General features: G+C 37.3%; 5 protein-coding genes across 15 annotated transcripts; 3 read left to right on the top strand and 2 right to left on the bottom strand.

Annotated features, from left to right (window-relative positions):
• Positions 1-2,905: 2,905 nt before the first annotated feature.
• LOC132203416 (homeobox protein Nkx-6.2-like) lies at positions 2,906-9,630 on the top strand. Its single transcript, XM_059631195.1, has 4 exons — positions 2,906-3,266; positions 5,182-5,323; positions 6,688-6,908; positions 8,932-9,630. Exons 1-4 carry the CDS (start codon positions 2,991-2,993, stop codon positions 9,055-9,057), a joined length of 765 nt encoding a protein of 254 aa, XP_059487178.1. The 5' UTR covers positions 2,906-2,990; the 3' UTR covers positions 9,058-9,630.
• Positions 9,631-17,171: 7,541 nt separating this feature from the next.
• LOC132203036 (uncharacterized) lies at positions 17,172-21,465 on the bottom strand. Of its 3 annotated transcripts, none has more exons than XM_059630463.1 (15): positions 21,307-21,465; positions 21,062-21,141; positions 20,727-21,005; positions 20,590-20,679; positions 20,181-20,414; positions 19,941-20,108; positions 19,776-19,880; positions 19,571-19,717; positions 19,365-19,514; positions 19,216-19,305; positions 18,902-19,153; positions 18,630-18,851; positions 18,323-18,574; positions 18,073-18,253; positions 17,172-18,013 (listed from the first exon to the last, which is right to left on the bottom strand). In XM_059630463.1, the coding sequence occupies exons 1-14, from the start codon at positions 21,339-21,341 to the stop codon at positions 18,243-18,245; spliced, it is 2,115 nt and encodes a 704-aa protein (XP_059486446.1). In that variant the 5' UTR covers positions 21,342-21,465; the 3' UTR covers positions 17,172-18,013; positions 18,073-18,242. The 3 variants fall into 3 exon arrangements, with proteins under 3 accessions (XP_059486446.1, XP_059486445.1, XP_059486444.1); XM_059630462.1 differs by having other exon boundaries at positions 19,365-19,502; positions 20,163-20,414; XM_059630461.1 differs by having other exon boundaries at positions 20,163-20,414.
• A 230-nt stretch (positions 21,466-21,695) lies between these two features.
• LOC132203283 (LDLR chaperone boca) lies at positions 21,696-23,018 on the top strand. Its single transcript, XM_059630943.1, has 6 exons — positions 21,696-21,834; positions 21,992-22,223; positions 22,320-22,394; positions 22,447-22,607; positions 22,663-22,801; positions 22,854-23,018. Exons 2-6 carry the CDS (start codon positions 22,071-22,073, stop codon positions 22,881-22,883), a joined length of 558 nt encoding a protein of 185 aa, XP_059486926.1. The 5' UTR covers positions 21,696-21,834; positions 21,992-22,070; the 3' UTR covers positions 22,884-23,018.
• Positions 23,019-23,286: 268 nt separating this feature from the next.
• On the top strand, positions 23,287-25,306 carry LOC132203339 (geranylgeranyl transferase type-1 subunit beta). The gene is made up of 8 exons (XM_059631053.1): positions 23,287-23,497; positions 23,597-23,697; positions 23,815-23,942; positions 23,992-24,193; positions 24,243-24,375; positions 24,433-24,660; positions 24,718-24,847; positions 24,898-25,306. Exons 2-8 carry the CDS (start codon positions 23,600-23,602, stop codon positions 25,011-25,013), a joined length of 1,035 nt encoding a protein of 344 aa, XP_059487036.1. The 5' UTR covers positions 23,287-23,497; positions 23,597-23,599; the 3' UTR covers positions 25,014-25,306.
• A 1,758-nt stretch (positions 25,307-27,064) lies between these two features.
• LOC132203336 (neuronal acetylcholine receptor subunit alpha-7) lies at positions 27,065-53,003 on the bottom strand. 9 transcript variants are annotated; one of them, XM_059631033.1, is made up of 11 exons: positions 52,748-53,003; positions 49,451-49,590; positions 48,651-48,695; positions 45,732-45,841; positions 44,021-44,201; positions 40,243-40,318; positions 38,916-39,110; positions 36,726-36,812; positions 35,968-36,054; positions 32,474-32,583; positions 27,065-28,840 (listed from the first exon to the last, which is right to left on the bottom strand). In XM_059631033.1, exons 1-11 carry the CDS (start codon positions 52,803-52,805, stop codon positions 28,361-28,363), a joined length of 1,569 nt encoding a protein of 522 aa, XP_059487016.1. In that variant the 5' UTR covers positions 52,806-53,003; the 3' UTR covers positions 27,065-28,360. The 9 variants fall into 9 exon arrangements, with proteins under 9 accessions (XP_059487016.1, XP_059487015.1, XP_059487024.1 ...); XM_059631032.1 differs by lacking the exon at positions 48,651-48,695 and adding an exon at positions 49,218-49,262; XM_059631041.1 differs by lacking the exon at positions 36,726-36,812 and adding an exon at positions 49,218-49,262.
• Between the last annotated feature and the right edge of the window lie 7,945 nt (positions 53,004-60,948).

Raw genomic sequence — 60,948 nt, forward strand, 5'->3', positions numbered from 1 at the left:
ACTTTTTTTTGTTTCCAAAGGCAATAATTATTAAACAAAGTGGCCAAGCTTTTTGCGCGCTGAATCGCAGCCAAGGAATGTAAATCTGCCGGTAGTTGATATAATTGCATTAATAAAAGTGTCGGCGCGGCTAGCGAAAAATTTATTACAGAGAAATCTTGCATGTAAAATAATACGCACAAATGTTGCCATTTTGGATCAAGTCCAATCAAAGGCAGCGCACATAATTTTCTCTCGCAAACTTTTAAGCACGATTTATTTTATGAGTCGGGCGTTAATGAAATCAACTTTTGATTCTGGCGTTTTTCAATAAAAGTTTTGAAATTGGCGCGAGAAAGGAGTAGAAAATTGGTCCAACTTTTCTTTATATGCATAGGGGGAATACATTTTCTGTGAAGTAATTCGCGCTGATAAATGATCCAGTTAAGATTTCCAGACACATATAACGCAAGATTTATAGCAGAGGAACGGCTTTATTGACTTTTGACAATAGCGCGAGAGCTCTATGGGGATGAAGCTGGGAAGAGAGAACGAAGCGGTGGCTGGAAAAGAATCGTCGTCGTTTTTTCGCTCTCTCTCCTTTTTCGTATTATTATTCATCGTTATAATATGAAAGGGAGAAACAATAAAACATTTTAGAGAAGGAGAGCGAGTAGGAATGTTACATCAATTGGAAAATCTATCGGCCTCATATTATTCATACTCAAACTTTCGATATAAATTATGTGTCGCGCACGTATAAACATGAAAAGTTGGCGCTCTTTCCGCGGCAGCTTCGATCCGCGGCACGTGAGTAATACCATTGAAAAAGAAGAAAGGGAGCTGCAAAGTATATAATGTAATCTAGATAATGTGATCTCTCAAACTGCCCTCCAAACGAGCGAGCCAAACTTGTTTTTAAAGGCAAATTCCGCACCATGAATCTGGGATATTTTCTGGCATCAAATCTTATTTTCCTCAATAAAAGTGAGCTAGAGAGGTGGGGAATGTTCCTTCCATCAAGTTATAGAAAAAGAGAGGAGAACAAAACTTTTTTGTTATTCCATTTGTGGAAGGAACACGATAAACTTTGACTTGATTACAAGAAGAATGTGAAAACACATTTCAAAAACATTAATGGGAAGGATATTTAAAGCTATTAAATTGCAGTTTTTGTTAACAGGGTCAGGGTTTTCGTGAATAAAATTAAAGTAAAGTTGGCTGATATTAAAGTATTAATGATCATAAACAATGTGCTCATGGTTTTCTGCTTTCAGTTTAACTTTTTAATTTACATGAAAAAAGATACAATATTTTTGCAAATCTTAAAATTTATTCATTTGGTGTAATGCAAAAACATTGAATTTACTGTTAAATTATATATAATTGGATTTACACTTTACAACACAAACAAAACACTATACTCTACACTAATTTGAACAGAAAAAACACACGCACACTAACAATTATCAGAGTACCTAAAAGAAATTTTAAAACAGTCGGTCTCTCTATGCATGCTCTCATTAAATTACTTCGCACGCAGCTGCTGTAAAAACATCAGTAAAATGGGACATTTTGGTCAAATACACAGCGGTCTATAAACAATTTGGAATTTTGCACAGTCGGTGCGCAGATTTCGGCGCCCATAAACTTTATGTTAAACATGTAAGTAACGACAGTTTGATGTTCAATTTTTATCCCATCAAATAGCCACAAAGTCCAGGGGAACACGTGCGCGTTATTGGCAAACTAAAGGCCAACTGTATCACCACAGGCATGGACCAACATCGCAGTTAGCTCACATAATAATAGCCCTGCGTTGTGTGCTGCGAGCGAGCGAGAGAGCGAAAAAGCTGCTGGCCGGGGCGGCCGCCGCGTGGGTGGGCGCTCGCAAGGGTGATGATATTGACAAAAGCGGCAGCTCCAACCCTTCTTATCACCACACGCAACGGTCGACAGAGAAATACACGGGGCTCGAAAAATGAGACAGTAAAGAACACGGCAGCATATGTGGCCCGACCAACTTTTAAAAAGTAGTTTTTAGTTAATTTTGCGGTGGTGATGAAAAGGGTCTTTGCCCAGTCTTTATGGCGTAAGTTAGTTTTGCGTTTAGAGTCCTTTGAAGGAAGTATAATTATTTTTAAAAAACCGTAAAAATTCGGGTTGAATATTAATACAAGATTTTTTATATTTTAGAAGGTATGCAACCGTTTCGTCCCTCATGTTGAGCAGTGAGCCTAACTTTACTAGATTTAGGAGATTTTATAATAATAGTGCAAGCTGATTGTTCCCCACTTGCTAACATTTATATCATTAAAATCTAAATAATTGGCGTTTTCTATTGGCTAATTTATTTGATAATGTTTAATTTCTTAATAAAATATGTATAAGGCTCCTTTTAAGAGCCTCCAGAGCTGCTTATAATTAAATTCACTCGACGGGCAGATTAATTCATAAATCTTGACGATAATGATGTTGCAGCCGCCGCTCTGTTTGTTGCCAGACCACACAGCGCTCGAATAAATAAAATCAAAGTCATGTTTTCTCCGCCGCGGCAAAAATAATCGCTGGAAACGCGCGACGAACGAAAAGAAAGAGAACGAGCAGCTCGGCTCTTACAACATCAAGGGGTAGTTTTTTGCACCCCCCGATGATGTAGCAGAGGATAAATGCAGCCACCGCAGGCAGGCTGCACTCGCGGCACGGCTGCAGCCGCGACTTGTAGAAAAGTCAATTGCCATGTTTTCCCCCACCCGGCGCGCGGCCGCCGACCAATCGGCGTCCGGGGCGGGTCTGGCAACAGGCTCTTTACTGCTCCAATGATAGCTACATTTTACAGCAATAATACACCCTTGGTATTATTATTATGTGGCGATTACTGCCGGGCCAGAAACGGACTAGCCTTCAGTAGAAGACCAGTGCTCGGCCAGTTCGCACCCGACGTGCCAACCCGTTTCGATTATTATAGCCCCCGCCTAATCATCCCTCTCGCCGATGCGCGGCTGATTTTGATGAATTTGAGTGCCAAAAGCAGCGACCCTTCCGTCACCGACCTCTCTCCGGACGCGATGCTGCTCGACCTGAGGGACAACTGCAGGGCTCAGGGCCCCCTGACGGCGCTCACCTCGATGACCGAGAGCAAGACGCCGCCGCCGGGCAACTCGGCCAGCTCGAGTCCCCGCTTGCCGGCCACGCCGCACGGCATCGAGCACATCCTCAACAAACCCTCGGCCCTGCAGACCACCCACAACCCCCAACCGCCTCTTAACCAGAGGCTCGCAGCCGCCGTGAGTATATTTTTTTATTCTAATATTTCGTTCGCTAACCAATGCAACTATTAAAAGTTTGCTCTGAATCAAATTTTATACCTAGCAGGTTTTAATTTTTTCCCCAATATATCCAATATTTTCAAAATTTTGTTCCTTGTAGATCAATTTAATTTTAAGGAATTGTCCGTGCCTATATCATACTATAGAAATTTTAAATAAAATTTCTGGCGGTTTCAGTAGCTTAATATAATTTTGCTCCATATTAGTGATTTCAGTCTGTATATGTGTGATTAATGAAGCCATTTGGAATTATTTTGCGACTGTTTTTTTATTATTATTTTACCATAATATTTATCCTTATCCTACTAATCTCTCTTAATACGTCTAACGCTTAATAATAATAATTGAATTAATTTGGTATATATTAATTTATTTTATTACTATTATAAATCCTGCTTTGCTGTTTTACCATGGCCAAGATAATGAAGGTGAATTTTAATATTAATTCTTCTGTATTCAGATTCTTCATTAAATCACAAAAATCTATCAAAAATAATTTTTTCACAAACTTAATAATTGAAATTATTGTTAATGGCATATTTAAAAAAAAAAATGTTAATTAGAACTCGTAAAATCAATAAAACTATCAAAATAAGAATATTGATAATCTATAAAAAAAAACGTAATTTTTAATTTAATCACAAATTCATTGATTTGTATAAATTTGTTGTATTATATGAAGCGTTAAATTTAACTACAGCCTCATGCCTAATTTTTGCTTTAACTATGCAATTAATGCATATTTCTCTAAAAAGAAAATGTCTTGGAAGAGCGCTAAAAGTTGTTTCTTTATTTGTCTGCCGCGCTGCTAAAAAAAAACGCGTGTACAACGCCTCTCTTAAAAAAATTATTATGCAATTTGGCGTCAGGAAATAAAAGCCGAAATACAATCTGCAGCTCGCACTTGCGGTTTTTCTCTCTCCGGCCGCTCCGCGATGATTTTAATGTAATTTAATGAGCCTTGCGCCTCGTACATGATACATTAAGCCAGCTCGAAAATGAGAGCAGCTTCTTAATTCCCCTCCCAGCTTAATTTCGGTTTGTATATTTTTATATTCAGATTCGATCGCCACTAGTAGAAAAGTGGCACGCAATAATAGAAAAATCTCCCACGCGAGCAGTGCAGGGTTCAGATCTCTTTTCCGGCGGGGCCGATCTCGAGTTTCTCTCGCGCGCACTTTGATTCTTATGCGGTCGGGGTGCCTTCATGTTTCCTGTTGTGGGCGATGACAGAGTGAGCAGGAGAGCCGCTGGGCCCTAAATTCCCAGACGTATCATCATCATTAGCCTTTACATTGTAAGTTGATACGTCGCGCTGGGTGTGCTTGGTCAACGAGCCGGAAAAGTGTGCGGGCTACACTTTTTAATGCGCGCCAATGTGACCAAATGGTCTCTCGTATGCTCAAAACCACTGCTTTTTTGCATATTATTTACTCCCAAGAGATCAAACAAAACCTCAATTCCTGTGGAGAAATTATTAGAAAATCGATTGAAAATACAAAATGGAACCAAAGCCGACCTGATTAAAACATAATAAGATCAACATCTCATTAAAGGAAAATATTATTTGGAGACCGCTATACCTATCAGAAATATCTTATAGAAATCCTATCATTCTGTTAATGAAAGTCTGCTTTTTAATTCTTTTGATTTATTTTTGAATTCAAGATTTATGTTGCAAAGAATTTTTATTGGGTTCAGAATCCAGAGGAACTTAACCTTATATAAATTTTACAATTCTATTTTTCAGCGTTAAGATTTAGTCTGAGACTCAATAATTATTGTTTAAGAAACTTTTATCATTTTAAATTTTTTTAAATCTGATTATTTTATGGGTTTTACTATGCCTGATTTTCGTTTCTGTTGATTACAGGTAGCGGCAGCAAACATGTACTTTAATCCTGCCATGCATCAACCCCTCAGCCGAAACAACCCCGTAATTTACTGGCCAGGTCTTCAGGGCTTGGTTGCCAATCCTCTGGCTTGGAGAGACAGACTGACGTCGCCACATGCTGGTAAGTTTGAAATAATCCAATATTTCTTTTGTGACCCTTATTCAATTTTACGGAAATAAATAACTTAAATAATTTAAATTTGTCCATAAAACAATAAAAAGTTTAATGGGAATAAGATCTAAATAAATTTACTTGAACAAAGATTTGAACTGAAATCCGTGTGGTGCTGATTTCATGGCTTTGCGTGTGCGCCTTGTACTCTGGGGCGCGTTTTAAACATTCGGAACACGCGTAGTTCATCAATATTGTGCGCTCTCGGGGGCCGCATATGGTTGCTGGGTGAGAGGAGGCGGAACTCTGCATTTCTGCATGTTTACGATTTATTGCACCGTTTCTCCTCAGACACGTACCACTTTCCATCAAAATAAACCCCACACTTCGTCCGCATTATTATTTTATTCTTCTGCGGCGTTTGCAACAATTGCAAAAGAGACAGACGCGCGATATATGTTTTAACCGTGCGGATTGCGACGCGCTCGGTGGCTGCTTAACGTCTTTGTAAATTGTGCGAATCATGTGGCGCGGCGAGTCCATTAGCAAGTCATCTTGTAATTTAGCGCTGACCGCTGAGAAAATTTAGCACCAAATGTCTCCTTGGCTTATAGGCTTTGAGAACCTTTTTTGCTCATCTTACTTAATGTGGCAGTGTTTTATAATTTAATTATGTTACCTAATCCTAATATTCACAATCTGCAGTAATAATTTATAATTGAGATAAAAATTAAATATTTGTGTAATTTTAAAATGGTTATAAGATAAATATTTTATTTAAAGTTGGTATTATTTATTGTTAATTTAGTTTTTTTTATTTTCAATAACTAAATGCGGTACGCACGAGTCAAAAAATTGTTTTTATTAAAAATAATGCTTTAGAAAGTTATCTCTCTTTCTTTGTTAATCTCATCTGATTATCAACGTTTGGCTAAGTTTAGCACTGCCATTCAGGCATTTTCATAAATTCTACAATCGCCACATCACATCTCTCTTTTATCTCCTCACTCTCTCAGTCAGTCAGCCTTTTCTAAAACTCTGATTAATATTACATTTGCCAGTTTTATGTGGTGCTAAGCAGAATGAGTTATGGTCTAAAACGCCTTTACAACATCTTTATTTCGCATTCAAAAGTTGGACGCGCGCAACATAAAGCGTGATGACCTCTCTCTCGAAATCTCCCGACCGGCTGGCCGGCCGGCCGACAGGCACAATGTTTTAATGCCACTCTTTATTGCTCTTTTTCTCTGGCAGCAGTTAAAGTGAGACTCGCTGCTAAGAGTTTTTATTTATACTTATTTTGATGCCGGATTTAAATAATGCGCAGAATCACGGTTGTGTAATAATTTATTCGGCACTCTCGCGTGTTGCAGTGTGGAATTCGCAGCAGAGCGGCGGCCATCAGCACCAGCAGTCGCACACCGGGGGCTCGTCGCACCCCGACAAGGACCCCAAGAAGAAGCACACGCGGCCCACGTTCAGTGGCCAGCAGATCTTCGCCCTGGAGAAAACCTTCGAGCAGACCAAGTACCTCGCCGGCCCTGAAAGAGCGAAACTCGCCTTCGCCCTCAACATGTCCGAGTCACAAGTCAAGGTAAATATCCATTATGATCTATAAACTTATTTATCCTCCATTAAAATGTATACAATCATTGAATACACAAAGAAACCTGAAAGTGTACAGAAACTGACAAGTACATATTATATTAAAAAAAAAATTAAATTACAAATTGTGATAGTGAAGAAAAGAAATATTTAAACAGGAAAGGGGGCCATGTAATAATACTTGTACTTAATAATAACACTAGGTATACCAATTTTGCGAAATTTTGGCCAAGAAAGAGTTTTTAGCTTTGATAGGCAAAAGATTTTAATTTAAAAAATAATAAAATCTATCTCAAATATTTTCAAAATATGTTTGAAAATAAAATTAATTTACCATGAAAGACCAATTTTACTGAAGCATTATATAGAAATTTTGAAGCAAGTTTCAGCTTAGTAGTAAATTCCGTGGTATAAGAAATGTTATGCTTTAGTACAAAACAAGTTTTTAAGCAGCTCCATGCTTACCCCTTCTCGTAATGGTTTCATTTGCCTCTCTGGCTGGCAGTGTCCAAAAAGTTAATGCTCATGCTTTGGAAATAACAATAAAAAAGGCAACAAGCATAAAAAGCTCGCTGGCGCGTCCTTATTAGTCCGGCAGAGAATCGCGAGGGTTCTTTTTTCGCCTTGGTGGCGCGGCGCTTTTTTTCCAGCCGAGACGCCGCTTTTATAGTGTGCAGGGGCGCCGCACGCCACTTCATTTTCCATCCACCCGGGCTGCCTGCGCCCGGCTACTAATTAAAAAAATCTTGTGCATTATTGCGCGTGCCTTCATTATACCCACCCAGGGTGTCATCATCTCTCGCCAGAAAAAGCGAGCTGGCAGCGCACACTATATACTTTTTTTTATCTTAATTAAAATACGCGGCGCCGTCCCGAGCTGCCGCGTTTCGCTACCGAATTGGGGTGGAGAAAATTTCACGCGAATAATGAGCATTGGCGAGGGTTGTGTTATTGAGTCCCGAGAGGGCAATTCCGACCTTTCAGTGGTGTAGCTTCCGAAAATGGACGTCGCCCGGCCGTTGAGGAAAACATGCAGATTCTGGAGGAGCTGACTAATATTCCGACGGCCCTGTTTAATTCACTCGCCATGCAAGGGGTTCCGGCGACGAGGGCAAATGTGACCCTGGCGGATAATTTGAATCCAAAATTTAATCACGTGGAATAGAGAGGGATTTCGAGAATTAAAAACTTACAGACATGCTAATCTTAAAAGGAAAAAGTCGCAACTTCCCCCCACGTTGTGCTTCTAAAATGATTTATTTCACATGATGCTCATTATGTTTTTACTCTCTTGTGGATTTTAGAAGTGGTTAAATGCTATGTTTTAAAGTTACTTCTATTTTAATGAATTCATATAATTTAATAATAATTCGTGATAATAATATTCAGGAAAGTATCTGAAACACTTGAAGAAAATAATTATTAACTACAAATATTTAAAAAATAATAAGATATTTTAGCGGTTTAAGTTTTAAATAAAGTAAAATTGCAACTAAATTTGATCTCACTCTCAATTTATGCAAGAAGATTATAAGAAAGTGGGTTTAAAAAAGTAGTCATAATATCTAGCATAACATCTCTGTAAATCGAAAAAAATCTTGAAAATTTATATGATTAATTATAATAAATATTACAACTGCAATTTTTCTCCAAGGAAATTTTTAAAAATACTTCTTAAAAAAATCAATAATTTATATCAATTATAAAATTTTCTTATAAATTTTTTATTAAGCGGAGGTTGAGCTTATTACTATTGTTTATGTTTATTCTTTGGATTATATTTTATATAGGCGATTAGTCATTTTACAGGACACTTGACACAATCAAAAGCCATACAAATTCTGCCCCCATTAACACAATTTAACAATTCCCACGAAATGTCCCCAATCAGAACGTTTACTTCCGAAGCCCGCTATCAGACCCCTGCGGTTCCGCCGATGCAACCCCCTGTGCATTTATGTCGGGCGCAAAGTCTACCCTCGCTGACCACAGATGTGTTTCTCTTGTTTCAGGTGTGGTTCCAGAACCGACGCACCAAGTGGCGGAAGAGACACGCGGCCGAAATGGCCACGGCCAAACGACGACAGGAAGCGGCCGAGGATGAGGCGGAAGAAGACCTGGACGAGCAGGAGCACTAACTATTCCCAGGCCGATTGAGTGTTTGTTTTGCGGTTTTTCCCGCGCGGTGATACTGTTCAAGTGCAGACTCCGGTTTAGCAAAATGGAATATAAATAATAATAATAATAAAATGTGTCCTCGTCTCTTTGTTGCGTGTGTCGCGTGTACATAGTTGGAAGTTACGCTGAGAAAAATACTCCCAATTTTAATTTTACGTTAGATGAGAAAAGTTAATTATTCTCATTATAATTGAGCAAGCATGCTGATGGCTTATTTTAACCAAAAGATTTAAGCTTCATCAAGTTTCGTCTTGGAGGAGAAAGAAAAAGTGATGCTACCAAAGATTGGTGATATTATGTTGAATGATTTTTTTTTTATAGAATCTGTCCGGATTACAATTTAATAAATATGTATTATGTAAGATTGCAATAAAGTTGCTGCCGCTGTTGATGTCCTGAGTCAGTTTCCATATTGTACTACTCGTAGCGGTGTAACTACTAAGATTGTGTATATGTTCGCATTATATACGCAGCCATGTCCACACGACTGATCATGTACCAATCAGCATGTATATGTTGCCAAATAAAGGAGCCTTCAGTACACGGTAAAATGAAATATAATCTGTATTATTTTTTTCTATTCCTAAACACAAACAATATTTAATTGTTATAAATAATTATATCATCAAATATAAAATATAAGTATATCTATCCTTATTATTACTCACTTACTTACAATTTTTTTACTTATAAATTTTATATAATTATCTATTGTTAACTGATGGTTCAGTAATTTCGAACATTTAGAGTTCTTGATAATATTTTGTTAATTATTTATGATGTCTTGTTTTATATTGATTTAATCTTTATATCCTATTTTTATAACATCAATTCATTTATTAACAAAATATAAATCTGAATCAAGAGATCCTTATAAAAAGGAAAATGATATTCAAAAGTAAAATCCTGTGAGCGCTTAAATCCAACCTTGTAACTTAAATGATAATAATATGTTTTACTTTTAACTACCTTCTTAAAAAAATTCAACTTTTGTTTATTTAAACTTAATTTTAATAAAAAATTGCATTATGTACTAAATTTTATTTGGTTGTTATAATGATTTTTCATACAGTACTTACATGCATCAAATAATTAAATTTTATTTTTAATTAAGTTTCTCATTTAATTTTTTACTATTGCAGTAGTTTGTTAAATTCATAATTATGCACTTAATTATTTAGATAATTAAAAAATCTATCTGGTTGATATTTTTTTTTTGTGATGTATGAAAAATTCAATTATTTTTTCACTGATTGCAATGACACACATAAATACAGCTCTTAATTAATTAATCTTCGCTAACAGCACTATAAACACGCGCACTTAAAATAATGTGGCACGGTGGTGAATAACACACCCCAGCGCGCGACGCAGATTTGTTTTCATTGTGCGCGACACACAAAAGTGTAGAGAGCAGCCAGCAGGGCATGTGACGACGCGCGTGATTTAATCAGGCGCCGTTTAATTTGCGTTAAAAGCACAACGAGAGCTAGGGCGCTGTCGCCGGTTTAATGCACTTGGCACGGCTCACTGCGCGCCTTAACCTTATTAGCACCCCCTGCTCATAATGGCGCAAAATAATATCATCCCCCGATCATCCATCATCAAGTAAAACGCCAACTAAATTAAATCAGCCCTCGCGCAGAGGCGAGAGAAAAAGAAAGACTTTAGTCATAAAAACATCATTACTTTATTTAATTTCGCATTTTTTTTTGTTCCTCTCTCTCTCTACCCCTGTCTTCTGATAGTTTGGCTCTTTTGCTCTCTGCCCTCTTGACGTTGGAAAAAGCTGGGAGGCAAAAGATGGGGGTGCCATAATTCGCAGAAAGCGCAGATGCGAGTGTCGTGCCGGCGGAATAATTTTTCTAACGTGTTCCCAAATGGCGATTTAAAAAGTTGAAAATCGCTCGGTTTCTATTTCATTTGTTATTCAGAGGACGCTCATTTGATATGCGTCGAATGAAAAAAATTCAATCTCATTCATATCGCATTAGTTGCAATAACTCTCCAAGTCGTCGGCAAACACGCCAAACTTTTTTCATTTAAAAGCGGCCCGCGCCGGCTACCATGTATACCGCGCGCCGTAATTTAATTTATAGCTTTTCGTTCTCTCTCGTTTTTCGTACGTACGTCCAATGCATTTTTCTCGAGTGCTGCGGCTGCTGCCGGCGACAAAATTTTTATATTTACACCGCGAGGGGTGTGATTTATCGTCCGCCGGAGAAATCTCTGCTCGACGACCGACGCCGCGCCGGTAGCAGAGCAAAGGCTGCTTTTCCAATTAAAAAGTTTGCGCGTGATTTGCTCAACTGTTTATGCCACACCGCGTTTCGCGCCACCTCTCGAAAATTAAACTCGAACCACCGCAGTCGCAATTTGTCATCTGCATAAATTAATATTAAACAGCAGTAATGAAAATTTCTCTACCTAAAACTACTGTAATTTTTTATGTGCGTAATATAAACTGTTGAAAGGTAAACATAAAAATTTTCTAAAAAAACTATTGCTAAAATTTTGATATCACATTATTTCACATTTATTTACACGTTATTATTGTTTATTTTCCCAAATCACATTGTTTACATTAAATGATTCAAGTGTTGAAAATAATTTTTTTGAAAATAAATGAATTGTTGGACACAACGGCACCACCATTAGCAAAACTTTGCTGAAGCTTCCGAGATGAAAAAAAAACCATCCGCCGCAGACGTAGGTATAATTTTATATAGTTGCGTGATTTTGATATGAAAAGTATAATATTTTTAAATGATACATTATTTATTAAAACTGTATTATTTGATGTGGAAAAAATAAAATCACTTCCTGCAATTATGCAGTAATTTTAATTATAAATAAAACTGTTTTATGTTTTAAAATTAATTTTTATAGTAAAATTTTTGATATTTCATTTTATAAATTGTTTGTTAGCAAATTTATTGCATGTTTTCTGCTAATATTAGTTCATAATTATTAACTGTGAAAATTTAAACTGGATTTTTATCTTCGTTCATCAAAACATTACGGAATTAATGAATTGAGGAAAACCCTAATTTAATAATTGTATTCACTCTATATGAAATTTCTAAAAGTGTAATAAAATATTAAAGCATTCAGTATTAATTTATTGAGAATGTTATTCAATATATGCCTAGGTCTGACACCCTGAATTATTTCAACTGGTGCTGACTAAATATTTGCGAGAAATTCTTTATTTTTCACACCAAATACATTCATACATAATTTTTATTCAAGAAATCGATTGAGACATATGACTTCTATAAATCAATTTTCAAATCAAAAACTTGATACGACGTAAAGAAAAAAAACAATACTATTTGGTCAAAACAACATTTTTGTGAATTTCCATATCTTGACCATAAACTTTTGCAAAGCCCTCTGCGTCCGGCGCCCTCTTATCTCCTATTATAGCGCACAAAACAATTTCCTCTTGTTTCTTCTTGACCCCAAGTGTGATTCCATTTTACACCCCGGCCGGCAATAACAGATTTGAAAAAGTAGAAGTGGCCCCTGCAACGCTTTTCCCCGCAGAATTCGCGTGACATATTTTTTTTATCGGAATAAAAAACCGCGCCGCCCCCAGCCCTCAAATCCCCGAGTGTTGATTTACATTGAACATGAACACGCGCGCGCTCTCTTTTGTGACTGCAATGCCAAAATCGGCGGCCGGCGGTGGTTTTATCTCTGGCGATCCCTCTCGCCGCACGTATCGCGCGCAGCCAATTTAATGACAGTTTGATGTGCAATTTTTATCCCATCAGATAGCCGCAACACCCGTGGCCGCACGTGCGAGTTATTGGGGAACTATTGGCCAACTATGAACCACACAGCGGCAGCATAATGTAGCCCGCCGAAGCTTAATTACACGGGCAACTATTGGAAAAGTGCCGATTCGCAGCCCACTTTTCCCAGATCGAGCGAGGCGAGGGCCTTGTTGTGCGGTTAACACCTATGTATGCCACCGTGACAAACACCCTTTTGTTTCAATCGACGACCAGCAAGACAAATATTTGCAGCGGTCTTGCCCCTACACAGAGACCGCTACCACGTTTTATATTAAACTGAATTATAAGTTATTGTCCGTTTAATAAAATGCTTGGATTAATTACGTGCAGAAATAAAAACTTTTGAGGGAAAAAAATTTTGATGACTTAATTCAGTGAACTCAATTTTTACTTATTAACACTCAAATACGGAAAGACAAACTTGAAAATGATTTTCCAAGTTTATTATCCTATATCAATCCTTATTTAAATGCTTTTTTGAACAACATAGTTTCATCAACATATTTAAAATTTGATGAAATGATTGGAGACTGCTTTAAAATAACGATTTTTCACCAAACCTACTGATTAGGATTTTTAAACATAAATATCTCCGTTTATTAATTATTGTTTTCTTTGTTATATGCGATTTTATGTTGCATCCAAAAAGATTATAACCTAGGAAAAAAATTGTCTCACGCGCTGAATTTTTAACTTTTTTATTATGATTAATTTTTATTTCATTTGATTTTCCATAAATTAACCTGAAATTCATCTCTTTTAGCAAACGATACAACCACAAAATAATTTTGGTTCAAATTTTTATTTCTGTAAAAACTAAATGATCGGAGTTGATCAGAAAACTCGTATTTCAATTCAAGCCCCAGTTCGACCTCTCGCAAAGAATTTAATTCCCGTCGACGTCGCGAGGATTAAATTTTTACCATGCAGGCGCCCATGGTGCAGCATTCTGATTTCCATCGACGCGCTGCCGGGAAATGAAAAGAGGAAAAGAGAGTTCGCCTCTCGCACCGAAGGTCTCTCTCGTTTTAATATTTCCAATTTTACACGGGCGCTGAATTTATTATTCACTCTCTCGCTGGGTACACGCGCGTGTCGGTTTTATTTTCGCTTCCAATGCTCACTCTTTTTCTTGCTGCCGAAACCTCTCTCTCCGCCAATATCAAATGTATGCGCGCGGCGAAATGAAAAGGAATAAAAAACGGTGCGTTTTAGTCCAAGCCGAGCACACCTTGGAGATATGAAATTCAATCTTTGGTATTAGAAGAACAATAAAAGTTTAGAGCCGGCCCCGATGGCGCTTGTACCTTATGCATGTTCTTTTTTGTTATACCAGCACCGCGCTATAGCTACGCTGCACGAAATAAGAAACTATGAGTTATAGTGGGGAATTTGCAACAACATACCGGCGGGCGATGCTGGTTAGCCCCGGCGAAAGAAAGACTTTACGACTCTTTTACCTTTGTTTCCCTCTTCCCACCTGCGCCCAATAAAATGGAAAACGAAACATATTAAAGATATATTGACGTATGCCGGCAATAACTTTATATTTCCACTTTTTATTTACCACGAGAGCGGTTTTGATGCTTCCCGAGCCCGCGTATAATAAATTTATCATCCCTCGCTCAAAATAACAAAACACACACGCGCCACCGCCGTCGACGAGCAATCCATCTTTTATTTTGTTTTCCGCCGCATAATTCGCGTCATGTGCGCCGCCGGCAGGAGTAGAAATAATACAAACGCATATAAAAAGGAAAAGCCGGCTCCGGATGGGATGTATGATAATTTGGCTGTTTGTGCCACGCGGAGGGTTGCTTTTGCCCTGCGGAGGTGCAAATCACGCGCCCCGGAGACGCCGCTGCGCTGGTCAGCCCCGATATTTGTTATTCAATTCACAAGGGACACACAAGAGAGCAACTTGCAGATTTCTCTGGCGGCTTTTCCCTGAAATTGTACACACGTTTTGCTGCATCACTGCTTAAGGCCGCGGGTCAGTCGGCGCAAAGTGAATTTCCCACCGTCTCGTTTTATTGATGTGTGGCCATTGGGGATGCGGAAATAGCCTGGAGACCTATCGGAATCTGAGGAAAGTGCTCTGCAGACTGGCACAAATAATGTCTTACAGTGAAAAAATGTATCAAGCTTTGCTACGCGTTTATCAGGAAAACACAAATACAACAATGGTCATTTTTATTAAAATCGTACCCAGTTTGATTAATATTTATTTACTGAATTGAGGATAAAAAAGTTAAATTGTAAATATTTAGTCAAGCAATAATGAGAACATTAACAAAATATAGTGTCTGAACTAAATAATTGAAAATCTTAATAAAATTTCAACAATATAAAAATTGGAACTGTTTAATGAAAAAGTTGTTGTTTTCCCCTGTCAAATTCAGAAGGTTTATAGCAGTTTTTTTCAATTTATCAGCTTCTGTGGATTCAATAAGAATTTAGAAATCGAGGACAGGGATTAATTTTTAGCTTCGCTTCCAAATTATTTTAGTAGTTACATTAAAAAATAGCATAGAAATAAATAGAAATAAATCATAATTGTATTTTTTTATAATGATTTCAAACTCGTTATTTTAATATTTTAATGTCAGTTTTATCCTGTTAAATATAATTTTTAAAAATTAAAAAAAATAAGCTTCCAAATAAGTGGATGCTGGTTTCGTTGTACCCACAACCCAAAATATTTATGGAAGATTTTTAACTCTTCACCTTGTGTAGATTATTAGAAAATAAAATCATTTATTCGTCACATTTGTTATGCATTTTATTTTTTAAATATAATAATCTTGCTGTATTAATATTATTATTCGATCTCATCTAATAACAATCATCATTTATTCATTATATGACATGACAATCTATTGAAACTACATATTTATAGGGCAAATTTTTGTTTAATGAGGCACAAAAAACACAAGGTGCAATTTTTCGCCAGAGCCTATTAAGTACGTATTTCTACGCGCACATAACGCATAACATTTATTCAAAATCACACGCGGAGTGAAATTCGCGGCAGCAGCAGACAAATGGAAAAATGCCGGCTGGGGTGCTAAAGCCCTGTTGTTTCATTTTTCCAAACAACGTTAGTCCAAATAAATGGAGTATTTATTCATTTTTCCCTTGCGTTTCGCCCTCTTTGTTATTTATCTCGCTTTCTCTCTCTCGCCTGCTGCAGTGTAACATGCTACTTTTTTTTACAAATGAGTGGGTGTTGGGATTTTGTTAGTCATTTATCAGAAAGAGGGTTTGTCAGCGAGTATGCGCCGGGCCGCGCGCAGAGAGGAAGAAAGACGCACTGAAAAATCGCGCAATGTTATCATCTGCAACAGCCCCAGATGTTTTAGGTGACAGAAGGTGATTTGACTAGCTCACTTGATACTTTGCGATCGTGCCTCCGCCACTTGCAAACAAAAATATAATAACGGGGGCGCTTTCGTAATACGCAAGCGGCGGCGGGCCAGGGACGCATGTGTTTGCTCTCTTTAACGTTCTTTATTTAAATAACAACGTATCATCGTGCGAATAATTCGAGGATTAGAAGAGCGGAAAAAAGAAAATCTCGTTGCGGAAAAATAATTGCATCAAATCTCTCGCAATTGGACGGTGGGAGGAAGCAGAGCGAGAGTGAATAATTAAATTGCATTTATCAGTTTTATCGCGCAATTTTTACGCTCAACTTTCGTAAGCCCCTCATTTGTTATGGTCTCTCTGCGCTCTCTCTGCTGGCATTAAACACAAAAATAATGAAAAGAGCAGCAGAGATAATCTAATTTGATTAATTGCCACCCTTCGCGGAATGACGATGGCTTGAGTTGGATTGAAAAAGTCACCGAACGCTGACGAGATTATGCGTTTCAAAGTTTGCACTAAATCATAGTCAATCACGGCAATTCATTGAAGGGCTGAAGTAAAGACTATAATATATCTCATGCATTTTTGGCTTCAAATTCATATTATCACACTACAAACTTGTATTATAATTAACCTGATATATATTCTTTTTATTCATTATGGCTGCCAATTTTTTCTTTAATTTTAAATTAAACTGTCTTTAATTTGAACTGAATACTGAATCTTTCATTGAAGTATTTAATATTTTAATAGATATTCATTGCATTAGATTGGCGCCTTCCTTAAAAACACACTTGGTGGACAAATGAGGCAAAAAGAAGCAATTAATCCCCCCTCAAATTCTCTCTCGCATTGAATAGATTGACTGACTGACGTTAGGCAGTCTCTGTTACGCAGCTATCTAATGTTTTTTTTTTTTTTTACTTTTCTCGATTGGTGCGCGCCTAAGCTACCAGCAGCAAAGAAAGCTACGAGGCAAAAAAAAAATACAGAGTTAAATTGAGCTTATTTTCCCTGAAGAGTGCAGTGTCAGGAGAAACGACGCGCCGCCTTTAATGGTGCCATTCATCATATTCCCTGCATTAATGACAAAATGAATAGTAAACAACATTAATTCTTGCCACGGCGCCATTGTGCGTCTGCCACCGCGCACCATATCAACCATCATTTATTTATATGCTTTTAATCTTTTGAGCGGGTGTAAAATGATGATGACGGTGATTATGTTTGTGAAAAAATTAGAAGGCTACCAAATTACACCGCATCCTGCTGTGCCTTTGGTGAATTTGCCTTCCAGCAAGGTAGCATCAAGAAGTGTGTGACGTGAGAAAAAAATCTTAGATCTTTTAAATGACACCACGCTAATGACCAGTGACTTGATTTTTAACTGCAAGAATGATAACCACGTTCATTTTTTCATCTCAAAGGGTTTGCAATAATTTTTTGTGGTGTTATTTTTATAAATTATTAGTTTAATGGCTCTTTACGATTGAAATAAATTATGCATCAAAATTTACAATAAATATAAATTAGATAAATTATGAAATCAAGTGAGCCAAAATATATGGCTACATGCTACATTAACTCACTCCGTTCCATTCATCGACGTCGATTAATCGATTCAGTCAATTTTCATCGGTGTCTGTTGAATTAAAGAACATGTTGCAACTCAAGACATTTTTCTTTGCTTTTCCATCCTCGTTAGTGCACTGTGATTTCCTTGAGGTGACGCTTTTAAACTTAGCTATCAAAATAAATTTTTATTTAGTTGCTTATGTAAAAATAAGTACAAAATTTCCCTACATTTTGCATCCAAGTTATCAGAACTAGACAAGCTGATTGACTTGGTAGCCATCTTAGCACGTTTTGATTCACAGGCAGAGCGTTTTCCAAATAGGCTTTCAACCTTTTCCTCATCTGAAGAGACTAACGAGAACAAGAGATTTGATGATTCCTTGCATCTTGGTTCAGAGTCACTTGAAGCCTTTGATGTGATGTGATTATGATTCAAAAATGTTTTAAATGGTAAAGAGCGAGATCTTAAACTATTTACAGTTTTCGGATTTTCCAATTTTTAAACTTTTGTGATTTTCAGCCAGCTTAACTGTTTTTCTACTTTCAGCAAGCTTTGAAGAAGGTGTTTGACTTTTGCGCCTGTCTTTCTCACTTTTTGGACTCATCATTTCCTCATTCCAGTCACTGTCACTTGAATTGAAGCAAATTTTCTGCTTAGGAATAAATTTATTTGCCTTCACATCAATAGAAGATCGTTTCCTATTTCTTGAAAAAGACTCTTTGGGTTTCTCTGCAAAATTTGAAACTCAGATCAAACGATAAATAATATTTCAGCAATTTCTTACTCTTAGTTGGTTGAGTTGAGTCTGATTCCGTTGCAGGTTTATCATCATGCACTTGAAGCTTAGAGGGGGAAGTATTTTGTGATTTTATTTGCTCAATATTTCCATCGTCCGATGAATCAGTTGGCAAGGCAAAGCACTTCGGTCTCCAAGAGAGTTTCTTGACTTTGGCACGGGCTGATGGTGAAAAGTTTGATTCTTTTGGTGCTGACTGGCTCAAATATGCTAAAATATAATTATTTGCCAATGCACTATGCATTAAAATTATTACATACATTTTGATAAAGAAAAAGATCTAAAAGTCTTGAATTTTCCTTTTTGTGCAGAGTTATTTGACTCTCTCCCACAAACTATCTCTTCTTCAGAAAAACCAGACGAAGCACCAATTCCAGACGGTAGAGAGGACTTAGGTTGCAAAGTCTGCAGTGAACATTCAGATTCTGCTGGAGTAGATTTTCTGCGATTCACAATTGCCGTTTTCTTGTCAATAGCAGGTAACTTTTTCAAATAAGTTCTTAATTGTTTTCCTGTTGGAATATTTTTTTAAATATTTAGTTTCGTAGATATAAAGGTGTTTAATGAATATTACCAGCCGTTTTTATTATGTCTGTTTGTACTTTGCCCACCAGCAAGTCGTGTAAACTAATATCTTTACTTTCATCATCAGCCTGATGGTCACCTAAATTTAAAAAAACAAAAAAATAGTAAATTATGATTTAAAACAAATTAATTGTTTACTTTGGTGATCAATAGATTTTGTAGCAAAGGAGTTTTCTTCAGAATCACTTTCAACATCCGTTTCATAACCATCGTATTTGTTAATGTGCTTTGAAGAGGATGAATCTTTTGCTAAATTAACCAGCATAGATTCATTGGCTGAAAATAAAGCTATGAATATTAATTTATATTATTTAGAAAAATATTGAATTTAGCCAAGCACTTACAAACTTGCGTGTTTTCTGTATTATCTTTGTTTGCCAGCAGCAGTTTTGGTGATGAATTTTTATATGTTTCTACAGCACAGTCATCAGTATGCTCATTGGCCACTTCTTCAACAGGAAGCAACTTGTCCAAAAGACGCACCCATTTTTCTGTGTTAATATTTTTACACTCCTTGATTTAATTATATATACATTTGTTGGATATTACCAGCAGTCTCGATGCCAAGATTATTTGTCACTTTTCCCGTCAACAAGTCATCTAAGCTTTCTGCATCAGTCTCAGTCTCAACATCATAACCTATTTCACTACCAACTAAAGGTAAAAAATTATGAAGAATTATGGAAGTTTACATTCAATGATCAACTCCATTACCTATTTCATTAAATTCTATGTAGTTGCCCACTTTGACAATATTTTCTTTGTCTTCTTCAATGTTGCCGACACATTTTAATGCAGTCTCAAAATCATCAGGTTTTTTAGTGTGGTCAAAATTTGATGGATTTTCTTCCACAGTTGAAATCAGTGGTGTGGATTTCTCAGCTAAAAACAAAAATATTTTTAATTCCAACTCCCCCTAAAATCAAACAAATCAACTTGTGCGATCGAAATTACCAGCAGCAGAGGCTATGATATTTTCTTCAAAAGGCTCACTGATACTGTTGATGCTTGAGTTTTTATAATCCTTTTGGTCTTCAATGTGTACTGCATTTTTTTTGCAACTTGTGTTTTCGTGTACAGTCAACAGAGATTTTTGGGTAATGTTTGATGACTTAGGCAGAACTGGTGGTTTTTTGGAAATCACCAAAACTTTGCTTGCAGGCCCATTTGAACTTTCAGACTCTGGTTCTACAAGAAAAATAGTGCAAAATAAGTGAATATAAGAGAAAAAATTTTGATTTGCATATCCTACACAAAATTTGAAATTTTTAAACTACAAAATTGCGCTCATTAAAAAAAATGTACCATTTGCAAGGCAAAACACTTTGCATTAATTTTCCTATTAACAAAGTTTTATAATAACCTTGAGGGCCTCGAGGAAAGTTTTTCAATCTCCAGCTGTCTACGTCTCCATTGCCACATAATTTTTCTACTCCATTCAATAAGTTTTTCACTAAAACATTTTTTAGAGAAGATTCTATAAGGAAGAGCTTTACGTACCTTCATCCTTGTTTAAACGAACAAAGCATTGTTTCAATTTTGGAATTTCTTTTTTAGAGATGTTCTTGACGTTGTCATCGACTTCCGCAGATTTCAGACTTTGCAGGGAAAAGCCAGAAAATAAGTTTTCTTCTTCTAAGCATTCTAACCCTCTCTTAACAGTTGTAGATCTTTGAATTGGTTGTTGCTCATTCCAAGGAAAATCGCTCGAGGCTAGAGAGTCCAACGGAATTCCTCTTTTCGGGCTTTCCTGACAAGGAGGTGCCCAATTGGAATCAACTGTAATATTTAAATAAGGATAAAAAAAAATTGGAATACATATTCATCATGCTAACCTGTCACATTAATGCCACTTAAATATTTCTCTGATAGCGATTTGAACAAGCCGTTGAATCGCTCCTTAGCTCTAGCGTCCCTGGAACATGTACAAATTTAAGTATTGCACAAAATATCGCTTTCTGCAGGTCTGCATCTGCGCTTTTTAAGACAGAATTTATTAATTTATGTGCATAATGCATCTCGCAATTCACATAACAATAACAATGTGAATGATTGTCCAAGTTTAAGAAAATGTACTAACCTTTCATTCAATAATTTATCAAGCTGTAGACTCATTTTTTGTTATCATTTATTGTCTCTCTACCTTTGAGATACAAAGCATAAAAAGATCAAAATTCCAAAGCGACTCAACTTTATTTGAGATTTTACGATTTTACTAACTTTTTGAAGTCGGCGGTGATGGGCGTAGCCCAATACTGCCAACGTAACAGGTGTAAAGACACAAAGAAAATTTTGTAAATTCCCCTGAATTCATTGAAGGGAGGGATTAAAAATCAATTTAATAATATCAGAAAATAAAAAAAAAACCTAATATAAATTAACAAGTGCACTAAATACGGTTGATGGTTGATTTGAACATTTATTTATAGAAAAAACTTGGATGGTTGCCTACCTTTTTTGTTTGTTTTGGTGAATTGATAAATGATCAACGAGAACGAATTGAATGAATTGATCAACGAATTGATCTTCTTGCAGTAAAGTTCTTGCAAGGAGTTTTGTTTAGATATTGTAGGGAAAACTCATGGTGAACGGTGATAATTTTGAAAAGGTGAATATATACATAAAGTAAAATACATTATACATACATCCCACAGAGTTGACAGTGTAAATAAAATTTTCGTGGATAATTAAATAATTATTAATTCAATTCAATTAATTTTGCTTAATATGTAATTTAAATAATTAATCTATCTTTTGGATTCCAGTCAGAGCTGTCTTAAAGAAGAAACCAAATTCTGCTCTCTTTTATACATATAGTGCCTGGCGTTGAACTAAAATTTCGTGATGAGGCTTCTAATTTTACTTGGCTTACTCTTTGTCCTTATCTGCCACTGCAGCAGCAAGAAGACTCAAGAAAAGGAAAAGCCGGATTGGGCAAAAAAAGATATCCGAGACTTCTCAGATGCAGACATGGAAAGATTGCTTGACCAGTGGGAGGTATGTGTGTTATAATGTAGCACGTAGTAATAATAAACAGTACATGAACGGAATAATAATATAAACAAATACCTACAAAAATCTTTCTAATTGCAGGAAGACGAAGAGCCTTTGGAGGAAGATGAACTTCCGGAGCACCTTAGGCCGGCTCCCAAAGTTGACTTTAGCAATGTATTTTTTTTCTAAAATTGTTTGCTCTTTATCTTGAATTATTTTGAATAAGGTTGACATGTCAAATCCTGAGGCGATCTTAAAATTGAGCAAGAAAGGAAAAACTCTGATGACGTTTGTCAACGTGGATCCCTCCTATTCCAGAGAAAAAACTGAGGAAATCACCCAAATCTGGCAAACAAGTTTAAGAAATAATCACATTCAGGCTGAAAGGTGGATAATTTTTTACGAGTTCTGTATGTGTCTTATGTTTTGATTTACCCATCAGGTACCTGATCGATGACACACGAGCAATTTTCATGTTCAAAGATGGGTCGGTCGCATGGGATGCTAAAGACTTTCTTGTGCAGCAGGAAGGATGCTTAGAGGTTGTAATTGAGAACAAAAATTATCCAGGGTTGAAGCAGGTACAGATGTAAAAATATTTTAATTTTTTTATTTTAATCATTTTCTTTTCAGAATCTCAAAATGAAAAAAATGGAGCTATAGACTAAAAAAAGAATAATTTTTGAAAATCATGAGGTTTGTAAACCACTGGTCCTCTATAATGAGTCTTTGTGCACATATTGTAAAATATTTCTTTTCAGAGAAAATAAAATTCCATGGTGATATTTTGTTACAATATTTTGTGAGTCGGAGTAGTTTTATTTATTTATTATTATTTTTTTTTATCAATCTCCAGTGAGACGCGAGACGCTGTGAGAAACCTAAAATTTTTATTTTTTCTCTGTAAAATATTTAAAAGTGCTGCGTGTTATGCAAGAATATTTAATTTGTTATTTTGGAAGTGCAAACTGCAAAGAAACATTTTATTATTCCGGATTAGGTTGGTAGCATTGGGCAGTATTTACACGTGCATATATATGTTGGCAGCATTGCCATGCCCATTGCCCATCCTATTTTATCATTCACATCAAACATCAACAACTAGTGAAGTGATTACTGGATTCTCCTTATTTAAAATGTAAAAAAAACCGAATACAAGAGATTTAAGGATTTTTCTGATGAAATGCAGTAATAGATCACACTATCCGAGAGCAATTATTAAATCAAGTTACGATCTTGACTCATCTTAACGCACAAGAAAAGACTTGATTACAAAGGTATGTATGTAGATGTGTATTTTTGGACATAAAAAAATTGTTCTTTATTGTAGGTTTTATAAATAATTTATTTAAAACTTTCAATACTTTTTTTTACAGAAAATGGACCCTATTAAATTTACACCTGGAGCCCACACCAAATATTTTAAAAGATTTTTGCAAATGATGCCACCACAAGCTCAAAAGGGAGATTCCCAAAGGTTTGTTTGATAAGATTTTTTTATGCAAAACACGTATACATTATAACGTGTATAATAATAAAAAAATTGAACATTTAAATTTATAAACAAAAACTTTATCTAGAAATATATCTGCAGGTTGATGGTTGCTTTTTTCTCCATATCAGGACTGGACATGATAAACTCCTTAGAATCATGCAACGCACAATACAGATTGGATATGATTGAGTGGATCTACAGTCTTCAAATACATCCTTCTGATGATGGCAAATTCGTGAAAAACACTTTGAAATTTTTATTAACTTTTCTCTCTAGATGAAAGCTGGAAAAGGTGTGGTTTCATGGGTTCGAGTAATCTCAAGTTACAAAGCGCTGATAGCAAAGAGTACCAATACGGCCACATAGCCATGACCTATACCGCACTTTCTAGTCTTGTTATCTTGGGAGATGATCTGTCTCGTGTCAACCGACATGCAGTTATTCAAGGAGTAAGAGCATTGCAACAGCCAGATGGAAGGTTTGTACATTTTTTTTTTTAATCCATTATCACATTTTTCACTTGTTAGTTTCTGTGCTCACCTCAACGGAAGTGAAAACGACATGAGGTTCATTTTCTGTGCGGCCGTAATTTGTTATATCCTTAAAGACTGGTCTGGAATGGACACGACTCTTGTTGAAGATTTCATAAAAAGTAGTATTGTAAGTAAAAAATTGTCCAGACAACTTTGAATTCTATGTTTCTTTCCTTTAATGCAGAGTTACGAAGGTGCCATTGCTCAGGGTCCAGGTCTGGAAGCTCACGGTGGTTCCACCTACTGCGCTATTGCGGCTCTGGTGCTGATGGACCGACTTTGCATTTTTAGTGAAGAAGAGATAGAGAAGTTGAGACGTTGGCTCCTTATGAGGCAGATGGCTGGTTTTCAAGGAAGACCCAACAAACCTGATGACACATGCTACTCCTTTTGGGTTGGTGCAACTCTGAAGGTAGCGACTAGAAAATCATTTCTGGACAACAAAAAACTAAGCAAAACTTTTGTGTAGCTCTTAGATCGTTACCAGTATATTGATGGGAAGTCTAACCGCAACTATATTTTATCAACCCAGCACATCCTTACTGGAGGCTTTTCTAAATGGTGTGACACTTCACCAGACCCCCTGCACACATATTTTGGTACATTTTTTTATTTTTTAATAATTAGCAAATAACATTTGCGCCTAAAGGTATTTGTGGCCTTTCCTTGATGAACGAGCCTGGGTTAAAAGAGATGAACTGCGCATTGAACATGAGTGTGGACGCGGTAAATCGGCTTACAGAAATTCAGAAGTGTTATTCTTGACGAGATTGTGCAATAATTAATGAAAGATTTGTCGGTAAATATGTTTTTTACTTTCTCGATATCTCAATATTTGAGGAATTTTAATTCATTATTTCTTGTTTAATTTTTTTTACACCAAACATTATGAAGTGTTAAAAATAAAACTACAAAAAATCCAAAAATAATACATACATAAATAATTTTGCTTCGATTTAGACCTCTTCATTTATTGTTAGCTAGTTTCGTTGAAAATAAATGCTCTGCCGGACTCAAAATTATGGGTTGCTGAAAGGAACATTTTGTATGTAGAACTATTTATTGATTTTTATTCATGAACACACTATGTGTACATTAGGTGTACAAATGCATTTAAATATTCTAATATTGCAACTCGTTTGGGCATTGCAGACTAAATGGAGAAGATTGCTTCTGCGAATTTCTATTATCATGCCGCTTTTTTTTGTCTCGCAATGCCCAACAAGTTCATTGCCCATGAACATTAACACAATTTGGTGTAGCTAAGTGGTAAAATGTTTCATCAATCAGAATAGATAACTGTGGGTGCTTTTCTTGAATAGGAATTAATTCTTTTTTGATGGTATCTTTTTAAGATTAATATAAGGTAAAATTATTTGTTAATTTCACACTGGTGATTTGTTGATTATTTGTTAACTTATTTTCATTAGTATATTGTTTCCTTTTAAAGCATTTTATTTTTCAATTTGACTTCATCTAATATATTTTTTTTTATCTTGTTAAGTTTTATTTTTCTAGCAAAACAACATTTATATTATTATGTATTATTCAAACCCACACTCTTTTTAGATAGTCTGAACGCAATTTTTAGTAAAATGCCACAACAAAATTAAAATTTTCTTTTGCTATTCAAACGTGTTAAAACCGTTATATAATACTCTTCATCTACTTTTAGGTTAGGAATTAAAACGCTCTAAATTACCAACAACATTTATGGTTCGTTATCGGAACAAGAAGCTGTGGTTTTAGTATAGCAGCACACGCAAAATAAAACTGAAATAGTGATAAAAGCTTTTTCCTCTACCACACTCAAATAGGCCTCGTGAGGTCATTAAGTAGTTTCCGCGATTATTTTTTCTTGGTTAGATTGGTGTATACCTTACTTTGTTCAAAAAAGTAGCGCAACCGAACGAAAAATATTTTATTTTATTATGCTTTCACTCAAGTCTACATTTTTTTTTTTTAGTTAATTTCAAGTAATATTTTGAATATTTTAGTGAAATAGTTGATGCGCATTCCCATAGTTGGCGCAAACCTCAAACGTGTGTATAGTTTTTCGGGTTATTAAGAATAAAATAATACGTGTTCCACATCATGCAACAGAAAATTTTGAGTCTGGTTTAGAGTCGAGGTATTTTAGTAAATTGTCCTTTGTTATAGTGGACTGCAGCAGTGTATCTTGATTTTTTTGGTGTGATTTGGTTTGTTTTATTTGTGTTTAGAGAGCATGCACATGCATCAAATTTAATACAGATTGCCTCGGGGGCAAGCACCTTTTTGAGGAATCTTAAAAGTTTTTACCCAAGAGGCAACCGTCTAAGCATTTCAAATTTATAAAATTTTCATTTTTATTTTTCTTAACAGTTTTTAACAATTTTTATATAATTTAAAAGACTCGTCATTATATTAAGTTTTTCATCGTTCTCTGTATTTTTTCTGGTTGTAATGCACATACAAAAATTTTGCTACAATTTTAAAATAGCAGTTTTAACAAAATACAAAAGCGCGCGGCAAAATATTTGTTTTGCAGTAAAATGCACTTTTTTTAATAAAATTTCTGCTGGGAAAAAAAATTATAAAATTACTTGTAGTAGCTTTGCATAGACATATTAGTTTGATGGTTGTAGAGAGTATTGTGAGGAAATCTCTCCTACAAGTACTTCATATAACTTTATTTATAATAGTTGCGGTTTGCTTTTTTGAGGCGCAATCTGAATTTCCTCTTTACTGAGCAACAGAAGTCGAGTGTAATATGCACTTTTCATTATGGTACCAAATAAGAATTTTGCTTTTAGATTTTTTTAGTTTTACATTCCTTTTAGTTTTTATATACTTTTTGAAATTATTTTGTGGTTTTTAGCCTGAATTTTTCTTGCGTTATTGATTCATTTTTTTTTATTTAGACAACACACAAGTCAACATATTTTCGCACTAAAGATGGGCGTTTTTACTATTTTCTATTTTTTTTTTTTTTGCAAACAAATTTGCTCTTATACAACATATACAATCAACAATAAGCAAAAATCATTAAAGCCAATCATTATGTTTTTCATATATAAAAATCTGCGATCAAGATTCTTCTTGGTGAAAGTCCTCTTGTACTTAAACTTTTTTCACATACATGTTGGTAACAATGAACAACCAGTGTAGTTAATAATTCAGGATAAAAATTTCGTTATTTGATTGTGTTCTGGTTTTCATAAGTGTCCAACTCTAATGATTGAACAATGCATTAATAAATAATGTTTTTGTCACACTTTAAATCCACCAATTACAAGCCAATCAAAGACAGTTTGGCTATGACATGACACACAACTCTGCTCATCAGCGTTTAAGAAAAGAATAAATAAAATTTTTCAGAAAATGTTGCACTTTAATATCAATTATATGAGGGAAAAAATATCCAGCCAAACAATATCAAGATACAGTCACTAAAAGTGATACAAGAAAATCTTATTGGTAGAATTATTTGAGCTTCAAAACTATTTGGAATTTATCAAAGATAAAATTCAAATTGAGTTTTTAAAGTGCAAAATTTCTCATACTTAAATATATACAGCCTTTTTTTAATTAGAGCAGCCACATAATCATAGAGTTTGGAGTTTGAATTTATCTCATTTAAAAAAGTTTGGATTTTTTAATTTTTTTTCTCAATAATTAAATTGAAATTTTGAGGCTTTTTGCATAGCGCAAAAATGCCAAATAATATAATATAAAAAGTCAATATTTCCCAACCAAAAATTGCTCAGTCCAGTATAGCGGAAAATGGTCCAATGACCAAATGATATCAATCTCTGCCGGGCAGTAACTGTGTGACAAACGTAATTTCCAAACCTCCAAAGCCCCTGACGGTTATGCAGCACAGAATATAACAAACATATTACGCCGCTGTGTGCGTGTGTGCATGTGTGCCGTGTGAAGAGAGAGTATGGAACAATATGTATGTATGCTGACATGATTTATACAAATCGATCAATCAATCTCAATAACAAAGTCGCTGGCGCGAGAGTGTGTATTTTTTTTTCATTTGTGTGTGTGTGTATGCATATGATTTTTGCGTGTGTATGTTTTTTGGCATAGGGGATTGTTGGGGGGCACCGCCTGGGCGCCGTTCACTCGACGATGATGTGCGGCGCCGATAGGAGGACTGCAACCGTGGCTACAACCGTGAACATGGTGAAGATTATCAAACAAAAGCGGTCCACCACCATCGCCGCGAACTTCCAATCACTAATGAGGTCGGCCTTCTCGTCGGCCTGCCGCATTCGCCCCGTGATGAACTGCAGCTCGCGCAAAATGAGCTGCAGCTCGCGCTGCGACGCCGAGCAAGCGCTGCCGCCCACGTGCGCCACCGTGTCGTCCAGCGTGGACGCGGACATGCCGCGCAAGTAGGCGCCGCACGACGGGCCGCTGATTTGGCGGAAGTCGTCGTCCAACTCGAGCACGTTCGTCAGAAGGCTCTTGCACGAGCGGTCTTTCAGTTCAAGCTCTTTCTTTCGTTTGTGCATCTTGATTGTACGCAGCGTGATCTTCTTCCCGGGCCGGCTCATTCGCAGGAACCACGGGAACCAATGTAGTAGCACAGTCTTCACCTGCAAACGTGCCAAGAAAATTCAATTAGAGCGTTTTAAAGGTGTCAAAAGAAGAATGCAAATTCGATGGTTAAAAATTCTGCAGGAATCTACGATTAAATTTTTTTGATTGATACAAAAATAAGAACAAATAAAACATAGAAAATTGCTATAGAATTATTTTTTATTTTTGAGAGCGTAAAAATTTATAAGGCTAGTATGTAATGTTGAGAATTTTTGTGTTTAAGTCTAGAAAAAAGTTGGCAAAAATTAAGATATTCATTTATTTAGCTTCATTTTTGCAACAAATGAAAATGATGTATCTGGAAAGTATATTTTAAAAATCATTTGCAGGGATCCTTTTATTTTATTAGATGTCATAATTCCAATTTTTTTAAATTTCTTAGAACATTATTCAAGGCTCCGGAAGTAAGAATGAAAATTTTGACGCTTTTATTCATGTCTGTGTAATCTCAGTTGGAATTTATAGAGTGCCATCTTACTATCACACGGCACCCTTTTCAAAAGAAGTCCGTACCGCAATTTTATGGACAATAATTTTTTACTTTTACGAGTACTAAGTGCATCGAATCGGAAATCAAATGATGTGGCGGCGAGATATAGTGCAAAAGTTGAGCCACTAAAAAGCGGAGTTCTTGGCTCACGGTATATAAGAGGAAGCTACGTTTGTTGTTGACAAAAACTTTATAAGATTGCGAGAAAACTGCTCCGGAGTCGTATTGCGTGGCACGTGCGTGATATATTCGCAAAATTATTATCCCGAACGTCTCCAGTGTTGGCCTGAAATTTATGTGCGCGCGAGTACGGATGGAAACAGTTTTCCTCCCTCTTCTTGGTACAAGAACTCTGGCACTAATCTAGATACCTTATTTGAGCGGCGTTCTACTTTTCTCGACGTTCTTCGAACATATTCCGCAAAAGCGAGGAAAAACCTGAGAGTGGGAAAGTTGGGTCGTTTGCCTGCTGAAAGCGAGTTTTATCATAACGACGGAGAAGCATTGTTTTCTGCTCTCACTCGTCCGAGCGAGAACTTTTAAAATAATTAACTTTTCCCCTGAAAGTGGGCACGACGAGTAATGGCTTTTTAAAATTACTCCACATCTCCGTGGCCGAGCGAAGAGGCGAAAAGGGCGCGGTGGCTCTTGTCCGCCACACCAAATTACCTGTCATGTTTGGCCAAAGAAGAAATTTATTGCCCGCAAGTACGACTGTGCTCGATTTGCACCCAATTACTTTCCATTCCCATTTAAATGGAAAGCTCCGAGGCTTCCCAAAGCCCGCGGAATTTCGGGTCAATTTGTTTTGCTGCCCGGTGCAAACACACAACTCTTTTGCCGCGAATAATTTATATTCCGCGCGTCCGCCGCAAAGATTAATTGCCTGCATGAGAGATAATTTTGCGTCCGGCATTTCAAAACTTCGTCTGCCCGACACCGCCCGCGTGAGAATTGTGCACAATTGTGTTGTGGGGCCTCTGCCGTGCGTCCCACCGACAAATTACGCTGCAATCTGCTCATGTTGTTTGCACGCTTTTGTAACAACGCGAAACTACACACTGCTGTTGAATGCGGTCGGCATTTCGTGTAGTTATACCTGAGAGTGGTCATTTTTCTAACTGCCGTCATTAATTTTTGCCATTCTATTCTGCTGTAATGTCGGTGTGAGAAGGTTAATTTTAACACCCAAAAACATTTCATTTTAAACTGTTCAATAATTCAGACATTTAAATTGACAAAAAGTTTCAATCTAAATTAATAAAAATATAATATTTAAATCTTTGTTCATTTTCTTCTCTAAAAAATATTCCAATTTACTGTTGTAATCTGTAATTCGCACATGAAGACTCACAATAAATACTGATTTTCAACCACTTTTCACAAAACTGAGCACGCAGGTTACTTAATTTGCAAGGAATCATGAGTGCGTGTCTGTGTTTGATAAAATGTTGCACACCTATCATACTCGTTTCATCTGAGCATGCATATTTAAATACAAACTTTTTAACAGTAAGCTTTCATGAAATAATCAAAACCAAGATGGTATCACGAGAATATTTCAATTAATGCTTGAAATTAAAGAAAAAAAAATGTTTTTATCGATGTTGAGTTATTAAATTTTTATCCACAACAAACACTGCTGTAAATATACTTTCCAATACCTGTGAATTTTCAATTTAAATTTGGCATCTATCCAGCCATCTGGTTTTTCTTTGTAAATTTAATCTTCCAATCTCTCAGCCCAATCTTTCAATAAAGCGATTTCATCAGTGAAGAAAATCGACAATTTAGTCTGTGATTAAATCAATGCTTTTGTTGCTAAAAGAGGACCACCTTTGAAAAACTACGATAGACGCAGATAAAGATAAGAAAGTCAATTGGACAAAAAAACGAAGCTAGATCTAGTCTTTATAAGTTGCTCGCTGTGTTTTCCTAGCCGAGAGTTATTTCACGGCGAGCGATTTTTCTTTCTTCTTCCTTGCGTCATGTTTGTATGTTATTGCAAGTCTCATTCTCTCACGCTGATATGACTTTATGTTTCAATAAAACAGCAGGCGGCTTCAAAAGAAGAAAGGAAATGTGTTTCAAATAGAGCAATAAAATGCCACAGCACGAATCGAAATTCGTCTCGTTATGGTTGTTTTGGCGCACATATTGCGGCAAGGGGAGCGTTTTGCCGTGATGATGCTGGTGGATTCGCGAATGGGCACGGAAAGAGAGGCAATATCATCTCGCCGTTAGATCAAAGAGTGACCCAAGCGGGGAGCAAACTCGAGCTCTCTCGTTCCCTCTCGTACACACTCACATATACACGCCGCCTGAATTTTTTACAAGCTCCACTCTGCGAATCGGAAAATCCATAACACCAGAAGGATCCGCCGTCTACGAGACGAGCCCTGCGCATCTATTTATATTAACGATTCGCCTCTCCTGTTTCCCTTTGATCAGAAAAAAAACTGGCAACTCGCTGAATTCTAATAACCGTTACAAACAAAAACGCCACGGAATCACCAATGAGTATTGCGCCCTAGTTACATTTTAAATTTTTCTCTCTCTTAAGACGTGCACTCTCGTGTTTCAGACTTTTATTGGATTGGTTTCTAGCTATCAAATGAGCAGAGGGAAGCGACTTTTCAAGCCGTCGGGAACTGGGTTATGGGCGAATGACGAGATTGAATTTAATATGTAGTTTAATCCCTGGGCAATGGGAACACTTTGCGAAAAGGAACGTCAGCAGTAAATCAAACACGAAACTTCCCTTCACTTAGGGCCCTTAGGAGAAAAGGAGTCGCAAATGGAAGCTTTCAAACGTATGCAGCCGGCATGACTTGTGCGTTACGCAGGCTGCATTGTAGTTGAATATACCGGAGGACTTGTTTTTATGCGACGGTAAAATTTGCCAAAAAATCAACGTAACAGTGACACTTATTGTCGCTGTTGAACGAGCAACAAAGCACACCAAATTGTATACTAAGCCTTGGATATTATTTTTTACACTCTTTGTTATAATAAATTGATGAAAATTTTCAAAATAACTGGTGAAAACTTTTGAATAAAAAAAAATGTATAATTGTTTTTATTCATGTAAAAACGAGTCAAAAAAATTAAATTTATAAAAGTAATTATTCATTCTTACCCATTGAGGCATTTCATGAATATCGGCTGTACGGTGGTGGTAATTGAGAACCACTACAGTGAGCACCACGGAAGAGGCCACCATGAACATGATGCAGTTGAAGTAGGTGCCTGAAAAGGAGGTGAAAACACTTTGCTCAGCAATATTTATACAGTGCGGTTGGTCCTGGTTGGTGCCAAGAAGTGAGATATATACAAAACACATTATATTCACTCGCGTTTGTTTGCATGCAACTGCTTGGTCAGCCACAAGGTCTGCTCCCCTGATGCTTATTCTTTCCGCAAGTTATATGTATTGAACATCAAGCACTCACTCGCTCAGTCACGCACATTGATTGAGACCACAGTGACAAGCATTCCGAAATATATACGGCAAGAAATAAGTACTTAGTTTTCTCCAAGTTGGTCATTTTAGATAATAATGTGTGTGACGCATCATCACTTACTGAGAAATTTCAAATCCAAAAACTCTACGTGCTACTTAAAAAACGAAACGAATTGAAAACTGGGTTTTACATTCTGGGTTCAAGGTGAAGAAGGGTTTGTTGATTTCAAATTTTTAGGGTTTAGGTGCGTGCAGATCATTTTTTTTCTACTCAAGGATTTTGGATGTTCTACCTATATTTTGTGTGTGTAGTATAAAGAAAATTAAAGTACAAAGAATTTACAACAGTACTTTTAAATAGGAGAATGTGTAAAATTCAAAACTAAACTAGTCACAGAAGAACGGACAGAAAACAAATTTTTGAGTATATTTTTATAAGTGTTAGTGACGACAGTTATTTTACATTAATTGTAAGTTAGAAAACGTTTGATGCATGCAGATACTTTTATTTTGTGATTTATTGCTGTTTAAAGGTGGACGGATTTGACAAGTTTGCTCAGCTGGTGCAGGTCAGCTGAAACTCCATCAGAAATTATTCACTTTTATCAAGGCGCTAGTCTAGTTCTTAAGCTACTTTCAATTTTGTTTTCAAGTTTATTTATGATTGGAAAAAAATGAGTTAAAGGAACGGAAGTTCCTGAAGCATTTTTTTTTTTTTTTTTTTTTTTTAATATTTTAAAGCAATTTAAAGTTGCATACTTTTTAATTATTTAAGTTTAGTCAAACTGATACTTGGAGGTGAGAGATTGTTTTAAAATTCGATTAGGATGATTGATTTGCACAAACACACAGAGATATTAACCAAACACAAATTATTAATTTACCCTCCGAGAATTAAATTTTATTAGCATGTACAAACACACACAAACACAAGCGAACCCGAGCGAGCGATCGTCGCGGGTCCAGCAGGTTCGGGGCAGATTGGGTTTGTTCAAACAAAAAGTTAATTAAATGTGCTTGCAGGCAGCGGTAAGTTTCTTTTGTGCGGCGGCGCCGTCCTTATAAACCAGGCAAAATGCACGGAACAAAAGGTGCGCAGTGAGAGAGAGAGAGAGAAATCTCGAATTCGCTTGCACAGAGAGTAAGAAAGGGGACAAGTTTTGAATACTCAATATGCCCCAAAACTAATTTGGTGTGTTCTGAGCTCTCCCCATGTCTTCATAATTAGAGAGAGCGCAGGTAGAGAGGTGAAAGAGAGACAGAGAGAGTGGAGTAGTATTGTAGATCAAATATATGCGTACAAATTAACTTTTATTTTAGCAATAATTTGGAACAAAGGCTTGCATAGTATAATGTACGCTTCACCATTGAAACTGGAGGGAATTGTCAAGGCAGTATGATAATAGTGTATTATTATGAAAACGAACGAACGAACGCATGAGGGCATGCAGAGAGCTGTACTGTACGTGTTCAACTCGTGGATGGATGTACTTTTGGATCGAAATCATTCCAACGGCCTGCGCGAGAGTAAGTCATCCCGAGGAAGGACATCGCACACTTGCACCTATGGGTGGGTTAAATTTGGAAGCGGCCCAATACAAAGCGGCATTTATTTTCACGCAAAATTTTCCACGGTTGGTTGGGGTTAATGTACACGTGCGGCGGAAAATTTTGCCTCCACAATCATCGTCGAGACGCATGCAAAACTTTTGGTATAAATCGGGTGGGTGGGTGGGTTGGAGTAATTAAATCGGTGGTGTAGGAGAAATAAAAACTGTGTGGGAATATGAGAGGGTATTTTTGTTTCTGGGAGATTAAAGAGCTTTCGCTGGCGGACCGGGCGATTAAAAACAATTGCAGAGAGTGAATCGTTATTGCTGCTAAAATCTAATTTGTTCGTCTATATTATTTAAAAACCAAAAAACAGTCGTTTGTATATGGACATAAGTTTTGATTTCAAGCGTTTTAGTTAGTTTAGTTTTGTTACATTCACGTTATTTTAGCACTTTATCAGTTTAGTGTTGAGTTAAGGCGCATTATTTAGTCAGCCGTATGCGGTTATCGTCCATGCAGTTAAGAGAAACCAGAGTTTTCAGTATGGCAATAATAATAATAATAATATAACAGGTAATGATAAGTGGTTGCATATTTTTGGATGTCAACCAAAAACGAGAATATGTTTTGTTTAGATATCATTATCCCAACTGTGAGAGCCTACAACTGAGACGCAAAATAAAATAATGTGAGTCAAACAATGCTTTTTTGTTCTAACCTATAAGGGGTACAGCGTCGGAGGTCTGGGGTAACAGCTCTGCCACCAAGAGGGAGAATACTGTCAAAGACAGCAGGATTGTAACACCTGAAACAAAAGCATACAACGCTCGCCAACTAAGCATAAAAAGAAGGGGTTGGTTTGAATGCGCCACGTTTTATACGACTGTGCTGCTGTGGGTACGCACAAGTTGTTTATTGCACGGAGTTACCTTGGTGTGTCCCTTCTTGAGAGAATTACGACTGATATGAAATATCAAATGTTTGTTGAGTTAAGTGAGTCTAATTGATAATGAGAAATATCAATGCAGCTTTTTTTATTTCGCTGGAAAGCAGTTATTTAAATTAAAAGTTTTTTTTGGTTATTTGGGTTGAGGTTTAGTAGTTGTTTTTGGATTCTTTAGTCAGATGATGTTGAGAGACAATTAAAGAGAGACGGAGAGAAACAAATTTTTGGAACAGAAGGGCAGGCGGTTTTTTATATTCAACACAGAGAGAAACCGAAAAGAGAGGCATAACGTAAATGATGATAAGTAATAAAAGCTCCCCTCCAACCACTACGAGCCCAAACACCACCACATCCACACAAACACATCTTTACGAAAAGTTGAATAAATGCTCGAAATATATATTTATGAAAAATGCATCCTGCGCCCCGCGACTCCTGAGGGTGTGCTGCCTGCTAAAATATTTAAGAGGAGAGAGAAGAAAAAGAGAGAAAGAGTGTGAAAAAGAGTAGAGAGAGAGATATATAGCGAGAAAGGTAAAAGAAAAACACCTACAACCAGCAAAACACCGAGAGTGAAAATGAAAAACGTTCACAGAATAATATGGAAAGCTCCTTGAAAATGGATCTCAACTCGAAACAAAAAGAAGAATATAGTGATAGGATTCGCTACCTAACAAGGGTATGGCATCGGAGACTTGGGGTAGTGTCTCAGCTACCAGATTCAAGAACACAGTCAGCGAAAGTAAGATGGTGACTCCTGAAACAAATTTGTAAAATTCAATCTATTTGGAGCAATTCTGTAGCGAAAAACCCTCATGAATTCCAATTAATTAATCAGGTGCGGAGAGAGAGGTGTATCTTTTTTATATACGAACTCTGAAATATATAATATAACAGGCGCAAAGAGCGTTTCTCTTTTAATCATCTCGTGTTTTGCAATATAACAGGGTGGAGAAATTCACACTTGCACTTTTCATTCACCACAGACGCATTTACACCTACTCAAGCAAAGAATGTAGAGGCAACAAAATAAAACTTACATAGAGGGGGATGACAGAATTGTATAATACTTTTGTGATGGATCCCGTCTGGTTTTGTGCCTTGATTTAGACTGTAAAGCTACATAATGGTTTTGTTTCATGGTTTTGTAAATGTTTAGAATTTTGGTGGTTAATTTAGGGGGATGAGGAGTTTAAATAGGCCTAATTTAGTTGAATATCCAAACTGAAAATAATATTTATAAATTATATAAAATCTCTAGTCGTTTTCTTTTTCTTCGTACTATCACCTTTTTCCATCAACCTAATCGCATTTTTTTTATTGATATATCCTCCAAGTATCTCAAATTGTAATCGAGAAAGCCGTCCACCTTTAAATGTCTATTACATTTTTCTCTAGTGTAGCTAGACATTTTTCCTGCTTTTTTACCTATCAAAGGAACAGCATCAGATGTGGACGGCATCTTTTCAGCAACTAAGTTGAGAAAAACAGTTAAAGAAAGAAGTATGGTGACCCCTGTAATCAGAAGCAAGCACACAGAGCTCAGTCTAATTTGCTTGAAAGCTGGATTGTTTTGTTCTTTCGTAAAATTTTAATGATGCATAATATAAAGAATTGAGAATGTGAGAGTGATCCAAAGAGAATAATTCTAAATCCCTCAAATTACACAAACAAAAGCTATAATTGAGGAATTGCATGAATCGAGTCAATTCAACGCCATGCCTTCTATATTGATATATACGCAGGTCCCAAATACAACCCGGTTTTGCCATGTATATATAATATTTTTTTATGTTCCACGAATTGAAAAGAGATTTTTGTTTCCGATTCACATGCGTGACTGCGAATTCCAGCCATTCATTGAAATTTTCCGCCACCACTGAATGGACGAGTGCGAGAGAGAGAGAGAAAGAGGCTTTTGAAAACCGGGCAAAGTGGTGAACCCTGCTGATTAATTCAATACTCAACGATTTGCACTGCGCGCCGCCTAAACTTGCAAAGCGCCGTTTCAATATAAAAGCCATTGTTCCGCGCAAAATACATATTTGCACTCCGATAAAGAGCTCAAAACGCGCGCGGCGATCTCTCTTTTGTGCCGCTAATGGAAAGCTGCAAATTTTGTGCACCGAACCGGCAAAGCAAACACATATTATTCGCGGTGGCGGCGGGCATCCCGAAACTGCTCGGCGCTCTGCAGTCTGCAGTTTGCAAAACTATGGTTCATACTGGATGCAGATGGATTGCAGATAAAACGCTGCAATCGCGCAAAAATACAAGGCAATTATGAAAATCTCCGTCCAACAGATTCAATTTGTTTGATGTACATACCTTTGAAGTCTGATAAATGGAGCATGCATTCAAAGCGAAATATATATAATATGCAGGCATTCAAATGCGCTCTATCAAATAATAAGGCTCTCTACTATGGATCGTGTGTAATTTCTGGATATATAATATGGTACAATATTCTCAGTTTGTAATAACTATAATGTTGGAAATGTACCGGTCCTCGTGCCTTTAGTGGCTTGTGAAGGAACTTCTTCAGCTCGGTCAGTATCCACAAGGGCGGGCATATTATGTGCTCAAATGAAAGTTGGAGTAGGAAACAGAAAATGGATAGAGCATTCGCAAATAATGAGCAAACATATACAGACCGATAAAAGAGGAGAGAGCACACGAAAGCGTGTCTGAAGACGATCGAGTGCCAGTAAGGCCCCTTTTATCGCCGCATAAAAGAAGCAGAATTCGAATAAATATATTTGCTGTGATTTTCATTCAAGAAGAAAAAAGGGGTATAGTAAAAGACGAGAGAGAGAGAGAGTAATCAAAAGAGTGATGTATTGCAAGACAGTGCAGTTGAATGCGAGAGAAAGTCAGTCAGTCTCAAAGTTACTCATAATCAAAAAATCAGCGAGCCTCAATCATAAAATTGAGATTAAAAACTGTTACGTGGAAAAAAGGTGGTTGTTATTACCATTTCCTGATCACAGCTAATTAAGTCTCGTTGCCTCCACAAACTTGAGTTGCTGAAGAACGATTCAAACGTCACTAAATTGCCACGAAAGCAGCAAGAGTAGCATCAATAGTGTAGTAGAGTAGACAGAAATGTTCGCAATTCCAGCTCTCAAATATCTGTTTTGACGTACAGTGTACTTCACTTCAGAATTTCAGTAAAAAAAACGTAGATAATTTTTAAAAATAAATCTAGCTTTGGAGGATGTGGGATGGGGGTTGGGATTAGCATGCACGCCGAGGCAAATATCGACAACATCGACCCATAGACAGGTGCAGTTACAGCTTTTTTTGTCATTTCAAGAACAAAACAAGTAGCCCACAGTAGGTTTAGTTCGAAAAACGAAAAGGACAATACACAGGGCTCAAAAGTTTTGAGCCGTCATCTTTTTCTGCCACTGCTTCACAACTAGAGAACAGAGAGTAAACTGATTTTGCTTTGACCTAAAACACGCACTGATATATTTATGATTATTAAAGATTTTAAAGCTGATGGTTTTTCTTGAACAAAAAAATTATTATAAACGTAAGGGTTTCTCATATAGATTTCTTTAGTTCTTTTTCTCGGATAGGAGGATTGTGTGGGAAATAGGGCGTTTGTTTTACCTAGGGTGAGCTTCTCCCCAGACTCAGGCGGCAGTGTGAAGCCCAGCAGGGCCATCGACGAGATGAGCACGCACGGCACGATCAGGTTGAAGAAATAGTAGAGGGTGCGTCTGCGGATCTGGATGGTGAAGGTGATGTCGACGTACGGCTCTGGGCAGCATTGGTACACGATCGTGTTCTTCTTGCCCGGCATCGCTGCAATTAAAGACACGCCGGCATGTGTGTGAGCCGAATTCAAGATGGGCCCTTGCGGCAACACAAAAGCTAAACGAAAGCGCAGTAATTCGATCGCCGGGCTTTTATTATTGCTCGTGATCGCTCCGTTCATAAATTAGTCGATTTTTATTTTGCCACGCTTTTTGAATTATTATTTAGAGGGAACAGGAACGAAATCCTTTTGCCTCTTGGATTTGAGGTAAACGGATAGCGCGCGGCAATTTTCCTCATAAGGCCCTTTGGCAAATTGAGATTTGACGCAGGAGAATAAGAGGAAAATGATCCGTTGTATTATATGTCGGCAGTGCTCTTTCCGTTGGGACCATCCGAGAAGTTTTTTTCCCTCTATATACGGTTCCACAGAAAACACTAAGAATTTCTCATTTGGGGCAAGGCTCACATTTAAAGGTCACAGGGCAAATTGTATGATTAATTTTAGCAAGGACATGATGTGGGTATTATTAATGTTATTTTTTTTACGAATCATTTTTGTATCAAAATGTTTTTAAAGAAAGTAAATAAATTAATAAAAATATATTAAGTTGTAAGAAAGACAGTATTTTACAAAAAGCGTGACGAGAACATTCTGAGCGTAAAGAATATTTTATAAAATAGTCCGGATTTAAAAAGAGAAATTCTCTTCAAGAGTATCTTTGAATATCAAAGCGCCAATATAAACATTTTCATCATCTCAAATTTTATATTTTCCCACAGATTCCTTTTGTCAATAAAATTATTGCGAATTTGTAACTTGAAACATGGAAATATCCAAGACTTTTTTTTATTGAAATGTACAACTAAACTCACTAATCATAATTCATTTTTACTTATAATTATAATTTTGTTCTGCTGGACTAAAGCATAGTGCAGACTACCATTTTATTGTTTTTTTTTTTAATTTAGTTTTGCATGTTGTCCTCCTGATATAAATGAGCCTGCAAATTTCTTGCTCAATTAATTTAAAAATTCAGTTTAGAATAGGAATTAATTGAAAATGGAAATAATTATTTTCATAAGATGTTTGTTGTGAGGTTTGCAGGAACTGACATTCCAATTTAATTCAATTTGGAGGAAATAAATGTAACTAGAGTAAATTAATATTAATACTCACCTATAAGATGCCACTCGCCGTTGGTGATAAAATCGGACAAGTCACCGCCATCTTCTGATTTAAGCACTAGGTCAAGCTGTTGAAAGAGTTAAAGCATTGAGTTTGCACGGGCTCGGAATCTCTGCATTGCTGAGAGGTGACCTCGCGCGCCACTCATTCACGAAAAATACGTATTAGATTATACTGCATTAATGCAACACCAATCACAGAGAGAAAACGAGAGGGATGCATCAATAATTAAGTATGAGCAAACAGGAAGGCGAGTCGTTAATCCGCAAAATTGTGTTTACTTAATGGCATGCTGCAATATGATAGCTCCGAGTGAGCTTAATGGATAGGCAAACAGACAAAAAAAACTACACAGAGAGAAAGAGAGCCGGCGGCGTGTGAAATTGTAGCAAATCCGGCGGCAAAAGAGAAGAAATGAATGGGAAAAATAAAGCGGTCGGTCGATGAGAGATGCAGGCAAATTAGCAATTCGCCAACAAATTACTACTCATACTCAACCGTGAAATCCACAACAGAGTGCAGATGCAAACGCATGCATTTATATACTTGTTGAATCAAAAACCAACACCGAATCTTCTTTATAGGCTAGAAGAATGTAGTTTTCTCGTAAACACTTAGTGAAAAGTATACACAAAACGACATTTTGAGAACTAAACGAGAGTATTTAATACAGTATAATATGTTTTTAATGGAGGAGACGTAGTATAATATGTATGGACAGTTGTGATAAATATATCAATGGAGTATCGTTTCGCCGAGGAAGTCTTGACAGTGTGGAAAAGTGGCTGATTAGAGCGCTCAACAAATACTCCAGCAGTGTGCTCCATCACTCGGGTGTCAAAGGGTTGGTCACAGAAAAGCGCCAAATTGACAGCGCTTTCAAAGGAGAGAGGACTTATGTGTATCAAATCTTGGCGGACGGATCGATTTCTTCCCCATACCCGCCGAGTGTGTGCGCAACGTCCACTCGGTTCGCAGCAGATATGTCATTCGGAAGTGAGCCATATTTCATATTGGGATAATAAAGACGTCTGCTGGGCTTAGGCGTGTTCTTCGCACTTGGGATCATCTTGAGCAATATTTCAATCATTGGAACGAGAAAGGTATAAGAAAATTTTTCTCTCAAAAAGTTATTTCCTCAAAAAAAAAAAGATGAATTTAAGATAACTATTGATTATTATTTATTCTTCTCAGACGATACAGAAAAGATTTGAAATTTGAAAAAGAGAAGAAAGGGTTTATATCTGCTAAAACGCCCAATATCAAATTATGATAATTCTAGTATTCAAAAAGTGATGCGGTGATTTCCGTTTGAAAATTGAAATTAGCAACATTAGATTTAAAAATGACAAATGACTAATTATTTTAGATCAACAGAGACAATATCTTTATTGAAATTGAAACGAAAATAAATTAATATTAAATCCAGACCAGATTATTTGTTTAATTTCAGGGCAGCTGAATAAATTATAGCAAAAAAAAGTATATTGAAAATGTGACAACGGATTTGTCAACAAAGTGATTTGCGATAGAAATTGTCATGCGCGGGCTTTTTCTATCTAGAAAAATCGCTGACCAAGATAATCCGCCGGAAAACAGCTCTCCGCATTTTCCGCAAACGACAGATAGAATATGCAACCGGTTCGGCAGCTACAACCGCTCAGCTCATTGCCCATATCAATTTTTCATAAACTTGTCATGCAAAGCTGCCACGCACCAGTCTCTGCGCAAAAACAGACGCGTGCAGCCCCCAGAGCCCCGTCCAATATATAAAAAATAAATCTTCTACCGCATCACTCACGGCCGCCCGCTAATTCAATGAAGCCGCAGCTTTCAATTAGCCGGGCGTTTCAAAGCCATAAATTCAATAAATCGGCAAAGTTTTGCCTCGAAAAAAGAACTTTTACACCGGAACGCCATTCAAACTATCAGTTTTCGATTTGCGAAAAGAAACTTTTGCCCGTGGATGTATACAAAGGATTAAACACGTCGCTTCCGTCGCAATTAAATGGAAAACAGCAGGAAACGCGAGACGCGCGATTTATGTGTGTATAAAAGTGCTGGTGCAAGTTTTTTGCCGTAAAAATAGGTCACAAGGAAGGAAAAAGTACTTTTCCGCCGCCAAGTTTGACGCTCACGCGGTTGGTCCCGCCATAAATTCATCTATCGACGGGCGAGGAGGGTAGGAGAGGAGGTCGCGACGGGGTCGCTCGGGTCGGATGGCAACAACTGATGGAGTCAGATGGAGAGCAGCTTCCAAATGAATTTGGCATCATGCAAAATGGGCTGTGCGCTTCCTGTTTTTGTTGACGTCGATTGACGTTATCAAGTGCTCGAAATTGGTTTCCCAGTGATGAGTTTCGCGTGCAATTTGCACACTCTCTCACTCAGTGATAGAAAATGGAGTGACTCTCTCTTTTGTACCATTTACTTTCGTGTATCGCGTGTGTTTATATGCTCGAATTATTATTTATTGGAATTTATAATGGTTTACGATTGCGTGTATGAATTTGTGAATAAAGAGACCGTGTGAGAGTTTATGCACAGAGAAGTACATAAGTTTTCTACTAGAATATATACGCTTGGCAACATGCAGTTAGGTTGTGCGTTTATCATTTATTAAAATGAGTTTTATACATGGTTTAGCGCGGCTTTACGTGAGTTTATCTTAGTGCAAGTGCCTCTCTTCTCTCGCTCGCTCTTTGTCCAGAGATCCGCGGCAGGCTAGGCTAAGGGCAAATGCACTTGTGGTTAGATTAGACGGCTCGTTATTTAGGGGTTTAACAACAACTTTGCAGTTGTTGTCGCGTTCTGCGGTTTATTTAGAAACGGCCAGAGACCATACACGCCTGGCCGCCGTTTATATGAATTGAGTAATTTTAGTCCCGGCGTTTGTTTGTTGTTTGCTCCAGGCCGAGGGTATTAAGCAGGTCAGAAAAAATGTGCTGCTGCGTGCGTATGACACGTGCCATAAATTCGTTCCACCCGAAATTCAATTTGTGTTAAATGAGCTGCACTGAGTTTTGCTAAAGAGAATGAATCGTTGTTTTTAACTGTACTTGTTTAAAAGTAAATTATTAATAAAAATTTATTCTTCAAAGTAGACAAACAAATTTTTCAATGGTAATTTATAAATGAAATTTTCCCCGGTTTCTCGTTCCAGGATGAAAATCTCTATTTAGAGGATGATAATTTAATGCAGCAAAATCTCTCTGACCTAATAGCCCGCCGCTAATGACCGCAGCAATTTATATAATTTACTCGGTGATTTAGGTTTTTGGCAAGCATTTTTAATTAGCGACGATGAACACTATGTGGATACAATTAAATGCATTTAACGACCATGCTGCTGTGTTACTTTTTATTTAACGTCACTGCCTTAATTAATTAAGTCGAGGGCAACTACTCCTCTTATTTATGCTCGTTTTAGTTCAAATGTAATCTTGCGCTTAGAGATTACCAATCTGGTTGTGTTATTTAGACTTGCTGATGAGAGCTCTTTATTTAAACTGCGCTTTTTATTTAGAAAGAATGCTATGGTGGATATAACAGTGAACGACCACGTTTAACATCCAAGGCAAAACACACGTATATGTATATTTAGTGGGGCAGGGCGCGACGAGTTAATTTGGTTTATATTGCGCGAGGGGAGCGGCGTCGGTCGGGGATACTGCTCAGCAAAATGATATGCAAGAAGAGTATGTCCATTTGGTTTCACACTTTATATTTATAATTAAGTGAACGGGACCCAGTTACTGAGTTTAAGTACCTGATTTCCATCATAGGTCCAGCTACCAAACTTCATATCACAATGTTGGTCATCAAAGGGGAACCAAGTAATGTCTATCTTGCATGTGCTCTTGAAGATGCCCGGAGGTACGTACAAGCAGCTACCGTTATTCCTGACCACCACATTAGTGTGGTATGTCCCGTCGAAACCCTCATCCGCACTTGATAGGCAATTATCAAAATGTCAGACTCAAATGCAACGAAAAAATCTTTTGACAACATCAAGTATTATGAAAAAATATTTGAATAAAGATAGATGTATAAGTTACTATTGGAATTTTATGGTTGCCAGATCGTTTAAGTTAATTTATAAACATCTAATTTTTATTATAATGAAAATTATTTAAGCCAGAAGTGATTTTGATTTTACTTCCCCAAAGAATAACTGAGAGATGAAGCCTAAAAATGTGCTGTCTATATTATTTAGAATAAACAAAACATGCACAGTTTATAAGGCTAAAGCCCAAAGCTTTTTCTGTCTAAATCTTCCGGCAAAACGATTGATTTAATTATAGAGTTTATTTACAAGAGGAGAAGAAGGAGATTTTATAGTCTGGCATGTAGTATGAAATTTTTAGTTTTGTCCGTGACTTTTTTAAACAAAAATTGGTTTAGAAAAATTGGGGGCGGTTGGTTTAGTTTGAGAGTTAGACACCATCTGTGTGCGGGCAAAGTGGTCATCGGAGCACGAATCGTACTCTGCCACCACGCTGATGGTGCGACAACATTTTGTTTTATATTGAAGTGGTCATTTAACAGTTGATTCCTGTGCTATACACTCCGGGTTTGCGGGGGTCGTCGGTTTTGAAATGTTTATAAGGCCAGGCCAGGTTAGCTGATTTATGTGCAAGGGGCGGAAAATAAAACAAAAGTACGGCCTGCCTGTGGCAAAATAAATTTTATGAAGGAGCCTGACGTTTTACGACTGGGCTGGTTGGTATGGGATGTGCAGCGAAAAATTTATTTGTAAACAAAAGGAAATAACAAAAGGCTGGAATATTGAGGCATTATTTATAAATTTGTGACAAGTAACTAAAATTACTCAATGAAAAAGTAACAAACGATCCGGTACTTGCTCTTCATTTGGTATGCACTCCAGACTTAAAAGCGTTTAGTATATATAAAGAAAATTAAATATAATATGCAAGAATCGAAAAAAGTGAATGTAACTAACTCTTTACAGTCATGTGAGTCGCAATTTATTAAAACTCAATCGTGATAAAATTGAAAAAATGCAATTTGAAAAGATTCACTTGAAAAACCAAGCGGAAAACTGAATTCAGATAAAAATAATGAATAAAATTGGAGAAAAAATTAATTCGATTCTGCACTACTAGATTATGAATATAATAACAGAGTGTGTCTGAATAAATATTAACTTGGGGTGAGAGAGAGATATAGAGCAGAGGGCGTCTCGGCATTCCAGAATTAATCCTCGGCCGCTGCCGAGGGCCCAAAGTTCGGCCTAAGTGGTCATCACTAAAGCAATACTCGTCCCACGAGCTCAGTAACCCGACCCAAACATAAATTAAATCCAAAGTTAAACAGCTCGTGAAGATGTAAATTAACCAGCAGCGGCGTGCGAGCGAGAACGCTGGAATGGCCGCCGACGCCCAGATTTTGCAAACTCGGCTGCGAATTAAATTGAAGCGGGACCACACGGGAGCAGAAAACGAAAACGCGGCCTTTACCTGTTGTACATGAGCACGTCCGGTTTCCACAGCTTGGTCGGAGTAATCCGCAGGTCCTTCACGCCGCCGTACTCGCTCTCGTTCCAGCGCAGATTGTAGTCGTTCCATTCCTGAAAGTTGTTTCACGTTTTACTGCTGTTCGGACAGGAATTGAGATTTTCCTCTCGCGCTTTTTTATTATTATATATTTTTTTCTCACAGAAGGTGAATTTATTTGAAGCACACGCGAGAGGAGAAACGAAATGATTCTTTTTTCTCTCAAGATTGAGAACAGAAAAGTGCACCAGAACACGCAACAATGAAAGCTAACAAGTGTTTGTGGCATGCACAGTTATAGAGAAAATAGTAGAGAGTCGAATGTGAAAGTAATATAGAGGTTACACTAACGGAAAAGAAAGAAAGACGGGGTGAAGAAGAAGTGTTGTGTATGTGTGTGGATTTACTTTTTATCCTACAGCAGGTGACACACACGTCTTGTGGAAGATATATAAAGGGTGCACTTTTTACTCAGAATCGATTTTTAGTGCCATTTAGCCGTCTCGGTTTTTTTATTTAGTCTTCTCTTTGTCATTATTTAGGAGACCGTTCGCTTATTTTATTTAGTGTTAACAATGATTCTTTTTAAGTTTTAAGAGTGCCAAAGACAACATCAATATCGACTAATAAGATTTATTTTCTAATAAGCTCGCCTTTTTAAAATTATTTATTTATCAGAAACTAACCTTTGAGACGAACACACATCAACATTTTATTTTAATTTAAAAAAGCGTTAATATTTTTTTACTTCAAACGCGAGTTACTCAAGAAACCCTTCTAATCTTTACTTGGTTTACTTGGTTCGCCAAACTTTGTGAAAAAATCAACTCGTTTAAAAATAATCACGTCGTTTCTCTTTGATCAGCGAAATTACTGCACTCAAAAACTCGCTCGTCTCGCGGAAAAAAAGATGAAACGAGGTGCCGTTTTAATTAAATTTTCGTGTTGGCGCAGCCTCTGTTTGATGCACTTCTGGTATAATTAGGTTGTAATGAAATCAGCGGCTGGATGAACATCAAATGAAAAAAGAGAGCTAATTCGTACGTAAAAAAGCGCGCTCTGCATTTTTGTTTTTCGGCCGAATGAAATATTTACAGCGGGAGGGGCAGCAATTGCGGCCAGAGCGTGAGGGCAGCCAAAAACCGCGCACATAATCAGCCCTTCAGCGAAAGTGGATTACCGCGCACTGACACTCGCTATCTGCCCACCGAGGGCGAATAATCCGTCTTGCCATTTTGAAAGGGATGAATCGCCCACCACCTGACCCCGGAAGGGCGCCTCCCCAAGGATCTCCCACGAGCGCCTTTTGCGGAAAATTTCGTTGCGGCAAAGTGGGGAGGAAAAGGGATGCATGCTGGAGACGGCTAAACCAGATGTGTAACTAGCGCCTTAAGTTCCTTCCCAGGTGGAAATTAAATCAGAGTGAGAGAGACGGGCTCGGCAGGAAGGGTGGAGAGCACAAAAAGAAGTGAAAGAATCAAACCAAACAGAGAAGACTGACAATGAAAAAGAGATAGATAGAAAAGATTCAGAGTGGAAGTTGAAAAAGTGAAAGTCGATTAGCCAGCCATGATTGAAAATTAATATAAATTAAACTATAACGCGTTTAATAAGCGCAAAGTTTAAGTTCACAAATCTTTAGGTTGTCGGTTCATATATTTAAAAACGCATTGAAATTTATTATTTATTTTATTCTTGTTTTAATTAGTTTGGGTAACTCGCATCTTTATTTAAAATTAGAAATGAATTGGGAAATAATAATTTGAATTAAATGAAATCAAAATGAGGGAATTGGGAATATTACACTCTGGTCTGCTCTGGTCCAAGGAGACTTGTCGCTATAAAAAAAAATCCAAACATTGAATAAAAAGATAGGCAACGACTTGACACGCGTGTCGTGCAGGTTGCATCTTAACACCAATTTGATCAAGTTAGATCCACTTTGTCGCACAAATAGATCTATGAAAATCATTCAGGAATGTTTTTTTTCTTTCAAAGTTTATTTCACATCAAAATGTACAATTTAGATGGATTTTTTTTAGACAAGACTCAACAGACCAGATGTCATTTTTACCCTCTCTCACAATCATAAAAAAGGGGCTTTGGTTCTCGCATTCAAAAAGCAATTTATTTGCGACGCGTTCTCTAATTGCCGTGGTTTAGGGTGAAAATCGGGGCGACGCATTTAGAGGCGAGTGTATAGCGAAATCAATATTAATGTTGACTTTTAGCGACTGCACAGCCTGATGGGTGTGTATGTACATGCGAATATATATATATGTGCATGATTTCGATTTTATTTATTAATTTATTAGTTTTTATATATTTATGAATAAATGTAAATTTCCGAGAGCGTAGTATTTATGTGCAAAAAAGCAGCGCGACGAGCGTTTTACACCCGTCGCTCTCCCTCCCGAGTGGGATTATTAATTATCGATTTAGCAAGCGGCGAATGAATTGAACTGGGGCTGTGAACGCTGCAAATAAATAATGTGTATATATAGACGAGACAGCCCGTATGTCTTTTGATTGAATTCTCACAAACAGGAAAGCGTCCCATCTCTGTCACCGGGGCGGCGCCAATTCGCAAATGGCTGGAAGACCGATAATTTGTGCCGCGCGCGCCAGATGGATTGGTATAGAGAGCTGAGTTTTCAGCTGCGATATCTGCTGGAATGATTAAAAAGCTTGGCGTTTTAATTACACACGCGATCAAATTTTCCCGATTTTTAGTGCTTTTAAAATTTACGACAAAATTAAAAATAAGATAATATATAGAGCATGGCTATGGCTTTTCTTTGAAAGTAGCGTGTGTTTGCAAATACGAATATGAAATTTCAACTACTAGTTCGTGTACTTGACGCAGAAGGGTTGTTCACTTACCAAAGAAAGCCAAATATTTGTGATAAGAAGCTGATTCTTCTCGTCCTATCGTTCAAAACGGACCGAACACAGAGGGAGAATTTAAGGGTGGTTAGTTTCCGTCATCAGAGGCATGCATTACATTTGAATACAAAAGTGAGAGCAAAAATATATAACTCGCGGCCAGCAGGTGTGAAAAATATATAGGTAAGATGATTAGGTTTAATAATATATAAATGTAGCGTGATTTGTGTTGTTCTTTCTTTTTTGCTCTTTCTGCGACACTGCAGCCCACACTTGACCACCACTTTTCAGCATGAAGGATTAGGCAGACCTTTTCCAAAATTAATTATTTACAACAAAAATTTAAGTAAGCAATCTACAGTACATTACTTTGTGAGGTGCTTTTATTTCAATATAATTTTTTTCTGTACATGAAATAAATCACTGGTGATTAATATTTTTTTTCATTTGGAAAAACTTTGCCTGATGGACGATTTGTTATTATTAACACAACATGCGTCAAACAAATAGCATCAGCACCAGCACTCAGCAGCCACCTAAGTGAGTTTTTCTAACTCAACTTACCAAGTTCAGCCACGCATTTGTTGTCAAAATTTGATTTTTCTCGTCCTACAATAAATAGAGAATTGAACGATTAATGAACATCGAGTGAGATTCAAATTTTATGCCGTGTTTTTTTAGTCCTGAGGAAATTGCTGCTTAGTTAAATTTTATATTAGTCGCTGAAAAAGAGGCATCGTCAAATAACACATACATATGAAAAGAACAGAGAAAGAATCAGGATGCGAGGGACTCACCACGTCAATTATCTGTTGCAAGGTGAGTCCGAACTTGACCTCGAGTGGCTCCGACTCGTTGGCCACAGGCCGCTCCAAGGTATTGTAAGCGTTCAGGAGATCATTGAGCAATCGTCGTTCATGGGGTCCTTGCAAAGATTCTGCAACAAAGAAGCAGTGCACGTTTTACGACTCGTCCTAAAATCAGGGAGCTGGAAATCACGACGAGAGTGTCATGCACAAAGTTCTTGCTTGGAATTGCTCATTTTTACGAGGCAAACTTTGAAGTGAAGAGAGAGACTGGCTGAAAGCGAGCATTTTATTTTTCAGCCCTTTTTAGTGTCGCTTGTGCAGCTGAGGAATGAAATGCGAGTGCATGACCCGTGCTAAGGTGCTCAACAGCTGTGCAAAATTAACCCTCTTCGCGTTCCTGCTTTTGCTCCTCACACGGTGAGATTTCTCTTTTATTCAAGCTCGGCGCAGCGAAACATTTCGAGCGTTTCATGTTAAGGACTCCCGACTGCAGTTTTAGAAATTAATACTCGTTTTCTAACCAAACGGTTAAAACTGTTATTTAGGCGATGAAAATTTGTGATTTGCTGATGAATTATCATGTAATTAGAATAAAATGATTGCTGAAATGCACTAATGAAGAATTTTAATTTTTAAATTAAAATTTAACAATTTATCGCCTGATAAGTCATTGATTTAAAAAAAAGATGTATTTTTACTTCAGGTTTTGGTTTTGATAAAAATTTATTTTTTAATTTTTCAGATTTAAATCAATGTGTAATACTTCTTGACCAGCTAGAGCACAATTAGGAAATAATACATATTAATAATATTAAATGTTGAAATTTAATCCTTAACTTCAAAAATAAGCGATTCATTTAAAAACTATACTGAATACTAGTTCATAAAGTTTTAATATTGTAATTAGTTGCGACTATTAAATTTACTATCATTTTAATTATCAGATTCAATAGCACCGTAGCGATTATTCTTTTGTCTCTCAGAGGAAATTAACAAAGAAATTTTTATTCACGAGTACTCTTTCTTGGCTCTTGAATTCTGCCGGAAGCGTAAATAAATATTCCCATTTCCAGACGACCGAGCTTCAGAGCGTTCTTGCCGCAAAACAAGTCAAACATGCGCTTTTCATCGTTGCATGCAAAAGTGTTGTTAGCTCTGCTCGCGGGCTCAAGTTGCCACCCGACTCGAGTTCAAAGGGCGCACACGGCGCAGGCAACAAAAAGACGGCAGTGTATGTTTCTGCAAATGCACCTCTCTTTGACCCATTCCGGGGAAAATGAGAAAAAATGACGAGATCTTTAAACACGAGCTGCTCATTTGAGAGGGAAAACTAAATAAACGCGGGACCTTCTAGAAGCCAAGGAAAATATAATCTGCACCGCTGCAGTAATAAGTAGGTGCATGCGTCCTTGGTCCGTCGTTGCCCTGGCAACTCGAACTGGAGCAAGCGACGGTGTGCATCGTCTGTATTTCAATTTGGCTGCACTCTGCTCTTGCGGGTCATATTTGTATCAAAAACGAGAAGGAGGCTCTTCTCTATCATTCGCTTAATAAAAGTGTCAGTTGCAATCAATTATCATGCTGGCCGCTGCCGCTGCTTCGTCCCGGTTATTGAATTCCTTTTGCCTGTCAAGACCAACAATGCCTGATTTCGCTGCTCTCCTGTCCTCCTTGCCACAGAGATAAGGACGAATCGATATGTTTCGTTTCGTGCTGTTTGCAGAATTGCTTCGGAATGCGTACACGGTCCGCCTGCTCTTGCTAATGGGAAATAATATCACATTTCGGCGTCGAGTACCAATGGGAAAAAGCAGCCCGACTTTCTATCGCTTATGAGACCGGTCTCGTGGCTTTATCTTTTTCGACTTTCTTATCTGATTCATTTTTGAGAGAGAAACGTTTATTGATCTCAATGATTGCAGTGTTATTATGTAACGCTATGTAATCCTACATGGGCGGGGCACAGGAGACATTATTTTTTTAAAACTTTTTTTAGCTTAAAATTTAATCAAAGATGATTTTTTTTCTACAAAAATAAACATATTTTATCATTTTGCAAGCGGGTTAGACAGTAGAAAAGAATTACAGGAAGTGCAAAATGCTTAAAAACTAATTAAGTTTCCAACACGTGGTCAGTTTTTATTGCGTGAATATGAATTAAAAATAAGCAACTACCAACTCATAGTAATTAATTATCAGTGTATATTATCTATTTTATTAACTGAAAATGCAGTTTAAAAAAAAGAAGAAAAGTAAACATGAAGTAAAATTATCATTTAAATTAATAAAAAAATAATACACAAAAATAAGAAAAATTAAATCAATAGGAGTGTTTATCCTAGAATATTATACTATAATTTAGATGCAAATTAGTTATTTGTTGAATTTTATAGCAAAATTTACAGGTTTTTATTACTATTAAAATGAATTCTCCAAGACATAATTTTTAAATAAAAATATAAACAACATTTTAAAATGTAAACAAATTAAAATCTTAATTTTTAACACCAGGAAAATATTTTTAAGTTTTTAACCAACGTAGAGTCTCCAGGGGAATCAATAGTTTCGCAATATCCATCCATCATCTGCCGCTCATTTCGGCGAAAGTGCCTTCGAGAGAACCTTGTCGGGGGCTGAAAATGTATATAATCCCAAATTGAAACTTTATCTGCAAACGACAGAGGACTGCGGAATTCAAGGAGGCATCGACGGTCGCGAGCGGCGCGAAGTGCCAATATCATTTTTGTGATGAGTAAGCTGGCTGCGGATTTATCTAGCTGTGCTGACGACGAGAGTCTCATTTTGATAACTAGGTAACTTTTTATTGCACATCTGCCACCCTCGGCGAGCGCCACCCCCTCCCTGAGAGAGAAACTTGCCGCAAAACCCAGATCTAATGGCCTCTCTCTCCGGCAAAAAGCACAGGCACGAGAAAATCGTTTCGCCCCGAAAATCGTCCGAAACGCAGGGCGCGCTACGCACATATCTGAAAGGGTGCTTATCGGGCGGCGCGTTTGCTGCAGCACCGGAGCCGCCGCCGATGGATGACCTCGTTACACTCTTTTTGCACGGCCGTTGAGCGCACCTGGGCTTTTCGCGTGACGACTTTTTGATTATACGTACATGTATATGCAGCTCGGGCCCCAGCGAGCGAAAAGGCGCCCGGGAATGAAGCGCGGAAAAGCGGCGGCCGGGCCTAACACTTAACAACAGGTTGGCCCGCCGCCGACCATCGCGGGCACACACAGAGACACACAGACAGACACGGATTTTTGCGGCAATTACCTTTCGGCAGGGCCATGTAGAGCAAGGTGGTGAGGACGAGTACGGCCGGAGGTGCCATTGCTCATCGGCGTGTGTGCGGAAGTACAAAAAAGAAAAAACAACATCAGCCCCCTGAGTTGTCCGTCATCGCACTACCGCAGCAGGCCGTGTTGCATCGGGGCAGCGCTCCCAAGCCTTTAACAACTGCTCAGCCCTCCAGTGCTGCTGCTGCAAAGTCACACACACACATACACACTCGCACACATACACACACCGCTCCTTGTGCGACTGTCTTTGTCCCTTGATTGTTGCAGATCAATAATTTCACGCGCACGCATGCGCCGCACCGACGCCACGGCCTCCATTCTGACTTCCACCCTGCGGCTCTCTCGCAGCACCCTGCGAAGGGTGCGCCGTCGCCGCTCTCTCGCTCGCTCGCTCGCTCCCTCGCCCGCCGGCCACCCTGCTTTTGCGAACACGCCCTTTTGTTCGGACAATAATGGGGCCCACTCTCGGGTGTCGGTCTCGCGGTTTTTATCTTTTTATTATTTCTCATGCATGCGTTATGCATGCGCTATTCTTTGTCTTAATTCTGGATCCTTCGAGGGTCGCCAGCCAGCCCGCCCCCCTCCCCCGGTTCGCCAATGAGCACCGCCAGGTTCGCGGAACCGAGCGAGCTTGTTGCGAGGGGCGCGCCGCGCCGCTATCGGCCCGACACCCTACTTTCGCAACTTTTACTTTCGCTCGCGCGCGCACGTGCTCTTCCCATCTGCACCTCCAACTATATACACGTTTGCACCTCTGGTTTTCCGGTTAAATGTGCAAAGTTTTAATGCGTAGAGCATTTTAACAAACAATAAGTGGAAATTGAATTATTAATTGCTTGAGAAATGCAGTTCCAAATATGCACCATGAACTTTTTTATTTAGCAGTTTTAATAAATGATCATCAGAAAAATACACACAGTGAAAAAATGTTTGTTGCATCTTAAAATGCATTCAGAAATTATAGTTTTTATTAGTTTTGTCATTAATGTAGGCAATTTAAAATATACCAAGATTTAAAGATTATGACTCCTGTAAAGAAAATATCTCGTAATTGGAAATTATTTTTTATATTTTTAATACTTTTCCATTGGGTTTACTTTGACTAGGTATCTTTTTCGTCAATATTTTGCAACAATGCTATGATTAATGTCAATGACTGTAATTTGGTAATGTTTTAAGATATTGTATACTATTGTATACATAACGTTACTAGATACAAATATTTTTTTTTGACAAATGATAAAAAAAACTTTTCATCTATTTAGTTTTTTTTATATGAATAAAAAATTCAATAATTCAATGCAATATAAAATAAAACAATTAACATTAATATTTCACTTCATTTGCAGAATAATTTTTTTCTCAATACCAATTTAGCTGAAACTGCACTTGCAGTTACCAATAATGTTGTTTATTATTCTAATTTATTACACTGCATCGCTTACAATCAATGATTACATTAATTAAAATAAGTTATTATCAATTTTGTTTTTATTGCTGACAAAATTAAATCATGAATAATTATAAAAGACCTAAATGTAACTTGCATGATTGAAAAATAAGATTAGAATTGTATAGTATGGTAGATATCTACCTAAAGATGTAATTTAGCAAGTGTTTCTGATAGATTTTTTTGTTAAGCTTAAACATTTATTACATAAAAAAACATAATAAAACTTTCAAGATAATGTTGAAACCGATTAAGTGACAGCCGAAGTGTTGAATTCAAGTTAAATTTTGTTTTTCTGCCCAATCAATGTGTTTTTTCTGGTTTTTCAAGTGTTCAACTAATTTTTTGTAATCAATTGATAATGTAAGTTTCTCTCTCCAAGCTAATGGTTATTGTAAAACTTTCTTGATATGTCGAAGAATGGGGTATAGTTACCCTACTGAGACATCAATAAACACCTTTTTTGCAACTAAAAAACAAATTAAATTGCATAGGTATTGTTTAAAAATATTAAAAAAATATTATAACAGTACAATTTTTGTTTTTATAATTAAATAAAATTATAAAAAATTAAGAAAATGTACATTTTTTTATTCCTACATTTTTTCTTATTGAACTTCATGAAAAATAAAAAAAAAAAGTTACCGACAGATAATTGAAATATTTTTCAAGTACCTATTTTTAATATTAAAATTTTCATTTTCCTAGTTGGCGGTTTCGGTCGAGGAATAATATATTTGCGGCTTATAGCTGATGCTATCAGTGTAAACTTTATGATAATTAAGGGCATACTTTTAACCGCCCACTCGTTTCGCGGATTCGCATAACCCTAGGCATAAAACAAAACTGGAGCAACCATATTCGTTCGAGGGGTGCGTCGGTGAGAGAGGCAGATGGTGCTGGTGCGCGGGCAGGCAGCGAACTTGAAATTTTCGCGCTGAACTTTTGCCACTTTCACCAGATTAATGGTGTGCTCACCTCTTGGGTAGCGCGCGCTGTTCAGCGGCGCCACCACCGGCAGGCACCGCCAGCCGGGCGCACAACGAGCGAGCACTGATTGAAATAATGCTGCAGCCTCTCTGCTCCCTCGCGAGTGCAAATATGCATGCCGCACTCGGACAGATCAATCTCGCCGCCGAATCAATCGGCCGGAAGTGCATTCCGAGCACACACACACATACGTATATTGCATGCATTCGCGGAATTCCGCCCTGAATTAAAGGGTAGTAAAGCGGCACAGCATCCGCCCCAATTCCCGATGTGGAGCACATCCAGGGGCGTGGTGCGTTGCTGCAACTAACACTGCACCCCTTTTATTCTTTCCTCCCGCTGTGTTTACACCGCGCGCGCTCTACGTGTGTGTGCACCATTCTACTTTCGCGTCCCCCTTTCACATTCCCACATACATATTATATATTTATATGTGGATTTTCGCGCGCTCGCCCGACACACATTCTTCTCTGCGTCCGTTTGCATAGGGGAGTGAACAACGGCAACATAAAGACCTTTAAGAGCACCCATAAATTCTGAGCCGCGACTTTCCACACTTTTACACTCAGCCATCCGAATTAGATTAGCAAATGGCTCGTGTGTAATGTGACGGACTAATTGAAATTTTTGAAACGGCAGTTCTGCGCTGGATTTTAATTCTATTCTGTCTAACATGTAAGATTTGTTTCTCCTGCAGGTTTTAATGACGATTTAATAGATTTAATAGAAGTTTTTGTTAAATTTGCAAATATTTAAGTTTATATTGGTGAACCACAAGGCAATCTCTATCCAAATTCAGATTTGAAAAATTTTGTTATATTATCTTGAAGTCCTGGTCTATTTTTATGCTTAAAGATGTATGATGTGCAGTACATAGATATTTGAATTTTTTGTACATTCTTAATTTGACAATTTAAAAATTAGATCTTTTTTCAACTCTAATTAATAGTTATGCCATTAAAATAATTTTTTCAGTATGACAAATAAAAGAAATAATTATTTTAATTTGATTATCAGCTAAAAGATAAATAACTCCGTAAAAAGGATTTTAGTACTGCAATTAAACAATCCAATTTACTTGTCTCTTGAAATGTTATTAATCCTTAAAATTTTGTTAAATGTAAATTGAGTTGTTATAATTATTATGGTGATCTTATACAATCTACCAAATTTGGTTTTATATATAGCCACTAAATAATTTCTTTCAAATTATTAAAACGGAGACAATGACTTTAATTAATTTAAAATTTTTAGAAAGCAACAAAGTAGATTTAAAGAAAAACTGATAATAAATTACTGATTGGAATCTTGGATTTACTTTGACAGAGATTATTGATCAGTTACTGCAATATATGGAATGTTGCTCTGCTTTTTGCAAACAATTAATTATATTATATCTTAAAATTATCTTTTGCGCAGCCAAAACATGGAGACCTGGAAATAGTTTTTTTTCTGTGAAACAAGTTACTTTATGTATAAAAAAAGCCAAAGGAAAAAATTCAAAACATAACAAATCACAACCAAATTTAATCACCTAGTTCAGAAAAATAATTTTTAAGAATAATAAATGTTGAATTTTACCAAGAGCGTAGAAAAAGAGCGCAAATATCTTTGCTTCTAGTGGAATTTTGATCTGTCCTCTTCACCTCCCAGCGCAACTTTTTATTCTGAACAACTTTTCTATTATTGATTATTTTTGTGTAGGACTAAATTTTAAATTTGATATTAAAGTCAATGCCGCAAATCGGCACCGCAAATCGGCGCCGCAAATCGGTGCCGCAAACCGGCACCGCACATCGGCGCCGCACATCGGTGCAGCACATCGGTGCAGCACATCGGTGCAGCACAAGCGCGTTTTTTTTTAATTGAATTTTTTTTTAAATATTAGAAGATTTTCCGCAAAAAAACTACCCCTCCCTCGCACCTCTCAGCAAAAATTTAATATTGCTGGCAACGTGTCATGCGCGTTTAGCATTAAAATTCTTGAGGTGCGACGCCCGTCGAAGGAATTGCGATAAATTACACAGCTCTAATTTGAAACTGCATTTGTGTGCGCGGAAAAAGCTACACATTGTGAGAAATAAATCACATCGAAAGCTCTAATGAAGCGCCGAGAAGACGTACGTGTGGGTGAATGTTGTGGCCGCAGCGTTTTAGTGTCAGGCCATTTCCCCGGCCGGACGGCGCATTTTTCACTGCCCCATCGAGAAAGACGTCAAATATTATTGCTCGGCTGGAAAAATTCGGCGTGACGGTCACGTTCGCTTTTATGGGGCCCACAAGCTGGATCAAAAGCGGCGGCGCCGGCATTTTACAAACATTTTATTGCATAAGCATCTGCGTGTATCGAGAATAGAAGTGCGAAATATCGCGGAATAAATCAAGTTGCGGTCGGAAACCTACAAACAAACAACCTGCTTGCTTTTAATAAAGGAAACTATAATTTCCGCCAGCTTTTAATTGTGTTGCTTTTGAGCAGTTCCCATAGCTCGGGCCGGGTGATTTATAAATTTCAGCCTGGGGTGAAAAAGGACTGCGCCGCACCACCACTTACTTCTTCTTTCCGTTAGCTGCGAAATCGATTCGGTTTCGACTCTGCCTTCCTGGAAAAATGCCTTTGCCCGTCCGACGCCGCCGCCGCCGCCGCCGCCGTTTTATCTCCATTGCGCAAAATTCTTCGTGTCACGGTGAAAAAGTAGTGTTGCTTTATACCGGCAGTTTTTCAATTACATAGCCTCTTTTTCCACGAAGACACCCAGCTATCTCGCACCCAATGCTGTTTCCAAGGGTGATTTAAATTTTGCACCAACGCCTCGTTTCTGCGAACATGCTGCCATATTTGCATTTTGAATTATAACACCTTGCTACACCACCACGTCCCACAAGCGCAGCAGAGCATTATAAAAGCATGAAATTCGTTGAAGTTATTTAAAAAGAAATTCAATGTAATATATACGCTTTTCCTGAGACTGTAGAAATTTCATAAAAAGGATATTATTTAAGTTATGAGTTGATTGAAACTAACTTTTAACAGTATAAATTAATCTTCGCTCCATTTATGTTTACAATGTTTAGTAGATACAAAGGTAAAAAGCGTGGAATACAGATTTATTTGTATCAAGATTTGTAATCCTACATTTAAACTGAAAAAATGATTAGTTTTCAACAACAAAAGCTTAATTTAAAATTAAAATTTTAATTAATTGAATAAACAAAAATACCATTGTATATAAAAAAATTACATAAAATACGAAAATGAAATAATTATAATTTTAAATTTACAAAAATTTTTATAACATAAAATTTATTTTGTAAATCTTAAAAATAAGTATAAAGGTTTAAAGGACCACATAAATATTTTTATTTGCCTATCATGTGGTATCAGGATATTTTCCTGTTTTCATTTTCTTAATTGAAACTTTCAAAAATTGTCTCTAAAATTTTCTCTGGCTTATGAGCAGCTAAGAAAATACATGTATAGGATTCAAAATCACCTTCATTATATTATTTTGGCCTCCGTCCTAATGTTATTAGATGCTATGTGCATAATCGCTGCATTATTTTTTCGCAATCAACGGCGTTTCATTATATGTATACCTGGGGCCAACTCCTTCATGCATATTCAAGAGCGCATCTCTCGCGGGCTGAAATTTAGCACTCGTGCAAGCGAAATTGCAAAGAGGCCTTAATGAAGAGGCACCTCTCTCGTCACACGTGCAGATGTGCAGCACGAGATAATCAGTGGCGGCGAGAAGAAGAAGGAGGAGGAGGACGCGCGTATCCTTGTTCTTGCCGTTCGCGCTGGCTGCGTATTGATTGGAGCAGTCTCGCGGATGGAAATGGAGAAATAGGACAGCGAGTGCTGAGACTATTTTGTCGCCGTGTGATGTTTTTGCAACCTGCGCCGGGGTAAAGCAGCTGCCACGCGTCGGCCGGGGTCCGAAGGGTGCAAGTCAGGGATGCGCTTTCCCGAGACCGCCCCATTCAACAATCTGCACTCGGCCGCGTGCACTACTGACCTACTGGCCCCCTACGTGCCTCTCTCTCTCTCTCTCTTTCTCCACCCATCGCACTCGCACGCGAAGAGATGCAGCCAGCGAAACTGCACCAGCACCTCCCTTTTGCTAATTAGGGTCAATTACTTGCACCACGCGTCTTTGAGTTTTCCTCTCGGGACGACCTGCCGCGTGCTCAGCCCTTTCTCCTTGACGATTAATGACTTGGGAGGTTTTAAAAATGCTTCACAACATTAATTTCATTTGCTCCTCCTTAATGGATGATAGTCAGCGAGTTTTATTTCAAACGTAAAGAAAGGCGGGTGAAGCATGAGGGAAGAAAATACTTAAATTCCTAGTCTATGCATAAATGTGTTCTATAAAGTTTTGATTGGCCAGATTAAAAATTTAAATTATTTCCATTTAATAGAATTCTTAAGCTTGTTATCAATTCTAATGGAAAATAACTAGATTTCTTTTCAGAGTAATAAAAAAAAATATGAATTTTTCCAGTTGAGCTAAATGATAAAAAATTCATCTTCACTTAATCTTATACTTCATTCTAAATTAGAGCACGCGTTATGTACTAAAAGGCTTGCGAGATCCAAACTTAAATTTTCAACTATGAACTTCATTAATTTAAATGAATTTAATGCATGGTAAAAAAAACTTGAACGTTTCCTTTTTTCTTCTCTTAAACAATTTAAATTGTTTAATACTATTTTACTCATAATTTTTAGCTACGAATTCAATGAAATATCCAAAATTAAAAAATAAATGCCAATGAGTGAGGGGTTTTTAAATTTCTCGCCATAAAGATCAGGAAATTTTAGTTTCGAAAATGCTTACGTATAAATATTTTAGTCACGTAAGTAATGACAAGTTAATAATAACCAACTGGAAAGAACTGATTACAAATAACACATACAAGGCGTGCCAATAGCGAAGACAAGGCCATTTCATCGCAAGCCTCGGAACTGTTGCGAGTGAGGAAGCGATGCTCTGGCCGGTCATAAAGACAAGACCAACCAACTTATCTTGCCAAATAGCACCGATTGAAAAAATGCCAAACACGTAGTCAACAATCAACAGAAAAATAAATTCTGACCTGGCTCTCAGACGTTAAAAGCATCGGATATATTTCTTATCAAGCAAAGCGAAAGAGGCGAGCCAAAATTCTGCCGCATTTCTCTTGGCCGCTTCGCAGCAAGAAATATCTGCATTTGATCACCGATTCCTTTTGGCCGCTCGAGTGTGGGACGCACGTGTAGGTTTTTTACGTGCGGACGAGACGGTGATTCGAGCGAGCGAGCCTTAAATATTCATTTGGCCCGAGTATGTGACAGTGGGGCTCCGTGTGCCAAATTGCCCCAACCTGCCGACCCACCGACGGCACCTCTCTGCCCGGCACGCACTCGATTGAGATGAGGAATCGTGATGTTCCACCCTGATAAGCCCGGCAGGGGCGGAACTGCAGTCCAGTAACTGCAGCCCCTCTGATTGTTTTAGTTCGGATTACGTTTTTGTGTGATTGGCTTTTGGCAAGATTGTCCGTCGAAACTATCCCTTCCTGCTATCGCGGGAAGAGGAAAAACAAAGTTGTTTCCACTCTCCTTGGATAAAACACTTTATCTAAGTAACGTTTTTTGCTTGCAGAAGTTTAAGTAAGAAGATTGAACATACGAAATCATTTTTATTCTCTTAATAAAAATTCATTGTTATTGACACAAATTAAATACA

This window comes from Neocloeon triangulifer, unplaced genomic scaffold (genome assembly GCF_031216515.1).
Source record: "Neocloeon triangulifer isolate White Clay Creek 2 clone unplaced genomic scaffold, ASM3121651v1 ptg000017l, whole genome shotgun sequence".
NCBI lineage: Eukaryota > Metazoa > Arthropoda > Insecta > Ephemeroptera > Baetidae > Neocloeon > Neocloeon triangulifer.

Bases quoted from the DNA above. Each gene is read 5' to 3' on its own strand.
- LOC132203416 (XM_059631195.1), top strand. From the start codon at position 2,991: ATGAATTTGAGTGCCAAAAGCAGCGACCCTTCCGTCACCGACCTCTCT. The intron at 3,267-5,181 runs GTGAGTATATTT...TGTTGATTACAG, and splicing joins ACCAGAGGCTCGCAGCCGCC to GTAGCGGCAGCAAACATGTA. The intron at 6,909-8,931 runs GTAAATATCCAT...CTCTTGTTTCAG, and splicing joins TGTCCGAGTCACAAGTCAAG to GTGTGGTTCCAGAACCGACG.
- LOC132203036 (XM_059630461.1), bottom strand. From the start codon at position 21,341: ATGAGTCTACAGCTTGATAAATTATTGAATGAAAG. The intron at 19,154-19,215 runs GTAATATTCATT...ATATTCCAACAG, and splicing joins AGACATAATAAAAACGGCTG to GAAAACAATTAAGAACTTAT. The intron at 18,852-18,901 runs GTATGTAATAAT...ATTATATTTTAG, and splicing joins ATCTTTTTCTTTATCAAAAT to CATATTTGAGCCAGTCAGCA.
- LOC132203283 (XM_059630943.1), top strand. From the start codon at position 22,071: ATGAGGCTTCTAATTTTACTTGGCTTACTCTTTGTCCTTATCTGCCAC. The intron at 22,395-22,446 runs GTATTTTTTTTC...ATTTTGAATAAG, and splicing joins CCAAAGTTGACTTTAGCAAT to GTTGACATGTCAAATCCTGA. The intron at 22,608-22,662 runs GTGGATAATTTT...TTTACCCATCAG, and splicing joins AATCACATTCAGGCTGAAAG to GTACCTGATCGATGACACAC.
- LOC132203339 (XM_059631053.1), top strand. From the start codon at position 23,600: ATGGACCCTATTAAATTTACACCTGGAGCCCACACCAAATATTTTAAA. The intron at 23,943-23,991 runs GCAAATTCGTGA...TTTTCTCTCTAG, and splicing joins AATACATCCTTCTGATGATG to ATGAAAGCTGGAAAAGGTGT. The intron at 24,661-24,717 runs GTAGCGACTAGA...ACTTTTGTGTAG, and splicing joins GGGTTGGTGCAACTCTGAAG to CTCTTAGATCGTTACCAGTA.
- LOC132203336 (XM_059631033.1), bottom strand. From the start codon at position 52,805: ATGGCACCTCCGGCCGTACTCGTCCTCACCACCTTGCTCTACATGGCC. The intron at 48,696-49,450 runs GTGAGTCCCTCG...TTTGAACGATAG, and splicing joins TGCAACAGATAATTGACGTG to GACGAGAAGAATCAGCTTCT. The intron at 36,813-38,915 runs GTAAAACAAACG...TTCTGATTACAG, and splicing joins TGGGGAGAAGCTCACCCTAG to GGGTCACCATACTTCTTTCT.